The sequence below is a fragment of the Python bivittatus genome, unplaced genomic scaffold (genome assembly GCF_059951505.1).
Source record: "Python bivittatus isolate LINGU-HERP-01145 unplaced genomic scaffold, Pbiv_v1 ctg000700_np1212, whole genome shotgun sequence".
In the NCBI taxonomy this organism is placed as follows: Eukaryota; Metazoa; Chordata; class Lepidosauria; order Squamata; family Pythonidae; genus Python; species Python bivittatus.
The window spans coordinates 12,411,531-12,483,619 of NW_028277098.1; the positions used below are offsets into that span (position 1 = coordinate 12,411,531).

The 72,089-nt window shown below is 37.6% G+C and overlaps 1 long non-coding RNA gene across 1 annotated transcript; it reads right to left on the reverse strand.

Annotated features, from left to right (window-relative positions):
- Positions 1-1,555: 1,555 nt before the first annotated feature.
- LOC148214132 (uncharacterized) lies at positions 1,556-51,089 on the reverse strand. Its single transcript, XR_015798363.1, has 6 exons — positions 50,916-51,089; positions 50,207-50,272; positions 48,385-49,715; positions 30,139-30,301; positions 25,726-25,849; positions 1,556-2,319 (listed from the first exon to the last, which is right to left on the reverse strand). It is a non-coding gene; the product is annotated as an uncharacterized LOC148214132 (long non-coding RNA).
- Positions 51,090-72,089: the final 21,000 nt, after the last annotated feature.

Here is a 72,089-nt window from a genome sequence, read left to right on the forward strand (position 1 = left end):
CATATCTGGAGGTTACTGGATTGGGGAATACTGATCTGGACCATACAACATCACAAAAATATGAATCGCCAACACAAAATAGGCATGTTTCTATTTGCAGATGAAGAGCTCCATGCTGCATTACCATGAGTACATGAGATATTTTTCCCCCGTTCAGTGGATGATTGGTGGATGACTGTACTGTCAATATAAATTCTTCCCTCTGCAGTTGTTGGTTTTGTTATCCCTGTTTCTGTGATGGAGTTATAAGCTACATTTTTATAACAAAAAAATGCATATTCATGTGCCTAACATATGGATTATGACAATGCTATCTGTTCAATCATGTCTGATTCTCAGCAATTCTGTGGACCAGCTCTCTCCACCTTTTCCAATCTTGTGCAGCTTCTTTCAGTTGTTTTATGCTCTGGTTGGTGTCAAGCCACCACGTTTTATTTCCTTTTATCTCTGACCATTCCAAGCATAACTGCCTTTTCCAGTGAGTTTGATCACGTGACATGGCCAAAATAAGTAAGGTGGAATTTTGTGATTTTTGCCTTCCAGCAATATGTCTGATTTTATGTGCTCCAGAACTTGCTTGTTTGTCACCTTTGCTGTCCAAGAAATGTGCAGGAGCCTTCTCCAACATCACAGCTCAAATGAGTTGATTTTCCTCCTGTCTAGTTTTTTCATGGTCCAACTTTCACAACCATAGGTAGCTATGAGAAACACAATAGTGTGGACTAATCTGCATTTAGTTGCCAGGCTGATGTCCTTGTTTTTCCATATTTGATTCAAGCTTTCCATTGCTGGGTGACCTAGTGTGATTTGACCCTTTATTTCTAGATTGCATTCACTGCTTTGATCAATCTGTGATCCTAGAAAAGTGAATTCTTTGCATGCATTCAATCTCTTCACCATCAATTGCTATTTTGACATTTCCATTCCTCACAGTGGTCATGAGCTTGGTCTTTTTGATGTTCAAGAAGAGGCCAAATTTATAGCTTTCTTCTTTAATCCTTTTGATCAGATGTTTCAGGCCTTCTTTGGTTTCTGGGAAGAGAGTTGTGTTGTCAGCATATCAAAGACTGTTGATGTTCCTTCCTCCAATCTCTGCTCTGTTGATTCTTCAACAATTTTTCTTCAACAATTCTTCAACAATTTCCAGTTTCCTCATGATCACTTTGGCATACAGGATGAATAAGAAAGGTAAAAGAACTTTGCCACACTCCTTTCTCTACCTTGAACCAATCAGTGTCTCCACATGGTGTTTGCACAGTGGCTTCCTGGTTTGTGTACAGCGACTACACCAACTTGACCAGATGTGTTGGCACCCCCAGGTCTTCTAAGGCTCTCCACAGCTTGCACTAATCAATGCAATCGAAGGCTTTCTTGTAGTCAATAAAGCAGATGTAGGTATTCTTTTGATATTCTTGATTTGATCTGATATAACATACGGAACTGCAGGTTATTAGATAAAATAGTGAGTTCACATACATTTCTATGTCTATGCAATCACACATTGGGAGAAATCTACAGAAAAATGCAAGTACAATTTGATTTGAACATTCTTCTTTTTAAAAGGTTTATAGCATCTACAGAATCAGGTTGAAAAAAACTTGTGTTGGGAAAAATGTGAAATAGAATTTGACAAGCCAGGGCTGACTCTAAAACTATTGTGCTTGGTAAATAAATATGATCTCAGCATAAGCAAATTAGGAACTTTGGTCTTTATGGTTGAATGCTGTTGTATATTCTTCAGAAGGGGACCAGAAATAAGACTTTAGGACTTAACCCAGGAAAATAATGTTATTGCAAAGTCAATAAAAGCAGAATCACAGTCAGTTACAGAACTATTTTTTCCAAATAGGAGGAACAGCAAAGAGATGGCAGTTAGGCAAAGACAGCTGCAGGAATCACCTGTTTTTTTGGGGGGGGGGGGGAAAAAGAAGTCAGAAAGAGCCAGGACAGAAATAAACTGAGAGATGAGAAAAGAAAAAGGCAATCAGAAATAACAAAAGTTCTTTTCTTGATCTGCAATTAGCTGAGATAAAACAAAAACGGGAAGGGATCCTCTGCTTCTGCTTCTGCTTCTGCTTCTGCTTCTGCTTCTGCTTCTGCTTCTGCTTCTGCTTCTGCTTCTCTCTCTCTCTCTCTCTCTCTTTCCTTCTTTCTTTCTTTCTTTCTTTCTTTCTTTCTTTCTTTCTTTCTTTCTTTCTTTCTTTCTTTCTTTCTTTCTTTCTTTCCTGTCTTTGAGTCAGTGTTTACTTCTGGTGACCAGCTGGACAAGTCCCTGCAGTTTTCTTGGCAAGATTTTCAGAACTGATTTGCCCTTGTCTTCTTCCTAGGACAGAGAGAGACTGATTGGCCCAAGATCACCCCAGATGACTTTGTCCCTGAGACAGCACTAAAGCTCACAGTCTCCTGGTTTCTAGGGGGGAAAAAATCCCAAAGCAAAGTATTCTGGTATTTTAAGGGTGCAGTGGAATTTCCGCTAGGCAGAAATGAGAGCTTGTAGAGAAAATTCTACAAAATGATAATCCTTTTCTAAGATGGGAAGACAGGGGGGAAAAGTTTACTGTGAAAATGCAGTTCCACCTGGCTGCCTTTTGCATCATACTAACTGCAAATAAATCAAGAATATCACAGAATACATTGCAGAAGTAAAATGTGGTACAGACCAGTATTGAGGGTATTTTCTTTCCTGCCTAATCCAGGAAAGCAATCTAGGAGAACCTGTTGATCTTCAAATGCTTCTGATTTGACTGTAGCTCCCAACAAGTATAACTAACTATAAGGGATGCTGAGAATTGAGATCATTTGGAGAGCCAAAGATTTCCTGTTTTTGGCTTGATCTTATACTTTCTTCTAGCTTCACTCCACCAAGTGTGGTGAATTATCACCAAATGTTCTTAAATAACAAGTCCATATCAGCCTCAAAAATCAAAGAAATATGACCAACATCAACCTCTAGAAATTCATGCTTTCTCCTCTAGTCCAAGGCAATGACCAATTTGTGGGTAAATGACCAATTTGTGGGTATTTGTGTGTAGTCCAACCTTAGGGAAGGGCATTTGCTCAGTGCAAAACACATACTCTGCATTCAGAGGTTCAGTTTGTGGGTATCTGTATTTAAAAGGATCAGATCATAGATTGTGGGAAAGGCTTAATTCTTAGACACAGAGAGCCTCTGCCAATTAAAATGAACAACACTGGAGTATAAAAACAACCTGACCTAGTTCTGCTATGTTCTAGCAGGAGCACAGGCTAGGATCTTCTGAATAATCTTGCAAATGTTGGAGATACAGTACATTCTTACACAATGATAATGAACCTAAATCTTCACATAAAAATACATTCTGCCACTAACATTCCCCTCCCTCCCTCCCTCCCTCCCTCCCTCCCTCCCTCCCTCCTTCCTTCCTTCCTTCCTTCCTTCCTTCCTTCCTTCCTTCCTTCCTTCCTTCCTTCCTTCCTTCCTTCCTTCCTTCCTTCCTTCCTTCCTTCTCAACAGTGAAAACTGCCTAGCTACCCTAACAATGGCTGAATCAAATATACCTTAAATTGTTGATGAATATACTTGCAGAAAGACATAAAAGTTTACAAAAATCATGCAAAAGGTGAGCAATTTGAGAGAAAAAAGTGGTCAAGATGGGAAAAAAATCATACTGCAAATAACCTTCCTATAATGCCAAATCCATAATTCTCCTTCTGCAGCAATGATTGAAGTGATTTGTTTTATATATTCAATATGCCTTCAGACAGAGTCTGATTTGCTTTCTTAGCCAATTCTGTGTGCTTTTGATACAAGTTGGATCGAGAAAAGATGGCTGATTTCAGCATTATATACTGAACTCAAAATCCATAGAAGAATACTACATTTTGTAATGTGCAAAAGGCTATGCTACTGCATTTTAATTCAATTCAATCTACATATTAATTCAACCAGGAGATAGATGGCAATTATTGGGGCCCACTCTAAATCTGCTCTGAGTTTTCTAAAGAAAGGATATAGTTAGGAAGATGGTCACTGTGTGATTTTTTTGGTCTTGAGAGGGGGAAAAAGTTTCTCTATTATAATAACCAATCTCAGTTTACAAAAGATATACATACCTATATTCAGTGACATAAAACATCTGCTTTTTGTGCAAAGGATCCCAGGTTCAATCCCTATAATCTCCTGGTAAAGCTTAGAAAATACTTGCCTAAATCGTGGACACCTGTCACTTTTCTACTAGTGACTTACAGACTCTTCTAGGGTTATCCAGCCAACAGTAGTGCCAAGATAACAGTAATGAGGACAGACTTTATACCACTTTAACAATATAAGGATAGATGATGCTATGAAGATCCTATAAGTCACTAGTGGGAAAATCAACACCAACAATGCTAGGTTAGTTGGATCAATGGCTTGACTTGGAATAAGGTAACTTTCTATGTTCCCATGGAATGCAGTTATCTTTGACTCATCACACCTATCCCAAACAAATTGTTCATCAAAATATCAAAAAGTTTAGACCTAAATGTATGTGTGGAAGCCACATTTCAATCTAATAAAAATATCTATGGTATAAGTTGACCACATATTGACCACACTACTAAATATCATCTTAAAAGTATCAGATAAATATCCTGGTTTTCCGGTTTGCCTTCGGTTTCAAGCAGGTTTTCAAGTATCTCACAGACTATAATTTAAGGCTAGTGGGCTTGGTTCAGCTTGGTTAGATACAAGTCATGCTGACTTAATTCAAAATGTAACACTCAATATCACAAGACGACTGGGAGAACTCATCCTTTTATGTTGTTTTTATTAAATATTCTCAACACTCAAAGTATGGTAGAAAAGTTTAACTTGAAAGATCATATCTAACTTTGCAGAAGGTGTGCCCTCACATCAATGGTGGGATGATTTGGGTTTTTTTCCCCCCCTTCAAAGGCATCTGGAATGGATATGAGCATGACAGCTGTGATAAATGCCTAAGGAAATATGAGACCTATCAAAGAAAGACAGAGGTTGAAAATCAAGTTGGAAAGATCATAAATTGATCTCTACCTGTAGGAATCCTGAAACCTGGACTCCTTTTGCACAGATGTGACATGGCTTCTTCTGCAGCAGGTTCACAGAGCCAAAAATTCTCTTACATTTATGACAAAAAAGTTGATGTACTAATGCTTATTATGGGAACTGCATCAAAAGAACTATGGAACTAAGTAAATATGGAACTTCATAATGACTGACAGGTTGCAAATTGCAAACAGTATATTAGGCACCACATATAAATAAGAAAGTGCATAGCTTAACTGAGAAAGCTGAGTCCCTGCCATTGTGATGCAGCCCAGCTCTTCCTAAGCTTTTGCTTTCAGATAGCCAGCTGTCCAAAATATCGCAACAGGAACTTTGCTCAGGCAGGTGGAGCCCAAGACTGCAAAGGCCACCTTTAATACAGGACTTAATCCTGTTTTTTACAGAGCTGTTTGCAGAGAAAGGGATGACGTTCCTCTCCCAAAGTTTCATTTTCTAGCCAGTCCTCCAGGCAACACAATTATAGTGTTTCCAAGCAGGATCACAGTCTTTACTTTCAGTCCAATACAACTCTTCATTAGCATCTTATACAACTTCCACAGTATTTCCAAAGCTCTCAACTTTTGCAATTTGAGTGAGACCCACTCCTGTTCTACCCATCCTCTTTAATTAGCCCTCCTGCATCCCCAGTCAGTGCTGAAGAGGTTTTATCCCCATGATGTCAACACCTGTTTATAAGGTTGTAAATGGGGTGACTGATAGTGGTCTCATAGTGGGGATTACTTTGAATAGCAGTCATGGAATCCAAAGTTCCAGGTCTCATCCTTCCACTTATTTCCCAGCAAGGCATTTTATACAAGCAGTCACCAAAAGTGATGGTGGTGGTAATGAATATGAAAGTTTAGTAATTGCCATGTTATTGCCATTTGCAACACCAAATAATATCAATCACAGCTGGAACTTTGTAGTTATTTTCATGTACTTATTTTCAATCTCTCTCTCTCTCTCTCTCTCTCTCTCCACACCATATATATTTTAATTATGACCATAGTTTATAACTTTATCCCTTCTTTTGATTTAATAATTCACATATTCTTATTTTACCATTCCTGTCATTGACTCTCAGCTTTTTTTTTTTTTCTGTTTAGCACATCATTGAAAAACTAGAATAGCTGGTTTTATGTTTCTAGTTTTTCAAGTCATTAGGTCATTTTTTTCTGTTTTCACTGAAGTTTTGCAATTTTATTTGTTTTTAATACCCTCCAATACAAATTACATAGGTATTGTCATGTCTCCTAATGCATACATTTCTAAAACAATTTTGCTCAATATATAGTGTATTTATATGCTATTTTTAACTCACTTTTGTGCACATGCATTTCCTTGCATATATATTTTTTTTTGTTTAGAGAATTCCCTTGTATAACTTGCATCTTTATCTGGCCCATATGACATGACTAGCCATCACTGTCTTAAATTGCTATCTGGCAACATATAGAGAAACGGATTTCAACCTTGAGCCACACTATACTATATTCAGCAAGAGTAATGATTAATCAATTTATTCATTGATTGATTATATATATATATATATATATATACCATCTTTCATTCAGGAGCAAAAGGCAGCAAACATGTAGTACAAGACAAAAAGGAAAGGGTATAAGAGACAGAGGATGATTATAAAGAAAGAAAAAACCTAAATTGAGAAAAAGAAAAGCATGGGTATTGATGTGAATATATAATGTCCAAAGAAGGAAGTATCTCGAATTTCAACAGATGAAACTGACTTAACACAAAGAAGAAACAGAAAGCAGGAAAGACTAAGCTGGGAACAGCAGTCATTTTATTCCATCAGGAATAGCCTTTATTTAACCTTATGTAGAAAGATCAGGAAGAATAATACATTGAATACCTGATCCAGCCTTTCATTACAAGGTCAGAATTTAAATCTATAGGTCAGAAATGCTGGTCAGAATTTAAATCTGTAGGTATCTCCCAGTTTAGGATATCATTACTATTATGATATATTTTAGAGCTGCTTCTGGCTGATCAAGGATATTGCACTCTATATCAAGTACAAAAATAATAGTTTATTACACACACACACCAGTGCATATACATTTCTATTTTTTTATGTGCACATCTTACTCTAAACACAAAGCAACAGGCTGGGTTCTAGTGTAAAAAGAGAGCTGTGATTTTACTGAAGTATTCAGTGGGATATCTATGCTCTTACAGCTCACTGCAATAGAAGAAACAACAATATACTATTTCTTCATTCTTATTTATCAGCAGGTGCGGCTTTTATTTCCTTGCCCAACATACTTTGCTTCCAGCAAGCCACTCCTAAACAATAAAGCCTAGGATTTTATAATCTTCATCTCAACACAGCCAGACATATTCTCAGAATAGAGAGAGAGAAAATACAACCTTAAAAGTAAGTCTTGGATGAATTCTAAAATTCTGTCCATTCCCCCGCTCCCCCTTTGATTAGCTTCATGGACCACTGAAGGCTAGAATTTGTTTATGTACTTTGTGCTAGTGATTCAATACATGGCATTATTAACTGAGATTCTCTTGCACTCCTCAATCCATCCATGGAAAAACAAACATCCTGCTTCAACTGCCTTGCTCCCAATCATCTAGTGGTGGTCCTAATCACGTTGGCTCCAAACTGTGATGGAACATTTGATAGAACATCAGAAGGGAATATACCTTGAGAGTGGTATGATTTTTTTATTTGCTCAATTTCTGTTCCAACTTCCTATTCAAGTTTACACTCAAGGCAGCTTGCCTTTTGCTCTATCTTATAGCACATGCTCATTTTTTTTTTTTTTTGGTCTTTGTTGGTTTTTACAAATTGCTAAATTCATATAACATGAACAAAATCATGGATGCTAGCAGTCACTGTTTAAATTACATTCTTTGCACTCTCCCAGTGGCCATCTGGAGGGAGTACTGAGCATTTTATTCATTCATTTATTATTTATTGCAATTTTTATATATTGCCATAATCCAAAACAACTCTCTCCCATTCCCATAAAACTCCACAGAAACAATAGCAGTGGTACGGACTTTTCTGTAATGTTCTTTCTTTTTCCAATCAGCTGCCATAGCATCAGGCTTTCAGAAAGAGCTAAACTTTGCTATGTTTCGAATGGCTCTATTACCCTATTAAAGAACATGCACTCAGCCTTTGACTGTAAACAATTTTTGGCTTTCTCCCAAAGTTTGATGACACAGCTGCCAGCCAAAATAGTGATGAAACATGAGTGAATTCATGGTACTTTCTTCTTCTCCCCTCTTAGTATTGAGGAAGGTGAAAGGAGCACATCCAGGGGGCACGTTTATGAAGATTCTCAGTCATCCAAGTGGAATTGTCTGGAGGCTGAGTCATGGCAACTGGACTTCTTTTTGGTTAGAGACGTTTCACTACTTGTCCAAGCAGCTTCTTCAGACTGAAGAAGCTGCTTGGACAAGTAGCGAAACATCTCTAACCAAAAAGAAAAGAAGTCCAGTTGCCATGACTCAACATCCAGGGGGCAATTGTAACATGTAAATCAGTTCTCAGTGTGTGGAATCCATTGCCCATATAATGTTGGCTTAATCTTGCATACAGGCCAGTGCAAACTGATAAAGAAAGAATGAAAGGGAACAGCATGTCTATCTGTTGAAATTTCATTAGCTCCATCGTTACATACGTGTATATGTTTATGGCATTTTCATCCCAGATCTACTTGTTATCAAAAACAGAATTTGGCTGTCAATGAGGTATATACAGTGTATTTTATAGTTGTGGTGACATATTGCACTGTGCAACAATAAAATAACGAAGTCATTAAAATATTTGTTCCCTGCCAGTTAGTAGAGAAACCTGGCTAGAAACTTGGGTTTTACAATAATGTAATATATTGTGTGCATATTTGCAGTCCATATGAGGTAATGAAAGTGTATAAACTCATAAGGAAAATTTATGAGTATTTTAAGGAGGAGGGGGAAAAAAACCAAACCCTAAGTAGGAAATATCACAATATGGATAATTGTGGTTTTTTAAAAAAGCTTTTTAGTTTGTGTCTGAAATAGATTTGTGGCAGGAAGCGGTGGCACTTTTTGTTGAGGCTGTTCAAGATTAAATGAATAATTTGTGATTGAATTTTGCCTTCAGCAAAAATCTGAAGAGTCCAACTGAGAAGTCCTACTGAACTTTTCAGAATAATATTGTTTTTCAACATTTTTATTGATTAAGTAGAACAAAAACCAAAAAAAGCAAAAACGAAGAGAAAGGAAAAGAATACATGTGATGCTTATAAGAATTTTTTAAAAAAGTAAAAAGGCAACATAAACAAAAAGATAAAGAAAAGAAATCATTATAAAAAAAGTATTCTAGCAACCCCTCTCTCCCCCCTCACCATTTTTTCCCCCAGTCACTAACTGCTACTTAAATATTTTTATACCTTCAGAAGAATCTTGAAGTATTATAGGAATTTGGAAGGAAGTAAAAGAGTTCCATATTTCTGAGGTATGCAAATATAAAATAAAGCAATCCTTACATAGGAAAGACTTAAAATGAATGTGTTTCTCTTGAGAAATTCAGCCTTAGGAATATGAATATGAATACACACACACACATGCGCACACACATAGACACACACACAGATATGCTGTATATATATTGATTATGTGCCATTAAGGAGTTTTCGACTACTACTGACCATGTAGATAGATTTTTCTCTGTGACAATCTATTTCTAACCTGTTCTGTCCAGTCAAACAGTGCACTCATCACCGCTGTAAATGAGTCCATCCATCTTGCTGCTGGTCATCCTCTTCTCTTTCCTTCCACCTTTCCCAGCATTACAGCCTATTCCAGAGAGCTGGGTCTTCACATAATATGTCCAAAAATAACATAATTTGAGTCTGGTCATTTGTGCCTCGAGTGAGAACTCTGGGTTAATTTGTTTGATGATCCATCAGTTTGTTTTCTTGGCTGTCCATGGTATTCTCAGGAGTCTTCTCTAACACCAAATTTCAGAAGCATCAACAGGAAGTAATCCTTGAGTTATGATGGTGGTTGGGACTGGAATTTCCATTACTAAGCAATGCGGTCATAAAGTGGGATGTCACATGACCACATTACTTAGTGATAGCAATCCTGGCATTCCTGGTTGCTGTTGTTAACTGAATCCCAACAGTCATTAGCCAAGGACCCACCCCAATCCAAGCCACTCTTGGCTTGGTTCCTCCCAACCCTGAGCCTTGGTAAGGTAAGGGACTGCCTCTTCTTCAACACCCCCCAGCTGCCTATTTCTCCCCCATCTCTGTCCTTTTGGCCACCTTGCACTCTGCCATCTCTGCTGGCCTTGCTGCCCTGTGCTCTGCTCACCCTGCCAGCCTGCCAGCCTTACCCCCCTGCACTTGCTGGCCTTGCCACCCCTGCTGGCTTTGCCACCCCCAGCTGACCTTAGCCATCTTCATCCTGCTGCAGCTGACAAAGCTCACCCTGCCTGGCCCTTCATAAGATAGCTGCTGGCCATGCCAGGCCTTCTTCCCAAGGCCATGCCCACCTCAGACTAAAACCTCATGAGAGCGCCACATGAAATTTGGACAAAGGGTGAGTGCGGCCTCGGGAAGAAGGCCTGGCATGGCCAGCAGCTGTCTCGTGAAGGGCCAGGCAGGGTATGTCTTATCAGGGTGGCCAAGCCAGCAAGGCTGGCAGGGCCAGTGGAGTGCAGGGTGGCCAAAAGGGCAGAGGTGGGGTGAGGTACATAGCACCCACAGGGATGAGAGGAGATACACACACACACATTCTATTTTCTGTAGATCTGGAATGCCTTCCTATTATTTGTATAGCTTTATGGTAGTTACTGAAGAACTGCTTCTTGTCATCCTCAGAAGTGGATATACTACATCCCCACCCCCATTCCCCAAATTCTTTCATTAGCACATATAAGTGAGACTTGTAACAATACATGCAAGGTAAATCTTCCTTTAAATGGAGAAATCTACTTATGGTCTCTAACTGAAAAGGGCTTTGCATTACTATTGGAGGATTACAAAAAATTGAAAAGGCATTTCTTTAGGTGGAAACTTTCTACTCCCATGGACCAGCTGTGCAAAATAATGCTAGAAGGATCAGGTGTGGGGATGGCGATCAGTCTCAGATTCAGATATGTTTCTTATTCTTCCCCATTGCTTCAGTGCTCACCTATCATATCTTAAAGGTTTCTTAGGCTTTGGTAGCTTGATATTTAGGGTTAGAGCAGTGTTGTCCAAACTTGGCCACTTTAAGATGAGTGGACTTCAACTCCCATAATTTCCCAGCCAGCATGGCTGGCTGGGGAATTCTGGGAGTTGAAGTCCACTCATCTTAAAGTGGCCAAGTTTGGACAACATTGGGTTAGAGTATCTCTCACAGAGAATGTGTAGGGTAGAGAAAAAATGACTAGCTAAGTTGTTAGCCCAAACAAGAAAGTCATGAGGAGCTCAACAGAGAAGCTGCTGCTCCGTCACTGTAGTAGCTCCTCCCCATTTCACACACATTATTACTGTATAGTGGAATAAATGGAGTAGTTCTGGGTCATGGAAAAAGATAAATAAAAATGTACCCTACTAATTTATGCTTGTAGACTCAACAAATAGCAGTTCTTGGCTGACTTAGCCTGGGTTTGGAAGGTAAGCAAGATCAATCCTGGTTACTATTGGGAAGAAGACTGGGAAGTAAAAGGCAACACAAACATGGATCCACATACACCCATATAATGTAATAGAGAACCACTTCCATATCATTGTTGAAAAAAGTGCATGGATGTGTCTATATAGTACCAGCAGTTGAACCTGATTTCAAGACAGCATTTTTTTTTTAATTGAGAAAAAAAAGCCTAGATGCTCCTTAGGACTTTTTCTGGACTTATTTTACTCCTTCTCCTTCTCCTTCTCCTTCTCCTTCTCCTTCTCCTTCTCCTTCTCCTTCTCCTTCTCCTTCTCCTTCTCCTTCTCCTTCTCCTTCTCCTTCCTTTTTTCCTTTTTCCTTTTTCCTGTTCTTATCCTATTAAAACTCAATTTATTTCTCTGGACCTAAGTACTTAGAAACTTGTGTTTCACTTTGGGTAGTCTCATTTTTCTTCTAAATTCTGCTACCTTAATTTGTTGGTATACTAATGATTGTTCAGCATTTAAAGTAAATATGGGGCATTGTGCTATAGCTTCTCTTTTAAGATTGATAACTGCTGTTAAGAGAACCTGCCCTTGAATGGAAGAGATTCATCTGCATTTGCAAAATGAGATTTTAGCTTTTAAAAATGAAAAGCACAGATATTCATTGCATTTCTTCCCTACTTTATACCTAGAGTAGAATCAAGGGATTGTGTCCCATAAACAACTTTAATTGCAACAAAAATATATCTTCATAGCCATTTGGCTATATTTGGGCAACTCATCAATCTTCTTATTTAATTGGCTAATATGATGCATCTCCCTTAATTTAATCTGTGAGATTTCAGTAGGCAGTCTGTTAGGTTTAAATATCTTGTCATTTATCCAAGCTAAATAGAAATGATGGTCATCAAAGGGAGTCATGTCTTCATTTCCAGCAAACGAATCAGAATGCTTTCATTTTCCCTAGTTGACAGTGTCACAGTCACGTATACAGTACATCTTGAATTTAAAGCACCCACAGCTTGTTTATGAATTCTTACACATTTTTCTGTTCTATTTCTTGTTATACTCCATGATATTACCCATAGTTTTTCAGCTATGCTTCTTTGCATTAATGCTATCAATTTTCACAGGCAGATTAATCTGTTTAGAATAGTATCAATTTTAATAAGCAAAAATACATTTTAATTATCAATGTGCAAGGTAAAGACATCCTTAGTTACGGGTTTGTTTTTTTTTTAATTTGAAGCTATTTGATTGCAATGCATTGGTGTAAAAAGCAACTAAAATATTAACTTTTGCTTTTTGTTCAGGTGTAAGTTCTCTCCTTTTCTTTATCTCAAGGAAACATCTAATATTGAGCAAACTAGTAGCAACATCTATAATTTTCCTTTTGAAGTTTCTGTGATAAACTAATATTAATGTTACTTTGGGATATTTTTAATAGTTCCCAACTACTTTTGCTGCTTTTGTATCAACATATTGATCAGAGGTATTTGGGGGAGGGGGCAAAAAGTAAGATGGTGGGCAAAACTGCATGAACAAACCTTTGCCATTTGTGGTTGCACTGCACTGCATTCATATACAGTACAAAGGGGAGTGGCTTCAACCACATGATAATGCCCACCATCTTGGCCTGTTGTTTCCTCCTCCCTCTCACACAGACATCCCTGATATTGATGTATTTTCAGCATTACGTATTTTTTAAAAAAAATCCAGATGAAATACTGATCCAAATTACTACCTAATCCAGAGATAGGTAGTCTGTGGCCCTTCTGATATTGCTGAACTGTAACGCTCTCTGTCCTCCAAAATTTGCAAAGCTGGCTAGAAGCCTTGAAAATGACTGTTTAGCAACATTTGGAGCATTGCAGATTCCTCACTTCTGCCCTAATCCATCTCCAGGGATGCAGTGGCATTTGAGGGGATCCCTCTACAGCACCTTAAAGCTCCTTTCTTCCAGCCTTCTGATTCATTATCTATACCTACATCACACTGTGCAGTACTCAGAGTGGGGGACCAGTACAGCATTAGCTTTCTTTCACCCACCATGGAATTATTTTCATTTTCCTTGAGTGTTGTTTGAGAGATCTGCAAACATCAGCACATCTACACAAACATGTACACATTCTTTTTAACCATCTTTAGTAGTGAGTCCAATTGCATGTTATACCCACTTGCCATGTAGCTGTTAAAGGCAGACAAGCAAGCAAGGAGGGGAAGGAAGCCGCAAATATGGCTAAACATATAAGGATTCAAACCCAGACTCTTAAGAACTATATATTGAAAGGTGTCAGTTTTTTTCTTCACAGCCATTCTTAATTTTTTAAAAATACCTCCATCTCACCTATGAAGTAATTTGTGATTTAAAAAAAAACTATTTCTTAGATATATAAAAAAGAAGCTAATAAAGTCCCAGTGTGACTTCTGTTTTTAAATCTCTTCTGTCCTGATCTTACCTATCCCTGGCATAAAATTCAGTATCAATATACTACTCAGAATGAAATATCTGAAGATTACAAGAGTTATGGAAGGAAACCTAACCACATGTAGTGTATGAGAAATTATAATGAAGGTAGTAAGTTAAAACAAAGCATATTTGCCTTATGCGGAGGCAAACATGATTTTTTTTCTTTTTTCTTTTCTTTTTTTTTTTTTAAATCCCTTACTGCTATCTCTGACAGCTATAGCATGAAGGCAGTATGAAGAAAATGTGGAGCCATCTGGAAACCCCAACTAAAACAAAACATGTCAGGTTATGGTTGTCATTATTAAATGGTGCAGCAAAATGCACATAATCCATGCTTCGTGAACTTGGAATTGACTGCCTTCTAATTAGAGAAAAAAATTGGCTGTAATATGTAAAATCCTAAATTTGTTAAGGCCCGGCTGTCGGTGAAACAATGAAGCTCTGCTCCAGCAAACTGAATCATTTATGGGAAACTGTCACAACTTTTTCTTGTTTTAAGAGCAATACTTCACAAACCACAGGGGGATCAAGTCAGTTGTCAAGGTGGGTTCAAGCTTGTCCCCCTGGAATGTGGCTTGATTAATGTACCCTTCAGAAGTTACAGTTGCATCAGTATGGGAGCAAGTGTTCTGTTCTGTCACTCTTTGACATTGCTGCAGTGTTTCAAGTCCCAACATTACTTGGATAATTTCTCCATATTCATCACATGCTGGAATGGAAGATAATGATCCAGTGTGATGGAAAAAACCTGAACTCTTTTTTTTTTTAAATTTGATTCTCAACTTTTTTTCCTCTACCCCAATCATATAGATGCTTGATGGTTCATAAGAGCCCAATAACATAAGAGAAGCACAATATCCTAATAACTTCACAAAAACATACATGGTAATGAATTAAAATTAACTAAAAACATAAAAGAAGGTCAGCAGCTTAAAATCTAATAGAATTAACTCATGTTCCATTAGCTCTCTCAAACGATTTCTCTTAGTACTTTATAGAAAGCCAATAAAGTGGGACAAGTTTAATTTTCAGAGTGAGGCTGTTCCATAATGCAGATGCTCCCAACTAAAAGCAGGGCCTACATATTTCAGCCCAGCTTGTCTTACAGAACTTGGGGATCAATAACAGATTCTCCTGGGATGCACAAATTGGTCAGGTTCAGCCTGACTGGAGAAAACAGTCCTGCAGGACCTCAGTTCCAGATCATATAGGACTCTATAGGCTAAAACCAGAGGTGACCATGTCTTCATTGGTGTGGGACACTGATGTATTCCAGAAAGAGTATCAGATGACTCTGTCACAATTTGGACTTCATGTACAATTTGCCCCCAGAAAGTTAGAAAGTTTAAACAGTAATTTAAGTTACTTCAACTTTTTTATTATTATTAAATTGCAATTGTTTTAGCTTATTACATGCACATACACACTTGCCAAACTTTCCTATTTAGGAGGCAAGACAAAATATAGGAAGAGCCAAGATAGATCTTCAAATCCTCTTTATTCCATACCTCTTTTATCCTGTAAGACCTCTCTGTTCTCCTTAAAGAAGGGAGCCATTCCTTCTGGACCTCCAAATGTTCAGAGGATGGAAGATATCTGGATGAAAATGATGACATCCACAAGTTGGAATCTCACCCAAATGAAAAACTGGTTGATAATTAACTCTCTAGCATCTCTGAATTCATGCATTCTTTTCTCATTGCTAGCTGGAATTTATCTTGCTTGGGTGGCTTTAACATTTAATCATGGTTTAGCTATATATCCCTCTAAACTGAGCTTGTGCAGAAGGAACGTCCTAGGTTTAAAACTAGGTTGAAATTGCTCAGGAGTCTAGTAAGATTTTAATCATTTCACATAAAACATTGGAAAATTATTCTTTAGAGTCTAACCCATCCACTCAGTGTGCCATGCCCACACATTAGTGCCATTTTGAGCTAGCAAGAAGAATAGCAGCTTGTGGAGTCATCAGCCTGGAACATTGCAGCTATCAAATTGTGATGGGTCTTAGGAAAGGTTTATTAATTTATTAGACATGTCAGAGTTAAAAAAAATGGGCCAAATTTTTCCTCTGATGCAGTTACACGCATTTGTATCTTGGCAGACCTAGTTTAGTATAGTGGTTCAGGTGATGGCCTACAAGTTGTGAGTCTGTGAGTTCTAGTCCTGCCTTAGGCATGAAAGCCAGCTGGGTGACTTTGAGCCATTTACTCTCTCTCAGCCTAACCCACCTCTCAGGGTATTTTGTTGTGGGTAGAATGAAGGCAGAAACATTATGTAGGCTGCCTTGAGTTGTACAGAATAAAGGTGGGATACATAATCTTCATCACCATCATCTGGATTGCAGATCAAAACCAATTAATGAAGCTGTGGTAACAGAACACTAAAAACTTGATGAAGTTTCCAGGAGCCCAACAGTGAACAGGGAGGGCACTGTCCCTGCTTCAAGAATTAAACTTGCCCTCCAGATGAACTGATTATATAGGGGGATTGTAGAATCTGATGCTTTTAAAACAGCTCAACTTGACAGGAGAGAATAGAAGTCTTTTAGCACTTAGAGTTCAATGACTGCACTTCTCTTCAACTTTTTAACTTGTCAAACAGTATATCCTAAGCAAGAAAGATCTCCAAGCTTTTATCTATCAGAATCTATTGCTGCATGAAAATATCAAAATATTATTGTGCACAACATCTGCTTGTTTACTTCAAAGACTGGCTGTCCCTTTACTGAGGAAAAAATTAAATCAAATATTTATTCCTTGGCTTTCCTTCCTGACTGGAAGCAATTGTCAGTTATGAATTATACCTGTGCGCTGCAGAATGGCTACATCATCCATCCTGGGGTTTGATTATCAGTCATATATCATCCATTGGTGTCTCAGTCTTAAAGTCCTTGATGACTATGTGATTTCTCAGAAATAGAATGTGAAAGTAGAATGGCCTTATGGTCAAGGAAAAGGAAGATTATTCCGATCAACCCAGCCCACGTACTACAGCGCTTCTTCAATGTATTTTTCTTATAATTTTGTTTAGACTCCAAATTACAAAGGAGTGAAACTGGGTTGGGGAGAGCCTACATGAGTGAAGGTTGCACCAGAAGCACCTAATGTATTTAGCAGCTTTAATGCAAATAAAGGGCAGGAAACTAAATACACATCTATACCTATACAAGCTGAAGTTAAAATAAAACCCAGCTGCGAACCTTATCAGAAAGAATATTTGACTTGATAAAAAATGATTTGATTCACATCATATGGGTGGCTTGATCTGACTTATCATGATGTTTTATAAACCAATACACTGGTTTATAAACTATGGCTTGTGGTTAGTATTATTTGTGAACCAAGACACTTTTGCTCGCTCAACAAATTGCGATTAACAAAAACTGTGGCCAAAACCAGGAAATCTATCTATTATCTATCATTATTTTATGTATTCAGTTTGTGTCCACTTTTGCAATCCAAATCATTAGAGATTGTGGAAATTAAAACAATTGGGCAGTAAGAAGGGTATTTTTCAATTTTAGTTTGTCACTACCCACACTGACATTTTTTAGCATTTTAAGGTTTGGGAACTGAATTTTTCTTTTTCTTTTAATTGCATTGATTTGTTGCTTTATTTATTAAATATATTCATGCTTATCACACTAAATTTTTTAGGGTAAGCAATGTTATGCAAAGTGAAGAAGTAAGAAAAAGTAAGCCAAAGAAAATAAAGGCGTGAGATAAGAAAAACAAAAGCAAACATACCTAAATCTAATTCACAAAATAATTTATTACTGTATATTTCCTCATATCTCTCTATGTTTGCAAATCATCCATGTTTCCACCACAGCCCATACATTGGCTCATATATTGTATTTTGTTCTTTAAATTAAGGATGTCACTAACTCTATCCGACTACAAGTTTTGGGGTCTTTCCCTTCCTCCTGAGTTACACACTCTTCCTTAATACATATGTTTTGCAATTTGATCCTCATTCATTCTCTCTTTATAACCAAAGAACCTCAAGTTAATTATTTTGTATTGTCATTCATTTTTGTATTCAGTCCACATTCATTCAGCATCTTCATTTTTCACTTTACCTCATTTTGTTTGATCAGATATACTCACTCCTATTGCATTCAACTTTTATTTTTCTCATGGCATACTAATTCTTAAGTTGCATGCCACGAAGTGGGCAGAAGCACAATGGTATATTCAACCATTGTTGCTTATTTTGAAAATATTTCTTGCAACTGGCCACATACTACCCACTATCTTTCTGCCAGCATCTGCGTGCCTTAGCATTTCTTTATCCATTTCCCCATAAATAATCTTCCAGGATGCACAAATTCATCTGCTTGCACTAGTTTTATTATCATTTATGTTTACTTGGCAATAATTCATTCCATTTCCCCTGTTAAACACAACACTGGTCATTTTGATACATAGATTTTGAGATCTATATGTCTCATTGCATCATACAAACTATTTACAATTTGCTGGTTCTAAACCAGCAACATAGCATCAGCTGAATGCAAAAGTACATGTGCATTCATGCTCCCAACCAACATCGTACTAACATCACCACATTTTTTAAAATTTATCCATAAATACATTAAAGACCTAAGTGGACATTACATATTTTGACTTACTTTATGCTCAGTGTTGAACTATTTACCCAGGATTCCCTTTATTCCCATGCATGCTATCATATACAACTCTCATAACATTCAGGAACCTTTAATTTCATATTCACATAAAACATTCCAAAATTCAAGTCCATTCTTGAATCCTATCATTTTACTTCCTCTAAATCAACACATGTATAATAAGCTGACATACATTCATATGTTTCTCACTTACTGAAGAGCAAAAATCTGATACACACCCCGTGTGTTTAAGCCTCACTGCACTTCCCAAATTTTGCTGATTATCACTTCTTGTACCCTTTTGATTAGAATTCTGCCAAATATCTTCCCAGGCACACTTTACAAACCAATTCTCCATAGCATTCTTCCTACCATCAGGCATGGATGCAGTTTCACACACATGTTAAACAAGTTGCATACTCATTATATTCAATACCACCATATTTCCTTACTATATTTCAACATTCTCATTTTGACCTCCCACTAGAATGGCAATGGACTCTACTACCTGGTACCAATAGAAGAGAATATATATAGTTCAGGGTTGAACTGTGGAGTCCTTGGGGTTCTCTGAGCTTGGTTGTTTTCTTGCAGACATTTTGTTACCTGTCTAGGTAACATCTTCAGTCCTATAAGGGAGTTATAGTATAAACTCTACTCTCTTCTAGCACTGAAGATGTTACCTAGACAGGTAACAAAATGTCTGCAAGAAAACAGAGAACCCCAAGGACTCTACTACCCAGAGAATGCAAAACCCTTGTTAAAATGCCTTTCTCATTTTTCTTGTTTTTCTTTCTGTGGGAAAGAATCATGTCTAATGATTCTTTGCAGTTTCCACTCAAAGAAAGTTGGACTTCTTCTTTTAGCATGCAGTGCTTGTTTGCAATGTTAATATCCCACGTAAAATCACTGATGATCATTGTGGGAAATTTAAAATAGTAGATGATTTACAGATAAGTTGACTCAGTTCCTGATAGTTCAGCTTTTTACTTGCATTTTATTTTTATATACAGATTCAATGCATTTGATGAAATTCAAAAATAATGTGTTTGACAATCCCTTGGGTTTTTTTAAAAAGTATATGGAAGCTGAACAATGTCCAAGTGTTTATTTGGCAGATTTTTTTCCCCAATATTTGATTAAATTAAAATATCATTCATATTGCCCCCTTTTTTTCTCCAATTCAGTTTGTATTGAAACTTTGTCAGAAAGCACAATTAATGGCCAAGTATCTCCATATCATATGACAGTTGGGACCAATTCTCATTTTGTTATAACATGTCTCCAGTGAAATTTCAGCTCCTGATGGAACATATTTCTTCTCTTCTTCTCTCCGTTCCCTATTTCCCTCCCTCCACCCCCTTTTTTTTTCCTTCTTTTGATTTCTGTGGGTTGTTGTTGAAAGTCTGTTCTGAAGTTGTGCTCCAAACTTTATTGGACAGCACCATAACTCTCCCTCAGCCTCAAAAACTGCCTTGTGAAAGTCAAACTGAATATGTTGATTCTTCTTCTAAGTGACATTGCTAAAACATAGCACATATGTAGAAACTGGCTGACACGTTGTCTCTTTAACAGAGGGGTTTAAAAAAATATGATCTGACCATGATTAATGGCAGAGCTGCCCCTTCTCGGTGATGGAGAAAATAAGCTGAGGCAAAATAGATCTAGCTACATTACAGCACTGCTCTCTCTCCTGCTTTTTCCTCATTTCTCTTCATTTAGATAAGAGAATTTTGCTTTGAACACTCTTATTCCAACAGTCTCCAATATACCAACCACTGTGCTTATTACTTTCTTCTTTTCACTTTGAAATTACTTCAGAGACATTGTTTCATTAAAATGAAGACTTTCAAGCCATTCTTTTCAGAACAGATAGACTAGGTCAAGGACAACTGTGCTGAAAATTAGACTTCCAGATAGAGGTGAGCCTGCTGTGTTGTTTAGATGTTTGCTGTTTATCATAGCAAGCAATGAAGTAAAAAGGCTAGGCTTGGTTGAAATATGACAAATGAAACATCTGAGCCATACAAGATTCCACATAGCCGGTGTCACGCTGAAAGAGAGTGGATGGGACCCCTAAGCAAAGTATTAGTCAGAAACAGCAACCTGTCATCACAATAAATGCCACAGGAGCATTCAATTGTTGCACCTCCAAAGTACTTGTCTCTGTTGTGGTTGGAAGTACACTAGTTCTGAGAAAGAGACAGGAGAGAACTGGGTCTAGAACATGGAAGCTGCATGTTAGCTTCTCCAAAGGAAAGCAATGCTATGCTGAAAAGCTTGAACTAAGAAATATTACCATCAATCTAGGAAATAGAGCAAAAAATGGCACCAAACCTGAGTGTGATTCTTAAAATCTCTGAAAGAATTTGGAAGTTTCTTTACCAAATGCAGAGTATGATTTTTTATTTTATTTGGAAAAATAATTAAATAAATAAAAAACTAAGAGTGAAGTCATATATCTATATCTATATATCTATATCTATCTATATATTTCATTCACTGCATTAACAGGGTTATAGACTGATTAGTAGACCTTAATTCTTCCATATTATGTTTCATTAAAAAAAAAAAAGGATAGAAGCCCCTTACATATAGATTGATGAAGAAATTGAAACATTATAATATTGTTGGCTTAAAGTGATCAAGGATATTGGGATCAATATCACATATTTTAAATCTCTGTGTGTGTGTGTGTATCTCATATATATGAGATTAGCCCTTTGTTTCTCCCTCTCCTTTACTTGCTTTTTCTGTTAAATATATTATTCATTTTGACCACAAATTTATCCCTTCTTGTATAGATGTATTTTACTATTAGATCAAGAGATAATGTGCTTTTTGGTGTCTATGTTGTTTTTGAAAAAATATGTTAATAATAAAATTCTGAGGGAAGAAGTTATAAAGGGGCCAACAGATGTTGATAAACCAGAGCAATGCCAAATGATTGCATTAGGAAAGTTGGACAGATGAGTAAGGCTCAGAGTACTTACCTTCCTTGCCCTGCATTGCAATCAATATCAGTACTGAATGTTGAAGTGTAGGTGGTATGTAGGAAGATATGGTTGCTGTTACTGTTTATGGGTCCTGGCTTAGTACTGTCTGCATTTTAATGTAAACATGCTCAGAAAGAGCAAGAAAGTTATTCTAGATGTTATGGCCTTTTAGAGAATTTGGGCCAAAATGAAAAGTGTATAGCTATCAGTTGACATTTAAAAAAAAAAAAAAAATCTGTTTGCTGCCATCAGGGAACAGAAGGGCAATGGCAGTTGCCACAGCTAACAGTTCCTTAACATCTTAAGAAGTTTTGGTCTCCCTAAAAAAAAGAGAAATCTCTGCTATTTCTTGTGGCTATAACAAAGAATGGCAGTGTAGATGGATATGCATATGCAATCCCCTGAGGGATTTTTTTTTTAACACTTGGCAAACATAATCCCTCCCATAACAAAAGTGTGGGCTGTCAACTGCCTTTTCCAAAACCCATTTGTAGCAGAAGATTCAACAATAGCATTTCTACATTTGATAACGTGTTCCACAGACCACTAGTTCCATTTGCTGTTTTAGGATATTAGACTAGAGGCAAAAATTACCTCTGTTTTCAAAACTCTTTGCTGTGAGCTTCATACTGTGCTCTTCTGCAGTCATTGCACTGGGAAGACATTACTCTACCCTCACATGCCAATTTAAAACAGCAGTTGGCATGCATGTTGCCAAGCTCCATTTTTCTAATGGAACACAGAGATCCATCTGGATGCATTTTATTCAGTGCTTTGGGGCAAACTGACCTTACAAGTTTGGATAAATGGTGAACAGTTAATATTGCTAAGCCAGGAAGTTCCCCCCCCCCCCAAGCTTTCAGAAAAGACACCTACGTTGCCAATTTTTTTTTTTATTTTTTAATTGCTGTATGTCAGCTCTGTGTGTTCATTTTGTAAAGAGACATTCTGGTGTGGGTTGGACTGATTCATTTTGCAAGCCCGCTCTGAATATGATGTCAGCTCTAGGCACTCAGAAAAGCATGCAAACTTTTGCTAGCAAAAAAAAAAAAAATCAATTCTGAATCAATGGGAGCAAGAGTGCCTATAATCATGGGGAAAAAAGCAAATAAGATTAAACGAATATAACAATAAAATTCAAAGTATTGATTATGAAATTTAAAAAGTCCCTTCAGTCTTAAAGATTCTATAAACCCATGCAAATAATTGAATGTATATAAGTCTTTTTATATAGAATTGTTATTAGTAAACTTTAATATGGATATTCACATTTTTATTGCTTTTACTTTTTGGGATTTTAATTGTGAGCTGCTCAGAGTTGCCCTCTGGGAAAGATGGGTGACATATAAATTTAATAAATAAATAAGCAAACACAATAATTTAAACTTGGACCATAATTTACTTTCCACATCTGGCAATGATAACTTCCTACTGCTCAAGTATCTTCTGGAAATCCCAAATCTTTACAGGTAGTCCTTGTTTAGTGACTGACTCATTTAGTGACCATTTGCAGTTATGATGGTGATGAAAAAGTAACTTTATGAACAATCCTGGCATTTATGACCTTTGCAGGTCAGTAAAGCAAAGAAAAACTGAAGTAAGATTATAAGCACAGTTGCAGTTTCACTTAGAGACAATTTCACTTAATGACTGAGTTGCTGGTCCCAATTGTGGTCACTAAACAAGGACTACCTGTACAAGCTTCTGGTTGGGTCCATATGATGATGTCATCCTCTCTGAGGGAGGGAATGGCCCCAGTGGCCTTAAAGGAGGTTTCAGCTTAGGGTACTATATTGAGACAGCATTGGTCATATTTCTTGATGATCTTTTACAGAGCTGGAATGGGGGTTGTGCTCTCTGATTTCTCAGTGACATTTGATATTGTTGACTATGGTATTATTCTGTAACAGCTGTGGGAGTTAGGAGTGGGGAAAACTGTGGTGCAGTGATTTGCTTCTTTCATCAGAGGTTGGTTCCAATCAGTGTTGAGGTGGAAGGAAAGGTCATGACTGTCTCAGGGCGTGACATTCTCATCTGTCTTTTTTAAAATCTACATGAAAATGCTGGGTGAGGTCATCCATCAGTTCAGTGTCTGGTATCGTCAGTATGCTGATGGTACCAAATTATACACAGAGGCTGTGCAGGTAAAGCTGTTAATGTATGACCCAGTGTCTGAAGGCTATTTGAGTCTGGATGTGGAAAAATAGATGTCTGCTCAATCCTGACAAGATTGAAAGTCTGTGGCTATTTGGACCCCAAGGTCTGGGAGGTTTTCACCTTTGATCTTAGATGGAGTTGCACTTTTCCATTCAAGACTAGGGCACAATTTTGGGTCCTGCTAGATTTACAGTCACTGCTTGAAAAGCACATAATGGCTGTGGCCAGGAGGGCCTTTGCACAAGTCTACCTTGTGTACCAGTTGTGCTCTGACCTCAACTAGGAGGCCCTTCAGAAGTCGCTCATGTCCTAGTCACTGCACAATGAAACTATTACAATGTACTGTACTTGAGGCTGCCCTGGAAGACAGTCCAGAAGCTTCAGATTGCTCAAAGTATAGTGACATGAGCAGTAATGGGTATTTCTCTCTATGTTTACATGTTATCACTGCTTCATGAGCTGCACTGGTTACCAGTCGGCTTCCTGATGTGATTCAAGGTTCTGGTCATCACCTATAAAGCTTTTTATAAAGTATAAGGCCTGGTTATTTGAGGGACCACTTGTCTCCAATTGTTTCTGCCTATCCAGTAAGGTTGGGCAGAGTGAGGTACATTCCAGGTAACTTCAGTTAAATGTTATCATCTTGTAGGACCAAGGAAGCATACTTTCTCTGTCACAGTGCTTGCCCTCTGGAACAGCATCTCCCCAGAAATATGTATATTCCAGAAGTCTCTTAAGACCTGGCTTTGTTCTCAGACATGGGTTAGGGTGTTTATGGAGTCCCAGGTGATTGTTTCTGGATGTTATTCATATGGTTTTGTCCAGGCAGTCATGCTGCATTTTTAAATTATGTACTCATAAGCTGCCCAGAGCCTTTTTGGAGCTGGGTGGCCTCAAAATCAATTAGTCAGGCAGGCAGGCAGTCAGTCAGTCAAGATCATGAGGATGAGACCTTGCCTTGGCAAGTGAGCTATTCCAGAAAGAATGCCTACTTTCAGACCCATCCCACCATATTTCTCTGAAGGTTCTCTGTGGGCTGGGCAGGTAGACTTCATATGGAATAGCTGGTCTTATAGATACCCAGGCCCTGAGCCATATAGGACTTTGCGAATTAGCACCTTGAATTATATTGGGAAACACACTGGTAGCTAATGAAGCTTCTGCAGCAAAGATGTCACATGGCAGAAATGAGACCAGATAGCAAGTATAAGGGTTGCTGCATTTTGCACCAGCTGAAGTTTCTGAATTGTCTTCAAAGACAGCCCCATTTAAAGTGAATTACAGTAATTTAGGCATGAGACAACAAGGGCACAAAGGCATTGACCATCTTCAAAGCATCCTATTCTAGATAAGGCCACAATTGACACAATCCAGCAGGAGACATGAGGACTCCCAATTCAGAATCTGTTCTCAACAAGCAGACGCTATCCAATCAAGAATCAAAGTTGGTACAACCTCAGAATCAAAAGGATTCTAAATGAGTAGCCACCACTTTGTTTGGGTTGAGTCTCAGCTAGTTGTTCCCCATTCAAACCCTGACACCCTCCAGACACCGGGTCAATACTTCAATTTCACCTCCCATTCAGACTGGGGTAGACATAGCTGCATATTAATGATACTTCACCCTGAACTGTTGGATGACCTCTCCCAGTGGCTTCATATTATATATTAAGTAGGATGGGAAATGGGGATTGAACTCTGGGACACGCTATAATGGAGTAACCATTGGCCAGATCACTAACCTACTGTATTGCCTGGACTTGCCCATTCAGTGCCTTCAACCCCTAACCCTCACAGATAGGCTATAGGAATACCTTAGCTGACAGTATCAAAAGCCTCTGAGAAGTCCAGCAGGATGATCCCTGGACTTGCAGTTGCAGTCCCTCTATCCAGCTTCTGCCACGAGTTATCCATGAATGCAACCAATGCTGTTTCCATCTATTGGACATAATAAGATTTCACAAGAAGAAGCAGAGGTTAAAATCTGCATTATATAAGTTATTTATTTCAGAGTTCATATTTAATAGAATTTATGCTGGAACATATTTGGAACATTGTAATCTCAAAGTCTCTGAGACCCAATACTCTTCTGAAAATAAACCAGCAGATTAATATGAGGTTGGAGACATGTTTATATCTCTCCATCCTCCTCTTTCTTCTTCTGTTGCTTCTGTCCCATAGACTGATGCAAGAGCCAATCTATTCTGAATAAGCTGTAGGCTGGCTACTTTTTATAGAAATAATAAATATGATAAGTGAGAAAATACTCACCTGGGGTGGAGAGCTGTAATGGTCTGTGAGAGTGTCCTTGAGAGACAGGAGGAGTGGGAGGAGGAAAAGAAGCCATAGACTAGGTAATGTTCAGATAAGGCAGCTTATCCCACAAAAGGAATGGAGCTTAGAAGGAACCCTCCCTAGTTTCTTAGAATGTAAAGGCAAGGGGGGAGATATGTACTTTCAGACTTACAAGATTCTATCTATCTATCTATCTATCTATCTATCTATCTATCTATCTATCTATCTATCTATCTATCTATCATCTTCTGTCACACTTATATAGCTGCCCCTCTCACACAAAGCAACTCTGGACAGCATGCAACACTTAAATAAAACAACAAATAAAGAAAATCATAAAAAGATAAAAAGTGATTATTAAAATAAAAACATTATCAAAAATTTTAAAATATACAAACCTCATGGAGAGAGCAGAATGTCAATCATAGTGGAGCCATCTAAGAATGTCTCTGGTTCCCAAAGACCCCCAGGCCTGATGACATAACCAGGTCTTGAGAGACTCCCTAAATGATGGCAGGGAGGGGAGAGCCTAACATCAGGAGGGAGAATGTTCTACAAGGAGGGAGCCATGGCAGAGAAGGCCTGCCTCCTGGGACCCACCAAATGCAAGTCCTTGGCCGATGGGATTCTATTACTGTAATCTTACAATAAAAATAGTGCTGGTGGTTGTGCTTCTTGTCTGGAGAACCTCAAAGTGCTGACATCAGTCTTGCAAATTTTTGAGATATTACTACTTAGCCTTTTCTTTAGGGACTTGAATCAGAGACTCTGCTCCTCTGTGTATGAGTATGGATGGGAGAGAATCTCATTCAATTCTTTTTTAAATATGTAAACATTTACCCACATTCACATTTATGAGATTGCAAAGAAATGTGAGAGAAACATAATTAGGTTTCCTTGAGCATCCTTAGGTAAGTACTTACTGGGTTTCTGAGTGTTGATGTTTTCTTCATACTCCAGAGAAGGCATGCCATCCTATGACCTGATAGAGGTCTCAAGAGTTTCATGGACAACCATTGGGATTGGCAGTGTTTTACAGATGGGAAATTCTACCTATTTCAGATTGTTGTCATTTTCACATTTGTTCATCCACAGCTCTCTCACCCTGTTTCCAAATTAATGTGCAATGTTTTTATTCACCATTAAAAAATTTTATATAGATATCAGCTTGGGGCTTAGAATGGCAGGAGACAGGTCCCTCTCAAACTATTCGTATGGACCATTTATAAGAAATCAATTTGATAAATTTTATGTGAGAACAGTTGTAAATACTATATTAATTTCTGTTGGGGCTAACTACAAAAAAAGTCACGGAACTTTGTTTTTATGTATGACAACTGCAGCGAGACTATTGCATGCTCAAAAGTGGAAAGGTTCGACACTACCCACAATGGAGGAATGGTTTGTGAAGATGATGGAGTTTGCAGAGATGGCTAAGTTAACTTCCTTGATCAGAGAAAAGACAATATCTGCATTTATGGCTGACTGGAAAGCCTTCATAGACTTTTTGCATGAAATGGAAAAAAAAATACACTTATGACTTGTGGTTTTAATGGTTAACAACAACAAAAAAGGATAACAGAAAAAACTGAACTTTTTTTGTAACCATAGAGTAATTTTGTAATCATACTTATATTTGCCACAGAGAAAATTGGAAGTTTCTTCTTTCAATTTCTTTTTATTCTTTCTCACTGCTCCTCCCTCCCTCCTTCCCTTCCTCCCTTCCATTTTGTATTACTTTGTGTTAGTTTTTATGTTCTTTTTAAAACTTTTAATAAAATGTATTAAAAAAACTATATTAATTTCTAGATATTGTATATAAAAGCCTCATAGAAATACTAAAATTACTAGTTCTATAGCACTAGTAATAGCAGATGGAGGAGGAGAAGGAAGAAGAAGATACACTGTGGTAATTATGGCAAACCGGCATAATTTTAATGAACAGTTTCTAACCATAGAACACACAGTCTTTGGTCCACTGGTTCAGGCACACAATTTAATTGACTTTCTTGAGCAGAAAATGCCATATGTTCCCTGTTAAGTAGCCTGTTTACTAAATAGAGTAATAATAGAATTAAGTAACCTGAATTAAGTGTACGCCTCATAGAGTTGGTTGAGATTGAAGTAGCAAAAAACCTAAGATGAAAAGAATCTGTTTCATAGAATGATCTATCAGAATTCTAAGAGTACGCTCTGAATTTCTGAATTAACTGTGTCGTGAAAGAAGAGAAGACTTCCAGAAATATGCTAATGCATATCTAAGATGTTTCTTAACTGCTTGGTTACATGTGCCTAGTCAACATCTAGTTTCAAAGTTTCTTGAAGATCTTTTTGAGGCCTGAATACATTCAATCCACAGTAGCTGAAACACCAGGCTAGTTAGGTAACCTTTTTTTAACCATGATATCTTAGATAATTTTATGGGAAGTATCTAAAATTTCATGGGATGTGATATTTTTGCCAAGCCCACCATTCTCCCAAGATTCTTTTTATCACCCAACTTATCTTCTGTTATTTTTCCAGGCTGATAGGCTGGAAAAGCACTGCAGCCACCACAGGGAGACTATCAGCAAGAAGCCCAGCAGCATCCTTATAAACAAAGATGGCCCTAAAGGCTGGCTCTTAAACTTTATTTATTTTGTATTTTTAATTAAAAGCCAAGAACTGAATGCTTAAAAGGAAATAAATGATGTAGCTAAATGCTGAATGAAGTATGCCCTAGACAGTTTAGGAGCAAGCTGAGATTGCTCTGAAGCTTGGAAATTCTTAGTCTCATCTTGAAAATGATTGGTTTCTTTTCAGCCATGATCTAGCACATTGCTCAGGTGAATAAAAAATAAGACTGCATGATAATCAAGAAATATCCTTAAAAAAAAAAAAAAGCCCAAGGCAAGTCATTTAGGGGGAGAGGTTCATTTTTGTTAAGAGGCTGTTGCTAATGAGTTATTCCAACTTTTTAAAATTAATAAAACTATTTTATAAAGTTTAACTATTTTACAAAGTTTGGGAAACTCATTGAGATTGCATTTCATGATAAATAACTTATTATGCTTCATAGAATCTATGTAAAAGTTAAATCAGTCTCTATTTCTGCCAGGTTGTTTTTAAATGTGACTTGCCTGGTATCTTTTTCCAGTTTTGGGGGGATGGGCTCAATCTCATAGAAGAATTAATTGTAAGAAGATTTCAAAACAGTATTGAGATTTGGAATGTCCAAAGTTATAAGACATAGACCTATTTCTGTTTTAATAACCATACAGGTTTTACAGATGCTTTCAGTTACATGATGGAAAGAGATGTACACAACCATAGGCAAAATATACAGAATCCAAAGCTTGAAGAATGATTTCTAGTTTGCTAACAGGGGGACCCAATTCATTGGGTTTATGGACCTTTGCCTTTCATGTGAGTACCAAAAGCTTTTCTTCTAACAAATTATTACAGGCAGGCCAGTTGGGAGGAAAAGCTCTATTCCTCACTGCTTGCAGGTTTAGAAAAAACACACTCCTTGTATTTCCTAAAACTATAGCTTAAAATATCAGAAAACATAGAGCTCTGGTCTAGGGTTCACTTGTTATGTGCATTTCATTTTTGCCAGGTCTTTCTTTCTTTGTTTCTAAAATATTTATAGACTGTCTTAAAGAGCAGAAACATCTTCAAAAACACTGCAACAATATAACTATATATAATGAAAACCATTTAACAATAAAATAATGTATGTTAATAAAATTAAAGCAAATAAACATGTTATCTGCAGTTAAAACTTCCTTCCAGAATACTAAAATCAAACTCAATTAATATTTCAGCTAAAATACAGATCAAATTAGTAAAGTCAATTCTACAGTAGCTAAAGAGGATACATAGCTTTGAAACAATCAACTGAAAGGCAGCAATAGTGAAATACTTCCATTATTGTTGCCAAAAAATCCTACCTGAGTTGAGCTGGGCTTGAAAATGACTGGGGTTTTCTGAAAAGCTTGCTATGATGGGGCCCCTTTGCCTTTTTCCAGCAGGAAAATAATGAAGGTAGATTGAGACGCATCTTCAGGGGATTTGGAGTGCCTTGAAGCTGCAGATTTTGACTTCAGTGAGCTACTGGGAAAAGTGAGGGCATGGTATAATTTTACTTAAACCTGTACTATCAAGACGTCATTGATCTGGTCTGAGCTACTGTTGTTCCCAAGGGTTCAGCAACATCTCAAGAGCAGTAACCTCTTGCAAACCATTCAAGACACATCTCTGAGCCAGCTTCACTTGTAAGCCAATGTTCTTTCCTTTATGGGACAATAAAGGATGAAGCAAACCCATGAGTGATGGCTAACATCATGCCCTGGCGAACTGGAAAAAGATTTTTCCTTGAGGAAGTATGGGCCACAAAGGGAAGTCTGCTGGGATGGATTCCCATCCCTGGTATACACACTGCATTAGAGTTTATTAGCTTTCATTTCATTGCATCCATACATACCAAGATAATTGCTCATTTATTTAGTTGGGGTGGTAGTGGAGGTGGCTTTGTTTAGTTTTTTAATTTGTTTTGTTACATCAGGATGTACAATTCTGGATCAAGGGTTGCCCTGAGTCCTTCACTGGCATGTCAAGCCTATTTCCAAACAAGTGGTGAATGAGCCAAAATAAAACCTATGTATTATTTTATTACATCTCCATTTACATGAAATTGAAATTAAATATAATTACTGTATACTATAATTACTCTCCAATCATGTATTTAAACATTTTCCCTTTTGTCACATTAGTTATTGCAACTGATGACCTTTGGACGTTTCAGGGGGCTGAAACCAAGAGTTAGGGTTAGGGTGCAGACATCTACATTGCATCATCAATGTCTTTTCCAAAAAGAATATAATAGACTAAACGAGGAAGGAGGGTAAGTTAAAAGCCTCCAAGCATGCTTAAAATGGCATTTCATATGCTTGGGATCCTGAAGTGGAGCTTCACAACACTGTATTTTCCATTTTCCCCAGTCTTTGCACACTACTGAAGATTGGAAGAAAGACTTAGGGACATAAAGAGGAGATGGCAGGAATTATCTGAGATTTGGATGCTGTCAATTCCTTTGTGCACCATTTTATCATGTGTCACAAGGCGGCATTTTATTTACTTCTTTCTCTCTGTCTGTCACCCAATGTAAACCCCATTGCAGATCACGTCTCTTGTACCGGCTATTTCCATGCAAAAAAGTAATCAGTGCGGTAGAATGATTGGCTTAGAACTTCAAAGACTCCAGTTCAAGTCTACCTTCAGCTACGGAAATTTGTTGGGAAGTTTTAAGCCACTCATTCTCTCAAGATCTAACCCACATCAAACAGTATTATAACGCAGAATAAGTGGATGAATAGAATGTAAATGAAATAACTAAATAAATCAATCCATGGGGAAGGGAACGTAACACATTCTTTTTACTTTTGTTCTTGCTGAAGTAAAAAACAGACTAATTTTGACAGGTCCATTTAAATTCTCTCTTTCATCCAACAGAAAGATAAGCATGCAAGAGACTACAATTGCTGGTTTTTAAGGGTCTAAGTAACTGCACTTTCTGAGGTAGACCACTAGGAACAGCATAGAGTAGCTTTTCACTATGGGATCAGCATAGTTCTACAGTCCCTGAGACTGACCAGATTCAGAAGAGCTTCCTGTCCAGCTGAGAGACAAAACTTAAAATCCCTTGTCTTTGAGCCATCCTTCTCAAAGTTAGCTCAAAAACCATAAAGTCCACTTAAACAATAGCTTTTGAAATTTTTACATAGGTGATAATGTCTAGGACTTGGACAGAAAGCAAGAATAATTATTGAAAGGAGAGGGTATCCCATGGACATCCAGATATTTTTGATTTACAACTGGTAGCAGCCCCATTTGGCATGGCCAGTAATGGGGTACACTGGGAGTCGTAGTTCAGTTTGACTTTACTAATTTGCTAATTTATTAAAAGTCTGCAAATTTTAAAACGACATTTAAAACTCATGACAATTTATTTTAGCTTTACAGAAAATGTTATACAATCAGTGAAATTGTGTATCTGTATGCACATACAATATTACTCTTCTTTCATCAAAGCCATTTTAATTTTTCTAAACTTTATAGCACATTTTGTCAAACAGCCACTTCCCCCATATATTTTAGTATACATGGCTGATATATTTCAAAGTTAATACTTTTAGCCTTTGAGAATGGCACTTAAAAGTCTCTGTAGTCCAAGAAGGCAGCTTTCATTCTCTAGCATAAGTCAAAAGATACCTTTGAGATTAATTTATTTCCTGCTGCAGGTTATATACTCAGTACAGAATAGGAGTAATGAAACAAAAGAACAAGCCTTAAAGTCTCCCAGCTCATCATTTTGAAGAGAACGTAGCCCCTTTAATATATTTTCTATTATTGACTTGTCTAATACCTCTGATTAAGTTCTTTCAAAAGTAAAACCTGAAGGTTCATCACCTAGCTTATTGACTATATATGAATTTGTCCCTCACTGCTTGTGGCTTTCCTGATTCCGACTGACCTCTAGAAAAGCTACATCACTCGATGTTTTATATTCTATCCTGTATGCCAACTTAATCTTTCATGTGGATTTAGAAGGCACAGTGACTTACCTGAATCATTTTTATAGTGACCCTTTACCCCTTTTACATTTCCTTTATTTCTCCTGTTCTTAGTTCTATTGAGCAAATTTCAGTGGAAAGATCATTGTCCATCCAGAAGGTGTCCTCTGTTTGCCATGATAGTTGTCCTCTGTGAAATTTATTTTCTTCCATGTTACATGTGAACTTTTAAGACCTTTGGAGGTCTCTTGTTTTGTTGATGGAAATCAACAAAACATAATGATACAATCATACTGATGATAATAATAATTGTATTTTAACTGATTTTAATTTATTTGACCCCTTAAGAGAAACCATGCAGTGATTACAGTGCCATTTGGCTATTTTATATCAGAGTTTTCAAAGCCATTTTGTAAAAACCTTGGAACCTCTTGGACTGGAAAAAAAATACAAAAAGGAATTATAAAACTTATTACAGGTTATAGCAACTTCCATTAATAAATAAGAAAAATCCCCTCTCACCCCTGTGGGTAGGTAGTATGTGTCTTCCTCTACCAGAGGCCTGGGAGTTTGAGGGTTCTGCTCAGTATCTTAGCTGTTCCTAGCCCTGCACTCTTCTGGACAGAGAGCTCTGATGTTGTTCCTGGGATCTGTTGGAGCCACTGTCCCAGCTTAGGAGTCATATTCCCAAGTGCTCCTATAACTACCAGGATCACTTTGGCCTGTACTTTCCACACCCTCTCTATTTCCTCCTTCAGGCCCTGGTACTTCTCCAAATTCTCATACTCCTTCTTTCTGATGTTGTTTCCCTGTTGTTCTTGGGCTGAGCCTGACAGTATCCTTTCTTTCTCAGCATCCTTTAATTCAATATTATAAAGTCATATATATCCCCTCTCACCCCTATGGGTGGTATGTGTCTTCCTCAATCTCAGGTCCTCTACCAGAGCCGTGGGGGTTTGAGGGCTCTGTGCAGTATCTCAGCTGTTCCTAGCACTGCACCCTTCTGGACAGAGAGCTCTGATGTTGTTCCTGGGATCTGTTGGAGCCACTCTCCCAGCTTAGGAGTCAGAGCCCCGAGTGCTCCTACCACCACTGGGACCACTTTGGCCTTTACTTTCCACATATATACATGCATACATACATATATATAGTTCTGTGAGTTAGAAAAAAGGTTAGATAAGGAGAGATATGATTAAAGAATACTGAAAAACGAATATTTTAAGAAGTGTCAGGATTATCCATTTAAATTAAATGTAAGACATTCAGAATGGAGAGTCTGTACTTCTTTATACAATGCACAGCTAAGCTATAGAATTGTTATCATAATATGTATTTATTTATAATTTAAATTTCTAGGATTTCTTATTCACCAGCGATGCTGGTGTGATGACCATTAATTTAGATACTGTAGTTTTAGAATTGTGATGTTATAGAGTTGGAAGGGTTTTGTAAGCCAAGTCCAACGTGATGCTTAGTATAGGAATCTAAATTAAAGCTTCTGTGATAGATGGCTTTAGCCTTGGCTTGAATACATCCCCTGAAGGAAAGCCCACTATCTCTCTGGGTAATTGGTTTTACTGTCAAGCTACTCTTGAAAGAGGCACTAGGGACATGTATTGAAGATAAGGCTAAGACTAGTTGCTAATATTATATCTGTATGCCATCGAAATGGGGACTGCATAAGAATACTTGAAGGCCTGAACAAATCAGAAGTATCCATGTTTAAATGGAAAGATTAGTCTACTCTAAAAAATACAAAAGGTTTTTTAGCTAAAACTTAATACTAAAGCCTTAGTTGGTCAGTATCAGTATGCTTGTTTGTAGCCATAGTAACAATGTCACAAATCCAAACCCATCTTTTTACCTCTCTTGATATTTATTTATTCATTCATTCATTCATTCATTCATTCATTCATTCATTCATTCATTCATTCAATTTATTCATCCATCGATTCATTCATTCTATTTTTATCCCTCTGAAATCTCAGGATTCTCAGCAGCTACAGTGTTACAGTAAAAATAACAATGACTTCAAACACAGACAATCCAGAGCACAAAAAATCAAAGTAGGAGAGAAAACAATAAGAACAAGAAGCACAAGAGATTTTACTAAAATCTTGTTTGAAAAAGCTAGTATGTGTGTGTGTGGGGGGGGCAATTTGATCTCAGTGGGAAGTCTGGTTCATGGTGCTGGTGTTGCTACAAAGAAGCAGTGCCTCCTAGATGTGGCTTCTCTGACATTCTGGAAATGTGAGACAATGAGGAGTCCCTCCCTATATAATCTATCAGGCTGGGCCAATCCCTGTTGGAGAAGGCAATCCCGTAGTTATCCAGGTGTCAAAACTTGAAAGGCTTTTTGCCGGCATGTTAAACTGTATTTGGAATTTAACAGATAACCTGTGCAGGGCCCACAATATAAATGTAATATATTCCTACTATTGGGAGCCTGTTAAGACACAGGCTGCTGCACCATTCTCAGTTAACTGTAATTTCTGGATAGTCTTTAAAGGCAGTCCCGTGTAAAGTGCATTCTAGTACTTTATGTGGGTGATGATGAGAGCATGACTTACTATCACTGGGTCCTTCAGCAGCTGGTAAGGAGGCAATTGGCATACCACCTGAAACTGGGCAAAACCTCCTCTTAGCTACAGCCTCCACTCGCTGTTTAAGCAGGACCCATGAATCTGGAATGATTCCCAAATTACAAATCTGTTCCTGGGCAGGTAGTGTCTGTCCAGAAATAATACTGGCACCATAAGAGAGCCCTGATTTATGAGGAGCAACTCCACCTTGCTTAGGTTCAGTATGAAAATGTCCTTTCCCCTCCAGACTGTTACAATCTTCATGGACTGGGATAGAACATTCATTCATTCATTCATTCATTCATTCATTCATTCATTCATTCATTCATTCAATTTGTATGCTGCTCATCTCCCCCAATGGGTGACTCTGGGCAGCTCACAGACATCAACAGCATCTCTTCTCCATCCCAGGATAGTGAAGTATAGTTGTCCCCCAATGTGGAGAATGTAAACAAATCATTGTAAAAAGGGATACCATGAACTGCTACTGCTCTGGCAAAATGTCATTGTCAGATAGTAAGCAGTGATCTTTTAAACCTGTCATAAAGGGTCAAAAATTGGACAGCTGTTCAGGAGGTCCAGTCCTGGGAAAGAATCCAGAGGAAAAAAGAAAAAGAAAAAAGGATTGGAATCAATCATACCCTGGGTAGGATAGAGATTTGGAAAGCAATCTAGACTTTTGAGGGAAAAAAAGATGCTGAAAATCTGCTAGTAAATAAAGAAGAATCCTGATATATGCTTTGCTTCTCAGATTTCAATGTTTTCATTCTTTTCTCCAACAATGTACAGTATGTTAGCTTCCAGCATCTTCAGATCAACCTTGACAGGAAAGGAGCACTCTTTACATCTGAGGCTGGTAAATTACCTAAGGGTGGGTGGCTTGCTTGCTTATTTTATTTTATTTTAATTTATTTATTTATTTATTTATTTATTTATTTATTTATTTATTTGCCACTTCAATCACTGATGTAACTCTAGGCAGTTTGTTATGCATCCATTATCTCTCTCTTGGGACAGCTGCAGCTGCACTTAAGGCTGGCTGGCTGGCAACATCCCAGATTGGCTGTCGTAATTATAGAAGAATGAGAATGAGAATGAGAATAAGAATTATATAGACAATTGCAAAAGGCAACTTTACTTGGAACAGCTTACATCTTGTGATGATACTTTTAACACAATCAAGCACCAACATCTGCCTATCCCAGGTCCTTGGGAAGGACTTGATAGGTAGATAAAAATTGCAAATCAGTCTAAACATCTGGCTGACTGTAACCAACCATAATAATGGCTAAGATTATTGTAAACCACCCAGAGTCGCTCTGCAGTGAGATGGGGGTGACAAATTTGAAATACATACATACATACATACATACATACATACATACATACATACATACAAATAAATAAGAGCAGGAAAATTGAAGAAAGAGACAGAGGGGCTAATTCTGGCTGCAGAAGACCAAGCCTTAAGAACAAATGCATACAAAGCCAGAATTGAGAAGACAGCAACAGACAGCAAATGCCGCCTCTGCAAAGAAGCTGGAGAAACAGTGGACCACCTAGTCAGCTGCTGCAAGAAGATCACACAGACTGAGTACAAACAATGGCATGACAAAATAGCAACAATGGTGCATTGGAATATCTGCAGGAAATGTCATTTGCCTGCAGGCAAGAACTGGTGGGACCACAAAACAGACAAAGTAATAGAAAATGAAGAAGCTAAAGTGCTCTGTGACTTTAGAATTGAAACAGACAAGCACCTGTCACACAACATCCCAGACTTAACTATTGTTGATAAGAAAGACAAAAAAGTCTGGATAGTGGACATTGCAATGCCTGGAGACAGCAAAATAGAAGAGAAAGAACTGGAGGAAATTACAAAATACAAAGAACTGCAAATAGAAATAGAATGATTAAAAAGCAAAGATAATGCCAATAATAATAGGCAGGGCACAATCCCAGAACATCTGGAGCACCACTTGAAGACCATCGGCATTGACAAAATCACTATCAGTCAATTGCAAAAGGCAGCTTTACTTGGAACAGCTTATATCCTGTGATGATACCTTTAACACCATCAAACATCTGTCGTTCCCAGGTCCTTGGGAAGGACTCAATAAGTGGATAAAAATGACAAATCCATTGTAAACATCTGGCTGACTGTGAGACCAACAATGATGATAATATGATGTTACTCTGGGAAACAGGCAATTCATTAAGTGACCAGGCTTGTGGGAAGCCACCTTACTGCACCTGTGCTTAAGGGACTTCGTTGCCTCCTAATGTGTTCCTAGGCAAAATAAAAAGTGCTGGTCATTACCATAAAGTCCTTCTTGGCTTAGATCAAATCTATTTGAAATAATGCTTCTTTCTATTTGAACTTACATTATTGCTTACTATCTGAACTACACGTTAGGTGGCAAAGGTTATCTGGCCACAAGTGCTCATCTTTTGGCAATTCTGTTGCCTCCCAAGCTCTTTGGAAGGTGTTCTTTATTAAAGCAGCATATATTTTTGTACAGGCTCTTACCTTCTGAATTAAAATGTTAATTTTAATTGATTGTTTTAATTGCTGTTTTAAACATTTTTAATATTTTGATTTGAAAATTGATTCTTTTTTAAATTGTAAATTGCTTAGATAGTGTATAGCCAGAAGTAAGCCAAGGTTAAATAAGTTGAGAATATAGTATGTCTTGAAATAGCCAAGAAATAGATCCCAAAATATATCTGGGCAGGACTTCAAGGTGGTAGTTGTGTTCCACTGTTGCTCCCTAGCAGCTGACGTTTAAAGCTTGCTAATATAAACGCTGAAGGTTGCATATATTGGACTGGTCAGTTCTTGGTCTGCATTAGAATCTGTGTCTCCAGTGAGTTTATCAACCTCAGAGGTCAGTAAGACATGGACAATAACTATTACATTGGTAGTGATTCCAAGTCACAATACATCTGCCTCCTCAGTTCATCAGAAATTGTTCAGAGATATCTACAGACAATCACACAGCTTTGTCAGTGGGGCAAACAGAGAGACTTGAGTTGCAATTAATTAGAGCTACTAGGAATATATGTCATTGTTCTCATGTTCTAAGGTGGCTGCCAGTTGAGATTAGCTTAGGATAAGGAGAGGATAAACAAAGAAAGTTCACTGAAAGAGATACAATGCTCAGTAGTCATCCATTTTATACTTTTGCTACTGTTCCTGTAGCAGTCTGGGGAAAGTAATTTGTTGCTGGTGACACAGGTCACAAGACGACCTTGTCTTTGTCATTGTACTGCAGATATGGGGTAGACAAGCCACCAGTGATATCTGAGAAGAATTTCCAAAGATTCTCTGGCATGAAGCATGTCATTGCCCTTCCTCTGCTCATGGTGTCCAGTCTATGCTGGATTTCTAATATCCAGAGCTTATAAATATATCCAGTTCATTCATCTATATGAGGGGTGTAATTTCCACCTCTTCTTTCATGTTTTACATGTACCACTTACACCAGCAAAAAAACAACTCCTTATAATAGTTACTTAATATAAATACAGAGCAGGGAATGGATGTAAAGTCCCAAGATTTCTCTTAACTGTTTTTCTAATGTTTTCTGCTGAGTAGGTAGGCCTCAGACTGTCCCAGTTCAACTCTTTTTGTGTAGGTATTTTGTAAGATGTCAGATGCTGTCCCTTGAAGACATAAAGCCACCACAGAACTGAACCTTATACATAAATGGAATTTCTTCACATATGTGTATTCACAGGTCTATTTGGATCCTGACCTAACAAGCAAATTGTATGATATTTAAAAGCAAGGCAGTATGGAGGTGGGAGCATACTTAATAAATGGGAACAAAAAGTATTTTTCAAAAAAGAATTAATGAATAAGCACATGTTGAAAATAGATATCCTATTTGAACTTGAATTGTCAGTGGCAGATGGTCAGACTTTTAGCGAAAGCTCCAATTTTACTTGAATTCTACTCCTTGTAACCAAAGGTAAAAAGAAAGAAACCACCTTCCATACTTTGAGTAGAATAAGAGAAAGTTGTATTCTGTGTTACAAGCAGAAAACTATGTCTCTAAAGAATGTGTGCATTGCACTCTTTTTGTTGGAAATCCTATCAGAATGACATGATGGTGGAAGTAATTAGGTTCACTGAAGTACCAGAGCACTCTGCTGTTACCCTGCTCAACTCTGAGATTCATGCTGAAGGCAAAATGTTGCTTTAACTCTGTTATCTGGAGAGCTTTCTTTGCACCTACACATTGGACAAGGGATAATTTTCTCATTATTTGTCCTTCACGTTTTGCTTTCAGGTGTAAGAGTATGTCTGTTAGAAAGTTTCTGTCTCTTGTTAGGTTTGCGTTAAGTTTCATTAATAGTAATATTAAGTTTCCATGGAAACTGAGAGACCAACTGGAAGCAAAATGAAGTGATGTCCTTATCTATATTAATCAAGCGGGTGTCCTGCATGGCGACACAAGCACATAGATAATGTGGAAAAGAGCCAAAGAGCCAAAGTATGCTCATACTTACAGAGATGGGGACCCCAAATTGTGTAGACAAATTAGGTTCATCTGGACTAGTGGTACTATATCTATACTGTAAAAACCCAGCAAAGAAACAGAAGAAACCATACAGTAGTCTAGTATGGTTATCTATCTAGTAGTCATCTATTTTTTATCGCTTATATAGGGTACACCCAACCTGGGTAAATTCCGAAATATATATATCACACAGTGCATAGATATGAACTTAGCCAGCCTGAGACCCAAATGATTTAGTGATAGAGTATTTGCCTTGGTATACATAGTATATGGATTTGTTCTGTGCATCAGCATTGCTGTAATTATAACAATCAGCCTTCTTGCTGGGCCTAGAAAAGTTTGCTGTCTTGTATAGTTACAAGAAGAACAAGTAGGCCATTCCCCTATCCAGTGGGAATACAAGTAAAGAGCATAGTGCAAGATGCCAAGTTTGAAGATTAAGGAACCTTTTCCAGAGTCCAAAGGCTGCAAGGATAGTCAAAGTCAAGTCTACAACTCAGCATAGCCCACACAGTACCATTAATCTAGGAGAAAAGAGCACAGACAAGAGTCAGAACAAAGTTCAAGAGTCCAGATGAACAACTCAGAATTTGGAGTACAAAGGAAATCTATAGCTGACATTATGTATACTACCTGATTATTTTGCATCGAAAACTTTTATGCAGAGAAAGCTGAGGATCCTTCAAACTCAGCTAATTGTGTGTGTGTGTGCGCACACGCACACGTGCATGCCTTGGTCAGTGTTGACTCCTGGTGACTACCTGGAGAAGTCCCTGCAGTTTTCTTGGCAATGTTTTTGGAAGTAGATTGCCACTGTCTCCTTCCTAGGGTGGAGAGAGAGTGATGGGCCCAAAGTCACCTTTTTGGCTTTGTGCCTAAGGTAAGACTAGAACTCATGCTCTCCTGGTTTCTAGCCTGGTGTCTTGACCACTATACCAAACTGGCTATCCAGCTAATGTTTAGTCAAACACTGAATAATTTCTCTCTTTCTCTCTCTCTCTTTTCCTGTATTAGATTAGTTGTCCATTTGTTCATCACAATATTTTTACTTTGGGATTTCAGGGGAAAAAAATGCATATAGAATCAGTACTGCAGAAGTTGGAATAGGGTATTGCACAATTTGGTGGAGAAATGCAACTACTACACTGCCAATATTTTCAGGAGGCTTTTCTGGAATTATTGGCCAAATAAAGTTGTACAGGGATTCTCACGAGCAATCCAGAAAGCATAGTGAATGCAAAGCTTTAAATACAAGTTAAAAGGAAGAACAGTGCTTAATCACTTTGTATGTATCCAGCAAGCAAACAGAAAATCTTTTGTTATAGTTAAATAATTCCATTAGACTTCTGTTATTTTTTGTGGGTGGTTGAAAGTGTTCACAAAATATGATCAGAAAAATTGGCCCAGTGTGAATATATTCAGTCTGTCATTTGCTGTGGACAAGATCTAATATAAAACTATTTACTTATGGAAACTTATGGAAACCAAACCCATTCAAAATGCGAATATTCAGCTGGACATATCCATATGACTTCAAAGTGCATTTGTAGTGTATATAATACTGTTGTGCTTTCCTTGGTGGGGGTTTCCAGGCCTAACATAAATGTTTTGTTTTCCACCATACCTTGTGGATAGTGCTATTCTCTCTAGGGGTATACCAATATAAGATTCTATAGGGACTAATTTTACCTGCAAGAAAAGGTACTTCAGAATTGGAATGTGATTGGTTTATGCACTTCAACTTCCTTCTGGGAATCTGTGCATGTTCTCTCCTGTATTTTAGAAAGTATCATCCCTGTATTGCAACTAATTATAGAGCAATATTAAAAATATTGGCCCATCAAATTTAATAAGAGCACATCCAATAAGGAAGACATTGTGGGAGCTGTGACCTTGCTCTGGAAAGAATGGCATTAGATTTTGGTAAAACTAACCTATCAGTGTGCCTTTATTGACTGATTGATTGATTGATTGTTAAACGTATATGCTGCCCATCTCCCCCAATGGGTGACTTTGGGCGGCTCACAATAACAAAAAAGTAAAAAACACCAATCCTTCCAACAATGGCTAAAATCCATAAATAATTAAAATAGAAACATACATTAAAAATCCTAAAAAACCCCTGTAATTTTTAGCCTTAAAACCTTCAAGATGCTGGGGGGGGGGGGGAACCAAACCCATCACCCCACCAGCCATCTCCACAGATGTGAGCCCCCATCCGGCCCCCAGGCCTTCTGGCAGAGCCAGAATTTAACCCCTTTTCTGAAGGCCATGAGGGAGGGGGCACACCAGACCTCGGGAGGCAAGATGTTCCATAGGGTGGGAGCCACAGCAGAAAAGGCCCTCTGTCTAGATCCCACCAATCAAAAGTCCTTGACCGGTGGGGTCTGCAACCTACCCCTTCTGCTGGACCGAGTGGGGCAGGCTGAAATAACTTAATGAAATATGTAAGCTCAGCTCAGCTCCTGGGGACTACATAAATGTGTCCTTGTATTTTTCTTGCCAACAATAGAAGTGGCTTGCCATTGCTTCCTTTGGGCATATTTTTTAACTTCCCAGTTCAGCCTTGAGCTCTGGATTCATTAGGTGCTGCAATGTGTGTGTAAGAGGGTGGGGTTGTTGCAAGGTTTGGCCTTTCTTCATATTAGGAATTTATACTAAAAATGAATACAGCAGAATGCATCTACCCTTCACAATGGCATAGCACAGCAGAAGTAGGAATGCCTCTCCTGCCCACTGTCACCCATCCCAGTGATCCCTGCCCCAAACAGAGTCCCAACTCTATTTTATACCCAGCATTGGAATTACTGTGGAGACAAAGAAAACATGCATCACAATTTATAGTAATACAGGTAAATAAATACACGTCATGTTTTATGGCAGTAAAATGGTACAATCTGCCAAAGTGGATTCTGCCATGGCATGAACGGACAGCCAAAGTCTACTGACCTCTGTTATTGTCAACATATTTCTCAAATATGTACAGAAAGCATACACACACTGGAAATCTTTTAAAAAATGGCCTCACTCCCAGGCCTGGGGGTTAGGGTGGATGCCAAGCAGCAGCAGCAGCAGCAGCAGCAGCAGCAGCAGCAGCAGCAGCAGCATTATTATTATTATTATTATTATTATTATTATTATTATTATTATTTGTTTTGGGTTTTGTTTTGCTTATGAGTTATATTCATTCCTGGACTAGATGTTCAAAAGACAATTCCTATCTATGATTATGATGTTCATTGTTAATTGAGTTCAACTATCATTAATAGATTTAAATAAAGAATAAACCAAGATTTACCAATTCAGCTCTGGGTTGATTTATGAAGAATTCTCAGCAAATATTGGTAATTTAAGGTCAATGCAAGCTTTATCCCAAAGCCTAAGAATTGTCCAAATAATGCCTATACATATACATATACATACATATACATATATATACACACACACACACATATACATATACACATACACATACACACACACACACATATATATATATGGCTTTGAGCAAAGCTGTTTGCTCAAAGCAGTTTGTAAACTAACTGTTGTGAGATTTAACAGTTCGGTGCTGGGGGAAAACCTCTGTGATCATCATCATCATCATCATCATCTTCCCATGGTGCAGACAATATCATAAAAAGCAATTAAGAAAGCCTGGATTGTTGTCATTTATATTTGAGAAGGTGAATATTACTGCCTCAAAGCAGGAGTTTATGCTTGTTTAGAAACAGCTCTCAGTTTACTGGGAGAAGGGGACTTGAAGAAGCAAAAAAAAAAAAAAACCTCTTGATTTCAACCCTGTAAGTTAGCCTATTGTTGTACTGTATTGTCCATTGTTGTAAAGAAACTTTAGTTCAGTACATTAAGGGTGACTAACTCTGGATTTTTGTTGCTTTCAAATCCCATAGGATACATCTCAAGATACATACCACACAACCCAAAGTGATTCTGAAACATGTTTTGCATTTAATATAAGAAATGCCATAAATTTCTTCAGAGTCATCAGAAATTGAGTTTGATCTGAAGACTTTATAGGATAGCCTTGTGCTATTAGACAGTAAAAGAAAATTAGAACAAAATGGAATGGAAAAGAATTTACCCCTTTTTATTGTAAGAAAGATAATTTTGACTTGATAATTGGAAAAAAAAAAAGAAAGAAACTGTGAGATCTCTTCTTTCCAACCTAAAATGTGCAGTAGATCTTCATTGCTTGTAAACTATAGGTTAAATGTGAAATACATTGTGATTGAGCTCAGTGGGTCAAGCACTAAACTACTAGGAAGGAAGTAGATGTTGATGCTAAACATACATTGCTACACATAATTTGTCATAGCAGGTGACCACAAATAGCCAGAGTATGACCGAATCATTCCTGGGTTCTTAGCTACTCTACCTGGGATTCTGCTCTATTAATGCCAGATGACTTGTGGCAATCAAATAATTTTTATAGCTGGCTGGATCCTACATTTGGGGGGGGAAAATGCCTCAAGGGCTACAGACCCAGTGGCAATGTTCTTTTCAAAGTTATATATATATGGCATAACTCTCTAGAGCGAATACTGTTCACTGCAACAGACATGATGGTTCTTGTCTCTTTTTGCAACAGCAGTAATGCTAAGTTCTTAAGAGTGTGCTGAAATCTGTCCTTCAATTTTCAAAATGTTCTTTCCACATGAAAGAAATACTGCCATTGACTCAAGTCCATGTTAGAACTTCACTAGGTGAATAGCAACCTGCACGAAGTTAGAACATATTGTAGATAACTATTCAATAAAGTTGATAAAATTCTGGCTCTAATTAAGTGAATGCCAAATGTCTTATCTCTATATGATTGTGCAGATGTAATAATTTTCCAAAATATTGCAACTTAGTAAATGTGAATTGAAGTTATATTGCTATTTGTAAAACTTCAATTCATATTTACTATATTAAGACCTTACTTCCTAAGGTCTTTAATCATTTAACAAATGTTGATGTATTATTTACATTGAAATACCTATGTACCATTTTTAATTTTGCAGTAGTTGAACCAGCCCAGAAAGTTGCAGTGGAACTGGGAAATAAATCTGATACAAATTTTCCAGAAGAAATAATGAAGCTACCTTGAATGTTAGAGATCTGGTTGAACAGAACGATAACTAGTAGAAATTAGCAGCAGAGGAAATAGCATCCTCAGATAGTAAGGTAAATAGATATAGACTGATTATTAACAAGTCATTGTTGATGCTGATCAACCCACATAGATTGTTTTTCTCCATGACAATCTGTCCCTGACCTGGTCTTTCAGTTCTTCTAACAGTCCACTCATTGCCACTGTAACTGAGTCCATCCACCTTGCTGCTGGTCATCATCTTCTTCTCTTTCCTTCCACCTTTCCCAGCATTACAGACCTCTCCAGAGAGCCAGATCTTTGCATAATGTGTCCAAAGTAGGATAATTTGAGCCTGGTCATTTCTGCCTCAGTTGAGGACTCTGGATTGATTTATTCAATGATTCATTTGTTTGTTTTCTCATCTGTCCATGGTATTTTCAAGAGATCCAAGGAAAAGATGGAAGCTTCTGATAGATTACATGGACCCATATGAAAATCAGAATTGGGGACCTCAATACAGAGGGTGTTTGCCCCAAAGAGTAGAGAGGGAAGGAATAAAAATTAGATGAAGTATAAAAAGCTATGGAGTTGTGGGTTCAAGGGACACACAGAGATACACACATGAGGTAGAAAGGAGATGAGTTGAAATTTAACCTAGAGAGCAATAAGTAGGAGAAGGAAAACAGGCAAATTGTTAGTTCAGTAGGAGGCAGCCTGGGGAGATAAAAGAAATAAGGGACAACCCTTTCAAGTTAAAGGAGGGAGGGAGAATGATTACTCATGATTAAGAAGTAAAAGGCTTGTATCCCTGCACCACTGTATGCAGCTGGCATTTCACTCCCTGCAGCTTATAAGGGGACTGTGCTGTTTGGGGGGCTGCAAAAAATTCAGATTAGCTGGCATGCTCAGTCAATGGGAGGGATAGAAAGTTTTACCAGTGATGAGCTCTCAGTGAATTTGGCTATGGGTGGATTTAGCTTACAGTGCCAGAGAATGAGAAGCAGACTGCATTCAGATAGGATAAAGTGGAGGATGACCAGCAGGGATCAAACAACTGTGAAGAAAGTGAGACAGACTGCTACATGAGAATTTTGCAAAGATAGCTATGCTCCTTGGTGAACATCTTTACTAAGGAGGCTTGGTTTGTTATAGGATGTATTATGCTTTTAAAATATACTGTACCTTTAAGGAGACTGCTCAGAATGGCTGTCTCTGAGCAAAGTTGTTATTCGGTTCAACAGTTTACTGTAGTTCAGAGTTATTTCTTGAATACTTGAATACTATTTGAATTTGATCCATGAAGGAAAGATGTCAATTGTTCCTTAGATCCCTCTTGGCAGCAGTCTTATTTAAAGTGACTATGATAAGAGACAATAGGACCCTACTTGGAAATCTCTTGGTGAATCAGCTCCTTGACTAGCTACTGGGTTAAAACAGGAGCTACCCAGAAAAGAATAGACTAAGAAAAAGCTACAAAAATAAAGCATACAGTTAAATCTAATTGAAAGCCACAATCATAAAAACATCAGAGGGGCATAAGAATTTCTCCATGAGAATTATGGTATGTATAAGTGGGCATCTTTGTGACCACTTATACAGGTGTTTCTTCACTTTTGCCACATGTGCATTTTCTGACAGAACCACAGAGACCACTTTCCATGTATGTTCCTGCAATGTTACTCCTCCTCCGCAAATTTGATCCATATTTCCAGAAGGGAGAAGTCAACAATAAAATCTCTACCATGATTACTATTTTTTATATATATAGATTACTGATTATCCACCCAGAAAAACCAGCAAAATTAATGAGGTGGTGGAAGGTGGAGAACTATGTTAGACTGTGGCAGCCAAAAATCAAAAGGTGTCTGGTAGCACCTTTTCAAATGAACATTTTTATTAAAACATATACGTTTTGTGAAGTGTAGCTCACTTCATCAGATGAGTGAAATGATTAAACTGATGTGGGATTTAAATAGGGATAAGGCAGAGAGTGAAAAGAAAAGGTGGTTATGTGATGTAGGTTACACGTGAGACTGATTACAAGTATCTCATCAATTAGCAAATGTAACGTGTTTAAAACCCATTGTGTCTGTTAAAGTTCTTCTGAAATCTTTTCATGCATGTGACTTCAGCAGTCTCTTGCTCTTTGATGCGGGTATCGTTTCATTGTTCTAAAACAGCAACCTTGAAATCTGTAATCAAATGTCCTAGGAGATTAAAATGCTTAACTATTACTTACTGAAGTTTCTCACAAGCATTACTTCACAAGGCATTAAATGATTTCACAAGCAACAGGAAACAACAGAGTGATGCTAACATGGAAAGCAGACCCCACAACAAACCCAGATGCCTACTTTGCCCTCACATTTATACCAACAGCACCAGCACTGGCTCCAACAACTTCACACACAAGATTAAAAGTGCCTTCACACGCTCTTCCTCTAAGGTGCTCTATGCCATCATTTCCAGGAATGCCCCTCTGGATTTAACAAGCCAAGTCCTGCACATAAGAATTTACAGACACAGGTTTGACATCAGGATTCAGAAGAAAGATAAATATGAGAACATTTTATCCTCCCAAACACTTGATTGCGTATTTTGAGATTGCTGTTTTAGAACAATGAAACAGCATCAGTATTGCAAAATGAGACTCTGCTGAACTCACATCAAAGGCTTCAGACTATCTCAGGTCTTCACAAACACAAAGGGTGTTTAACACATTACAGTGGCTAATTGATGAGGGACTTGTAATCTGTCTCACATATAACCTACATCTGCATAACCACCCTTTCTCCCCCCACCACACCTCATCCGTATTTAATTACTACATCAACTTTAATAGCTCCATGTGTCTGAAGTAAAAGCTACAATTGATGAAATCTTATCCCTTTTTCATAAAATCTGCTTGTCTAAAAATCTGCTATCAGACTCCTGATTTTGGGGAAGGAGAGAGAAACCTATTTTTCCTCCCTCTCAGTGATCCTGAACAGTGTCTCTGAAAAGGGAACAAAGCAATGATGCTTGTCTTTCTTAGCAACATTTCCTACAATAAAAAATCCCTGCTGCGAAAGAGGAGGCGGCTTAGGAAGTCAACACCTGATACCATAGCCCCCATTGTTAATTGCAGTGATAAAAGCATTATTGAGCAAGATTTCTAAGGGGAAAAAAAAGGAGATACGACTTCCTCTTTCCCCCAGTGACCCACTGTTATCATGGAAAGGCAAAAAACAGCAACTGAAATGAAACACTCTAGCCTGAACTTTCAAAATCAGGGTATGATAACAGAAATTTGTACCCATTCACAGCTATAAAAAACTACTGTTTCTAGAGGGCATAAATGGAACACTAATATATCTCTATTGGGGGAGATGGGCAGCATACAAATTTAATAATAAACATAAGAATTGGGCATATTTACACTTACCATTTAAGCTGTCGCTGTCCTGGGCTCATGCCAGTCTGACCATAAATTGGCTTAAGAAAATCCTGTCTGGATTCAAATGTTTTGGCAACAACTTGCCAGGTATTTAGCTTGGATTGCAGGCTTCCAATCCTTTCACTGGGCAGTTCCCTTGCTGTTGTGTCCTCCTTCCTTTCTGTTCCAGCAGAGCAATGGTAAATTGTAGTCCTCCCTCTGGGTGAGTTTTCCTGGATTTACATACTAGTTTGTGGGCTTTGACTATCCGGGAACACCTTGTTTTTCAGGTGACTGGAATTACAGTAAAGCCCTTGGACATTTAAAAAAAAAAAAAAAAACCTGCTTTGAAGCCTTCTCTATGCTAAGGGAAGATCATAACCATCATGCTATTTTAGCAGTGGTGACAATGGGAGGTACAGAAAATCAGACTGCCTGATAAAAATTGGCTCAGGTGGAAGGGAAGTCCTTCTTTTGAAAAATAGCTAATGAACTACATACAACCCACTGAAGTGTTCTAGCTCAAACAAATAGGAACCCCTGAGGTGACATCACAGGAAAAAATATAGTTTAGAAGTGATCGAGACTGTAACCCAAGATCATTTTGAAAGTGAATGTGGGATTAGTAAAGGCAATGTGATCCATTTCTGCCCATCAAAAATGTTTGCCTGACCATTTGGGCAAGAGGACAACCAGATAGTACAGACAAGCCCATTATCTACTCTGTTGGCTTTGCGCACAACAGATTTAACCAAAAGGAAAAGAAAAAAATTAACAGAAGGACATTTCAAATTTCTTTTCTTTGAAGCATGACATCTCTTTCTGATGTCCCTCTACGGCAGTCATCTATAAAGGCATGAGCTTGGTAAATACAGTGTCTTCAAGATATCGCGTTGAAAAGTCTGACAGCTGACTCAATCCTTTGCCATTCTCAGGCTGTTCTGGTTCACTGAATGAATCTATGGAGAAAGAGCTATTGAAGCAGAGGTCAGTCTGGTGCTGTCATTATTTTTACTGCATGTTTCACCACCGTAGTTGTGGAGTATGAAATTCTTCCTGAGACTGGCAGAAGCTATGTATGTAAATAATGTTTTGTACTTTTCCAGGTAGGTCAGGTGACAATACAGTAAGTAGCATGGGATGATCACCAAAAAACTCAAATTCTTTAGCTTTAAAATTGTCTGGTATGAAGTTTCATCAGATGTCACAGAAGAAAAGAATAACATGAAGCAAAACAGGGAGATGTGGGCAAAGAATAAAATAAACAAGGGCTTCATGGAAATGTCTTTTGAGTTGCTGTATCTTTGGAGCAGAAGGAAGTTCAAAAACACTGAGTCAAACTGGAAATAAGAATAGGCATAATATAACATTACTGAAATTCTGTAATGGCTTCAGCCAGAAATAAAGAGGTAGATAAGACATGACAAATTGGATGAACAAAGACCATAAACTTATTTACACCAAGGAGATCTGCAATAAAACTAGCCATATCAGCCATATCATATTATTGGGCTTAGCTAAGGCATGGTCCTGAGTCAAAAGACAGCTTCTCAAGTTCCATGACCTAAATCTGTAGCCTACAAAGTCCTGAAAGTCAGTCAAAAGTCTCTCTTTGCCTTCTTGGTGCTTCAGAAACAGTTCACAGATGACTTATGCCCATGCTCCCTATTCACATTGCCCCACCCTGTTGTGACCAACCTAACTAAATTAGGTAGGAAAAAAGCCACCCCTTTAGGCAATAACCACTGAGTGTTGCTGGGAGTTGGGTGGCATATCAATATAATAAATTATTGTTGGGGAAGGCTACAAAACTGTACATGTCTTACCTTACCTAGATGCCAGATGACTCCAGAAATTGCTTCTAAGTTCATTCTTCCTCTTCTAATGTCTGAGGATACTGAAAGATGATACTAGGTTTAGAAGTTCTGCTTACTTACATTTCCCTTCCTTTTTCAGATGTCTCTCTTCACTTTCTGTTCATCAGTAGCCATTATTCTTCTTTCATTCCTCTGCTAATACTTTTGGTGATGAATTAGGTCTTTATTTCTTGACGAACAATTCATTTTTAAAAATAAATCCCCAAAATTCATTCTGTGCAAGCTCAACCATCAACAGTAGCAATATCAGCCTTTGTGAAATCAGTGTAAGCCTGATATCAGCCGCCCTGGGTGTGGGGGGGAGTAGAGGGACACACACAATGGCCTTCCACATGGATGGACAATATGACTCCATGTTATCAGGAGATTAACTCTGTGGACAATTTAAGCTTTACTGTACTTTTATAATACACTAGGGTGACCCATAACCTCAAGGTTTGAGGCCACTTCTTTTCAAGTCCTTAAGTAAATGAGGTGATTCATTCCCCCTTTAATTTTATTTAAATCCGTTTCCCAATATTTATCTATTTATTATGACTGCAACATTCATAAATGTGACTGCGGAGGCTAACATCAGGTTAAATAGTCCCAAAACACCAAGAAAACAGAGGCAAACATAGTGCATATGAGGTCAATCTCTTTCAAAACAAATAATAAGCTCACCTAGTACCCTGGCCCAGTGCCTGATCAATAGCTGCTGCAATATCAATCCCATTGCTTCAGCTTTGACAGCTGTGGCATCTCGCTGTGGTTCATGCTTTGAAACAGGTGAGGACAATCTAGTTCTCAAATTTTAAAATGGTCTTCACTGAAATCAAAGACCAGCTGCAATGCTTACTGAGTCAATGACTATCAAGCTGGAACTGCCAAGACCAATTGCATCAGTAAGCTGAGTTGAATTATGGAGGATGGCCAAAGTGCATACTTATAGAATGACAACCTCAGGCAGTATTGGCAGTGGCCTTTCCGTTGTTGTATCTTTCATTCCAAATCAATGAAGCCAGTGATATAGGCAGCTAGCCAGTCTCATTTCTTCCACCTCAGTCTCTCTTTCAAAATGCAATTTTCTTTTCTTTTCTTTTCTTTTTTTGTTGGCCCACAGCATGAGTTAGATATGAACGGCAGTTTAGAACAGGTATTTGTACATTGCTTCACAAATAGTTAACTTCTGCCACTTTCACTGCCTTCCAGGCACTGTCTTTTCTTGAAGGACAATTCTTCTTGAGGTTCTTCTCTGTTTAAGTTCTAATGGGGTCTCTAGGTATCATTGCCTTCTCTATTTCTCTATTCCATTTATTCTGATCTCTTATTTAAATCTCACCATTACACCATTAGTAAGCTTATGGAAAAACAAAGTGTTTAACAAAACAAAGCCATTAAAGTGGCTACCGTAAAATGTAGAATAACCCTGAAAGGGAATTAAACAGCTTTAAGGAAATAAGGCTATTTAGGCTATTGTTCATGACAGCTAAAACCTATTGGGGAAATATCCCAATGAAACAACCAACAAACTGGGGAGAGTTAACATGTGCATCTCTATTCCATTAAAAAAAAACAACAACAACAAATGGCACTTCCACAGGAAGGAAAGAGGCAGAAACAAGAACAGAATATATTATGTTTCCAGTATACATATTATTTAACTAATTTTCATGTAATTAATAAAGAATAGCTAAGCAAGGTTACACAATAAAGATGCTACATTTGTTCTTTGAAAGGATTCCTTACAGCTGCATACTGCATACATGTTTTTATCTTCAGAGCTAGTACGAACTGGTTTTTACCAGCTGGAGACTCTGGTGGCCATGCCTAGGCATTGGGTCATCTAGAGTTTAGTTCAGAATATGTCTTCAAGGTCAACTAGTTATTTCCTGCTACTATCTATATATTTTACTTTCTTCAGATTTTTCCCTTTGTTACCCAAGTTCCCTCAACAGTATTATTTCTGCTATTAGAAGTAATGTGCCACCTAATATAAAAAGGTGAAGAATAGGGTGCTATTGCGGACTTCTTATTGGCCTCTGATTGGCTGTTACAGGAACAGAATATTGGACTAGATAGGTCTTTGGCTGGATCCAGCATGGCTGTGCTAATTGTTACTATGCTAAAAGTTGCAAATAATGCCTTTCAGAAAGGATGATTTGTGGAATAAGACAAGAGAAGTATTTAGAGACATTTCTATCTGGTGAGATCCAAATTATCAGAACTGTGGTGTAACAATATTAGAAGTCTGAAACAACAATAAGCAAGTGACTTTTAGTAGTTAAAGGGCAACCATTACCCAGTGGGCTTACACTTACAAGTTTGCTTACAAAGGCAGACTATAATCTGTGAGCTTAATAAATGGAAGTAGATATACAAATACTTGAAGAACAAAATGAACTCTGAGAATTAAGGAAGTAATGAAATGCAAAAGAAAATAGAATCAGTTTAAAAGACTCATGGAATCTTTCTACCTCCCCAAGTCATATCTGAAAAACAAAGGCACCCTCCATGATAGATTAAGGTCATCATATAATTAACAAAAAGAGAGAGAGAGAGAGACAGAATGGAGGAAAGATGTTGACATCATAAGTTCTGGGGGATATAAGCCAAACCAATGAAAAGAGAAGCTCTTCTTTCCATTTGTCAACTAAGATTAAAAAAAAAAAAAAGGCTTTTACTCTGGCTTTGCATGATCATTATATTTTACTTCTCATCTCTATTCTGTTTATGATTTATAATTCTAAATATACCTTCTTTAAGTGCTTCTTTACATCACTTATAATTGGTGGAAGAAATCCAAGTCACATTAAAAATATCTGGGTTGGAGGGGTAAAGATTAACACTTTCAGTGGGATAGAAGCCCGCCTGCAATCCAAATACTGTCCCTCGAGTTTGTTTTAATACACTATATAGCAGCCTCAGTGTATTCATAATTCCAACAATTAGGGAACTCATAACAAATGTTGAATGTCACAAATGATGCCAGAAACAGAGTTGGCTATGATGCTGTCATTGAGTGCACATGAAAATAAATTAGAGTAAGGGCAAGTGAAAACAAATCCAAAAAAAACCCAAAAACCTTTTTTGAAATTACAACCATGTTTATAAAAGACCTGGAGTAGGTTTAGTCTGGCTTCGTATCTGTTTTCAGTGTTAACCTATCACAGGGTTTCTAATATGGATTATATTAACATATTGTTCTATGCAGCTGAGACATACAGAAAACAAGGCAATTACAAGTTTGTGAATTTTATTGGCTTGTCATAATTCTTTCAACAGAAGCCAAGGCTGAGGTAGCAGCAGGCTGTAGAGAGCCAGAATGACAGCTAGAGAAATCCTAAGGTCCTAGGTAAGTACAGTCACAGAGCAAGAGTTAGAAAATTACAGGAACACCAGGCAGGAAGCAGGAGAGTTGTTTCAACAAGGGAAGGTGTCTGAAAGGCACTTTGATATAGCTAGAGTTCCTAGCTTTGCCTAATTAGAGCAGCTGATGTCCCCTCCTCTTGAGGTGTCATGCCAATCTCCACTGCTTGGCCTTCTTTAGCTGGTGGCATGATTAAAGGTTTGGCACTCTCCCAAGAAAAGGCTGTGACTCTTTGCTATCTGAATCGGCAACTCCCTGAGCTGAGTGTGATTCATCACACACAGCTGGTTGGGAGCCTATAGCTTCCTTTAACTGGAGGCTGAAAGTCCCTGCAGAATCAGAGGTGGCCATAACACACATCTTGGAGTGGGAAATGTATCTCTAATAAATAAAAATGTATCTAATAACTGAATATCATTATATTAAACAGAGACTAGTGTTGCCCAATCATTTCAGGCAAAGAATTTAATTGCTGAATGGACCACATGATATGCAATAGCATTATACACTAGATGATAGGATTTTAATTTCACAGAAGATAAATGTGTATCTTGTGATTCTAATTCTAAGGTGGTCGCCTAAGTACTAGAATGTTTGGATAAAAGCAAATCATTTAAGTTCAGGCCAGATGAGACAGGTAATTAAAAGGACCAGAGTAGGTCCTTTGGACATGAGAAGGAATCTGCCAATCATATCCAGAAGGTGAATCAAGTGGAAAGGTCAGAAACAGTCAGGGAGGGAGAATGTTATTATGAACATTAGACTTGTGAAACATGCAGTAAGGTACAGTTATTTGGAAGAACTAGGAGTTTAAAGGACTGGATCTAGTTTATAAATGCAGGCAGTTTATAAAGATGACAGTATCAATTTATAACTTATACATGTAAATGATCCATCAGAGATCAGCTCCATTAGCAGGACTTTGATTCTAACTCACATTGACAAGAACATGCAATTCAAACAGGCAGCTGTTGAGTCATTAGGTGATCAATATATATCAAGGGCCACTAGCACTATTATTATTCCAGTCAAGGATCTCAGATTCAACTGTTGGACCAGATGCTTCCTCTATGAGTCATAGAAAGGATATTCTCACAGTCCTGGGCAGAGCAAGTTCAGCAGAAGACCTGGGACTTCAATCCTTCTGACTTTTAGCAATTGTAAAAAGGATTATTGTCGCCAGAGTATCTTAATGGACTATTCCCCCCTCCTCCATACAACTGCATGATAAAAATAATGAACTTACTTGTGAATGAACTCTGCCTTTTGCAAATTAACTCTCTGTGGGGAAACTTGACAAGGACAAAAGAACACCTAGTAAGTCTGCTTATTGAGACCTGCCATTTCACAACTGATACAATCTGCACACCTTTGATATAGCCCTTTATGTCCAACCTGCTTTTCATCTATGTTATTCTCATTAACTGTACTTTCACAGTTACAGCTCCTCACAGATAAGCAGGAAGTCTAGAGGCTAGAGATGTGGTCAGCAATCAGAATCTCCAAAGGCAAAGCATGATAGAAAAACATGGAATAAATGTGTCAGAAAGTTCATTCATCTCAATGTGGAGTGACAGAAGAAAAGCTGTGCTCTGGTGGTCGCACAGCTATTGGTGGTTTTGCCTGCTCATGTCACATCATTTCCAGATAGCAGATAATGGTGTGAATTGTAGGGTTGGATGTGGAAGTGGTAGACCTGATTCCTGAAACCAGTAACTTTGTCTTCCTAAAACTTTTTAAAATGTTGAGAGGATTATCTTTTTAGATAACTATTAAGGATGATGCACAGTTGTCCCATGAGGGCAATTTCTGTGTTTCATCTGTGAACATTTTCCTTGGCCCTGTAAATGAGATATTTATTTAAAAACAGAAAGGAACATAATTTCATTATGTAAAAAGGGAGGAACTTCAGTAAAACAGTATAAGCAAGAGTGCTTCATTAAATGAGTGCAAGCTTCCTTCTCCCTTATCCTTTAATGTCTTGCTTCATTTTTTCACTACTATATTGTTTGTGAGCAACATTTCCTATGTTTTAAAATGAATGAGAAGTATTTGTAATTTCTTTAAAAATAAGAGCTCACTGTTGATAAAAACTATATTGGATTATCTTAGCTGGAAGTCCAACAGTCACAAGAGGATTAATGAACTCTTTGCCAGAAGTCAAAATGATGTCCTACTGATACCATCTGGATGTTGGCTGGAATCAACTTTTCTCCTGCTGCCGGGAGCAAGAAGTTCAGCTGGTGATTAGCTTTCTATATAGGAGCCTTTAAAAATGGTGATTAATCAGTAGGATGTATCAACTACTTGTTTTTAATTTCACCATTTGGTTGGATAAGGAACTAAGAATATGAAGAAAGTGGTTTCAATAATAAATGCTTGATTTAAAAAAAAAACCCACCTGTCAAATAATGGAAGGGGGGAGAGGTCATTTAATAAACAATGGCCATACAGTCTCTTTCTTGTTTTTCATAGATTGCCATCCTACATAATTTCATCAATTTAAATCCACAGGCATAGGGTCATTTATGTAATCATTTAGTCTTTTGTTTCCTAAGAAACCACCTCATTAAGTGATGAAACATCGCTGCCTCCTTTCTTAGCCTCTATTATTTGTTCGTAAGCTGCTCCATATAATTTATTAGAATCCTTATATTTTCCCTCAAACTTTACTTTCTTCTTCTTTTCTCACACTCACTGACTTTAGTGTTGAGCAGAACATTTATCAAATGTTTCACTTCTGCAAAGAAAAAAAAGTCATGATTATTTAAACAGAAATTTGAGAGGGAATAGGAACTTCTTGAAATGGGGTCAGCAGTGAGTTATTCAACTGAACTAACTCAAAAGGATTTTATGAATTTAATATATGAGAGTATGACAAGAAACATTGGATTGTCTAGTTCTTTAGTTGGCTTTTTGCTGAAGCTGAAAATGAAAGCGTGAATATGTCCATGTATGTGGAATATCACTGAAATCAGCTGAAGAACGGTAATTTTATATCATTATCTCACTTTGCTGTTATTGAACTAAAGAAATAAAAACAGTACAGGAGGAACAGAACAAGCTGGGTTTTTACTGAAGCAGATCATTGGTCCGCCTAATCCAACACTGTCTACATAGATTGGCAGAAGCTCTCCAAGAGGAATATCTCTTGTACCACCTGGAGATACCAATTGGAGATATTCTGCATGCAAAGTATGAGTTCTACCACTGAATGATAGTCCTTCTGAAATACTGGTATGAATATTCAGAAGATGTGATTTTCCATTTGAAATCCCAGAAATAAGTCCTGATGGGTGCAATGGGGCTGGAAACTTACTATAGTAGTGTGTGTGTGTGTGTGTGTGTGCCTTTGCATGTGTGTGACTGCATGTATGCTAGGATCAGTATGCTTGGACTGCATGTATACTTGGATTTTTCCATCCAAGCAGCTGATCAATGGATTTTCATTGATCTTTCCAGATTACACATCTGTGATCCCAGCAGCTACACAGTGTGTTGACTCAGTAGAATCAATTGTAGTTCTAATTTATTTAATTATGGTCAGCTCCACTGAATCCATCATGACTTAATTCTGAGATCTCATTTTTTGCCTGCAGAATTGGGGTGAAATCAATAGTGGAAGAGCATAATTTTCATACCCAGCTTGTGAATTATCAGAGGCTTCTGACTGGCTACTGTTTGATTGTCGGAGCAGAAGACCTCAATTTGATCAAAGTCCACCTGAAGCATTGGCTTTCCTAAAATAAATAAATCAGCAAATAAATCAGCAATGACACCCCCCCCCCCAAATTAACACAAGGAATTAAACTCATAGTTTGCACATGGAGGAAAATTAGATAGGACCATACATACAAAGTAACTCAGATATTTTGGTGCATAAACAGAATACATGATAATATGTGGTGCTCTGTTGGATAAGACTTAGATGGCTGAAAAACCTAGAGCAGGTAGTGGAAAACCTTCATTCCAGCATAAATTCACCTCAGCTGCTGCCCTTGAATCAGATTGTAATGATTGGAATGTAATATGTCCTAAAATTGTACTAGTTGGTCTAAGGGCTATCTTTTAGTATTCTACACTTCCCTTCCACCCAGTTACCTTCTTTCAAATATGTTCTAGAAAGCACAGTTATTGTCACATACTTTGCAAATGCTCCTTAGATAATGAGGTGACTCCCCTAAACTGCCTTTCTCCAAGTATTAATTCTTTATGCATAAAAGCAAAATAGAATGTTCTTTGGTTTGGTCATATATGAATCTGACATAGACCAAAGTTATCCTAAACTATCTTGTCCAACACCAGTTTCTCATGGTAGCCAGCCAAAAGCCTGTAGGAAGCTGACTTCACCAAGAGTTCTTCCTAAATTTGGCCTGAAGTAATATTCCAAATTAATTTGAGAATTTTGCTTCAAGTGACACATCTGGAGAAGTTTCAGGTACTATCATTCCTGGCAATTCCTCTTCAAACGTTTTGAGGAGTTCTAATTCTTTTTATTAGTTACAATTATTTAGATTACTGTATATTTCAGATTGTTAGCACCTGTGGCAGAAGGGTAGGATAGGCCTCAAAACAACAAACAAATAAGCATGACACCAGATAGATGGCTGTTGAATCCTAATCTATATAAGATAACACAGATTCAAGCAAAGGTTAGGTAGCCATCTGTCACCGAGTGGTGTCTAGGACTTCCGGGGAAGGTACATCAAGCTGAAGATGGCTCTGTGAAAGTGAAGCCAATGACTGTGGCAAAGACCAAGGAACCAGTGAGTCGACCAGTTCCTTGGAACCTGTCCAGATAAGGAGGGGATGGGGAATCACCCACATGTGCTCCAGATGGCTGCCTCTTGTGAGGAGACCTCAGGACAGTGGTTTTCTGTGGGTCTGAGCAGTGGGAGATGAAATTAGCCATCCTGCTCACAACTGTGGTAGAGACATATAAAGGACACTAAGTTTGCAAACTTCACTTTCTAATCACTTTCAGTAATTTCTCATTAACTACTTCTAAGCTACTAGAGACCTTTGGAAAGACAAATTTGAAAGTGCTGGGTGAGTCTGCCTTCAATCTAGAATGAAAGAACATTTTAATCATAAGCTCAAGAATTTAAAGAATCTGAAATAAACAGGAAAAAGGTAAATAAGATTTTGATTTTAGGAAGTTATAAATGGGCTAAGGGTCCAGATAAAATTAGAACATGGAATTAATTATAAAATACAAACAGCTTCTCCTGGGAAATATATCCTGTTTTGGTGTTTATAAGGCACAACATAAATAATTTATTGATTTCAAAAACTAGTAATTAAAGGGGACTAAAGATTTTAGGTAGAGGAAAGATATATAGGCCTGTAAGATGATGCAAAACATGACAGTAAAAATACTGAAGGAGACTTTTAAAGAATGGAATCAGAAAATAGTAGCCACAGTATCAGCAATGTCAGTAATGATGTCTGCTTCTATGGATAGACTAAGTCCACAATATGTTATTGAAGAATTGTCAGATGTAGAACAAATTTTATCTGATGAGATAGAGATGGTATGGAAAGTGGATTTACAACTGACAGGCCAAGAGAATTATTTAGAGAAGGATGTTTCACTGGATCTACAAAACACATTGGCTGAGATTTTAAAATTTAAAAGGGAAATACAAATGACAAATGAAGAGAGTGACCTGGATTTTTTTTTTCCCTACTGGATTTACAAAAGAGGCTTGTTAAAGCCTTGAAGAACTCTGAATGAGAGAAATAAAATCCTACAACAATATTTGAATGAATTTAAGATTAAGCCTGTTAGAAGTTAAAGGAAGAAATATAAAGTTGGTTTATTTGATCAAGCTTAAAACAAGATATGTTGTTACTTCTGGCTACTCTGTATGGACTTTCTGCTGACACCAGGACTGAAAAGATGATGTTTTATGGATTTGTTTATAGATAAGAGATGGGATATAGGATGAAGAAATAAATGTTTGTAACTTTAGAGAGGGTGAAGATTTTTGTTTATACTTGTGATTAAGGTTGGAAGTCACTTCTTTGTATAGTTCTTTTCTCTTTCTTTGTTGTGTTCTTACTTTCTTCTTTCTTCTCTTTTTCTGTTTTACTTCTCTCCTTATTTTTGTTACCTTTCCCAGCTCTCTGACTTCTCTTCCTGAATGAACAGGATGGAGCTAATAAACCTTACTGAACACATTCCACAGTTTACCTGAGCACTATGACAACAGCTATTGTGATCACCCACGGAATTTGTCTAAGTACATTTATACATATAGTAGAATTTTTAAAAATTGGTCCTTTTCCTAACCACCAAACTTCCCCATCCTTCAGTGAAGTCTGTCTAGTTTATGGGAAGGTACCCCCTCCATCATAGTGCTGTGTGAAAGCTTCTTAAGTGCCTTGAAAGGGGTGAGATTTCAGGACAATGAACAATTATAAACATGTTTCTTTGAGATAAGTTGTAATGAAACTAATGAAACAAAAGAGAGCGGGTAATGATTCTTGAAAGTGTCAGTGATAAAGAGCTGTAAGTAATTAGCAATCTCCCATTCTAATAGTTTGCCTATTACAGTTCAAGTTTTTCTTTCTTGTATTTGCCTTTTTAATTATTGTTACAGATCTGAGGCCCTCACCTCACAGAGACAGTTGAAATGTTATTGCAGCTAATGACATTGACATAGATTGTTTCTGTCAGATGGAAAAAGGTAGGATGCATAAACTGTGAAATGCATAGAGTCCTGCTCCCTCCGGAGGGCACTAACAAATGAAGAAGAAAATTGAAAACATAAAGGTGTGGAAGAAAAGAAAGATCCCTGTTGTTTATCATCATGCAGTGCAGATATGCAAATAGAACCAAGTACTGAAAAAAGTAGATATATAACTTCATAATTTAGTTTATATTGCTGAAAGGAAAAAGTACGCAGAGTATTTGAAGATTCAACAACTTTTAGGGAAAACAGAAGGAATACGAATAATACTTGGTTTGGTTTTTTTCATGACAGTGACATCCCGAAACAAACAAGGGGGGGAAAAAAAGATCAATGTAAACTGTTAATTGAATTGTGTTATTTGGAATGTCAGTGACTTCTCAGCACCAGTGATGGGCTTTTGGCAAAGAGATGGGGTGATAGCTCCCACTCAATTTCTCTAAAGCTGAAACATTTCAATATGGCTTGAAAAAAGAATTTCAGAAGAGCCTGAGGTCTTTAATTTACACCTATAAACAAAACTATGTTGCCTTTCACTATGCTTTGTTACTGTCCAAAACATGAATTGAGTTAGCTTTGTTCCTTGATACTAATTCAAATTTTCCCATCCATTGTACTTCAAACTCAGCTGCTAAATTCACTTCTTTCATTCTCCAAATCCCATGATGTCTCTCTCACATTGTGCCCTCCTGAACTGGCACAGAATCTTTACCCTACCTTTAGACACTTTATGGCCCTGTTGTGCTGTGTCTTTCTAGTCCTGTGTTGTACTCACATGCACCAGCAGCCCAGTTTTCCAATTGCATCACTAGCAGTCTTCCAAAGTTATTCTACCTTCTATGTCTTACTTCCATACTTGGAACTTACTCCTTAAATCATTCCTTTTAAGTCCTTGCTCTTTTGTGAAGTCACTGTACTGTATTAATCTCTTAATTTTCACTCTCGTCTGAAACATAACAAAAGGGCATCCAGTTATACCTGTTATACCTCATATTCATTCTTTATACTCTTTCCTCTTTCTGCAGTGATGAAGGATTAGAATGTAGACCTTGATCTGCTTTTTTTCCCTTCTTTCCTTTTTTTGCAAGAGTGTGAACAAGAATACTTTGAATGGAATGTTCATTGACTCAATGATTCCCTTATTCATTTGTAGGAAAGGATGTTATCAATAGGAGAAGATAATAGCTCACTGACTTTCCATTTGTAAATGAACTGTAATTGAAGACTGAGTCAATATCTTGGAAAATACAGGTATGCACTATGTTAATCCAAGCTTACATCTATTTAGGCACTCATCTGATGACACATAGGGCTAACATTTTGTAAGGGATACTTAGCCTTTGAATGGAATAATCAAATCAATCTTATTATATTCATAGACCAGCATAAGGGGGTGGGGCACAACCATTAAAAGAAGCATAAACATATAAAATATACAGTATAAGCTAGTAGGTACAAAAGATATATAAGCTATATCTTTTATATAGTATAAAAATATTAAAAAATGAGAATCTGAAAAGGAGAGGTAGAAATATTAGAACATAAAAAGTGAGTATGTGGAAGACTATAAAAAGTTACAAAGCATCCTAATATGACAAAGTAGGTACACACTGAATCTAGTTTATCATGTTGAGCCCCAAGAACAAGCCAGAAGTCATTATCCATTGTGCATTGGGTGTTGCAGCAGGGTTAGCATCTGAAAGCAACAGGATGATGTAAAACTGTCCTGTGCACCCTGAATATTTATAAAGTAGTGGTAGGATGACAGCAGTGCAAATATTTTTGTACCACAAGCACTGGAGGAGGACATGTTCTGCTATTTCTGAGTATCCAGAGTCACAAGGTCATTGCCACTTGAGCAAATTTCACTCTTAACAGGGGAAGGCCAGGACCAAAAATTAATGTATTAAGGAAGACACTATGATTTCTCTACAGGTATTTATTAATTTGTACTTTGTCTAACATTAAAAATTGTAATTCAATAGCCACTTTCAAAGGGGTTCTGGGAGGCACCCCCAAGTCTTTGAGTCCAGAGGGCAGGGGAAATTGAGTATTTGGCCACATGGCTATAATGTAAATATATTATTAAATATTCTTCCTATGTGAACAATTGCGGTTCTTTAGTTTGTAAATAGAAACAGAATCTGTGCCCAAAGCAAATTTATATTATATAATCTCGTACTGAGAAGCTGTAAAAATTTGTCAAGAATTCAAGCTCCAAGTAACAGTTTTATTACACTGTTGCCTGAGGGACTTAATAAATATCATGCAAACTCATTCTTTTACAAAGCCTTTCTTTTTCATTTGATTTTATTTCTCGGAAAGTCAAATGTGCAAGCTTCTACTGCAAAAGATGTGGTGAAGAAGATATTAAAGTTGGCTTTTTATTGCTATTAGATTACAGTTTGGGAGATGAAGTTGCATCTTTCCAAAATATTTCACATTAGCAACCAGGATGATGTATGCAGAGTTATTTCTAAACTGTTAATGTCTCATTGGTCAGCTGGCAGGAAAGACAGTGAATTCTTCCCTCACTTTCACACAGCCACATTATGGCATTTTTGTATTTCAGTGGGCTTTCTGCCTAGTCTATCTCTTAAAATGGCTAGTCATTCTCTCTTAGCTGAGTTTACCTCACAAGATTGTTGCTGTGGAGAAAAATAGAAGGAAGGTGTTCTGTGCCTGCTGCCCTGAGCTCCAGAATGAAAGGCAGAATATGAATGCATGAAGAGAGCTCTTGTGAATGGACTTGTGCTCGCTTTTTTAATCTACAATGTCCCTCTTTCCTGAATCAGGGCTATGCATGAGAAAGTGAGGTGATGACTGGTAGCACTGCTGTTTTTCAGAGTTTGTATCATTTGGGAACACTTTCCACATTGACTTTTGAACACTGGAAAAGATCTGGGATATGCACTAAACTGCACACTTCATCCATGCATATCACCACCAGTGTGAACTGAGAATGCAACTTTGGATATAGCTAGCATTCCTCTCTAGCTGCATTTTGTAGAGGAAGATTGGTAGCATCAGGATGGGATGACAAGAAGATTTGTCACATACAGTATTTCTTTTTCAGTGACACTCTGCAAACCAGTGTGAAAGAAGTCATGCACACGATATGCTACTATCCACAGTTCTTAGCTGAAAAGCACAGAATATAACCAGGAAAGATGTATATCAAGTGTACATATTGAGGAAAATGATGTATAAACACCACCCGATCCATATACTGTACTACATTAAGAGAAACTGTAAAAGCAATGGGAAATCTATGTGTAGCAACGTTTTTTTTTTTTTTTAATGAAAACATAAAAAGGTTTGAAGCCATAAATATAAGTGATAGGGATCTGTTTTAGACACCTTCACACATCTGTAGTAAAAGGCAAGTTGCCTTTTAAGAACTTGTACTTTTCGTTGCTGTTTACAACAAGAGTTGTAAAAGTTTACAAATTTCTATACATATTTTTCAAACAATATACGCTGTTTTGTTGCTTTTTTATTGCTTTTAAAATTTAAATAAAAAGCTCAACCTGGGCACACAGTAAAACATTAGGGCTTACAATCCAAAAGACATGATGCAAGAGGGATAAAAATGGAAAATGGGTATGGAAGAGGAAAGTAAAGAGAGTCAAACACCAATCCTTAAAGTGGCATAATTCTTCTTTGAGTTATCAGCTGTAATGCATCTGAGTATAGAGTCACTCATTCCTAGGATCCAATTTATAGGTTTGCTCACTGCTTTCCGTAATTCAGCAACTGCTAGATATTCCCAATGCATATGCTCTGAAGTGGCTGTATGTTCCCCTCACTCCTATCAAACGTCAGTGGGATTTTGGCTTTTACAGTGGTTAAAGCCTCTAGTTACGAACTTAATCCGTTCCGTGACTGTGGTTGCAACTCGAGTTGGTCTCAAGTCGAGGCAAATTTCCCCATAAGGTTCAATGTAAATACGGCTAATCCGCCCTCCAAATTTGGTCGCACCCGAGGGTAAATTTCCCCCATAAGGTTCAATGTAAATACGGCTAAACAGTTCTGAAAGATATGCATTTTATTTTTAAACCTCAAAAATCTTCCAAACACCACAAAACACACCACAAGTCTCACCGAACGTCTCCTTGCTATTTCGATCTCGCCCACAGGAAGTTGCGACTGCGTGGCAGCAGGGAAAATGGCCGCGGATCCGGTTCGTAAGTAGTGGCAAGTTCATAAGTAGAGGTAAATTTTTGGGGCTGGAGCTGGTCGTATCTCGAAAATTTCATAAGTAGGGACGTTCGTAAGTAGAGGTACCACTGTATTTAAATATCCACAAGAGGCCCCAACTTTCTATGAAGAACTTTCTGCTGAGTCAATCTTAGATTTAAATCCATAGTGGAACATTTAATACTTGCCAATACACCTTTCTTTTGTGCTGTGTATAGAAGAATGCTTCAATATTTTATTCTATATTCCTTAACTGTATCAGTTCTCCAGCATGTTTTCCTTCTTCTTTCAATTACACGTAAATAACTTTAAATTAACTAGGGATGGAAAGACAGTTCCTTCAATGCTTTACGTGCACATGAGATTCGTGGTGTCACTTGAGGGTTGGCAGTTTATAAAATTTCCTACATGAAGGCTGAAAAAAATCAAAACATAAAAAGTTGCCAATGGGCAGGAAGCATTCAATACTTGAGGTTAGTTTTTCTTATTCAAAATATCAGTGCAAACTTGCAATTTAATATTTCTTTGGCATAAGAGAAACAGATAAACCCTTTCTCCCTCCTGCACTACCTATTCTGAAGGAAAAATTGAGAGGATTTGTGGTCCCGTTTTCTATCAATATACCTATTGTTATGTGCAATGCCACATGGACTACCATCCAACAGAATATGTGAAGTGAACCTATATCCATAGCAATATATAAATAGAGGTGCTTCACACTCCAGCCAAAGTCACCCTTTGGGCCAGATGGGTGGCATATAAATTGAATGAATGAATGAATGAATGAATGAATGAATGAATGAATGAATGAATGAATAAAATAAAGGGTTATATATAGGGCTAGTTTACATAATCCCAATACCATGCTTTAAGCATTTCTTCCATGAACAGAGAAAATAATCCATATCACCATAAAGGGATTAAAGAACCTGGAAAAATCATCAAAATGTAAATATCAGTGAAGGATCATTTCAACTCAGACCAAAATCAGTGTATGCACAATTATGTGATCTCATGGATGCAGAAACTGACCATCTGTCTCCACAGTTTCAAAGCAATGGTCAAATAGTTCTTACAAGAGAACTATTTCATCAATCCACTGTAATGAATCATGGGTTCTGTTGATCAGTATATGTATGTTTGTAAATAACACATTTTTGCATGTTTTTGTTTCCTTTTTTCAATTGTTTTTCCTTATCTTATTAAAAAAATAATCCACCAAAGCAGCATTTGTAACAAACCTCAATGGCATCAAAATGTCCAATTATATAATGATTTCATGATGTCTGACTCAAGTATGTAAGTCAAATTATTTAAGTGATGTCATCACACACATATCATTATTTGTTTTTATCATTTTTAGCCACTCAGAGTTATATGCCACAAGATGGGTTCCCATATAAATATTTTAAATAAATAGATAGATAGATAGATAGATAGATAGATAGATAGATAGATAGATAGATAGTCTCCCTTGTTCTCATGTAGAATAATGTTTCCCAACAGAATAATGGTGATTAAAGAAACAAAAGGGCCAATTTTAATGATAATTAATTCCTTGCACTTTCTTTTAGCTCATGGATAGGATATACAGTATCTGAGGAGACAGCTTGTTCTCAAAAGAAATAGTGTCTGTACATTGGGTGCACATTTTTTAGGTCATCCCTATCAAGTGACTGAAAATGGAACATCTCTGTCTCTCTTGTTGCATCTCTTCCCAATCTAAAATTATCTGATAGACCAATACAAAGCTTGGATATATAGATCCGTAACCCTAACTCTAACTTGTAAAGCCATCATAGTGTTTGAGAGTGAACAAAATATTTACAGCACCTGAGATGCAGATTATAAGGCTATCATTCTTTCATATTCCAATTTCCTGAGTTTTGAAATACAAGTGGAAGTTGGTAATATCTTATAATATACTTAAATCAAACTATACTGTATTTAATTTATGACAGCTAGCACAATGTAGTGGTTAAGGGACTGGATTGGAAATGGGGTGACCCAAATTCTAGCCCTCCCTTGGGCAAGGAAGTCAGCTGAGTGACCTTGGTCAGTTATTCTGTCTTGTCCCCAAGCCATCATCAGGTTCTGAAAAACAAAACCTTTGTCACACTAGGCACACTTAATAGAACTAACTGAGCACAGTGCAAAAATGAGTGGACCCTGCAACCAAGTGGGACAAATGCTAACAATAGTAATTATATTGCAATTAATTTAATGGAAGTGAAGTGAAGTGAAATCAACATTATTGTTTATCCTTATTCCACTTTCTACTTTTTGAAATGTGGCACTGACAATGGACATCCATATGTAATAATATTATCAAATGACAAAAAGGGTTGTGACATCACAGTACAACCATCTGCCTTTTCATATGCACACATTGTCACTTTTCTTTCTTACTGCCTCCTGTGAATCCCCATTCTCCTGGGCATTTCATTTAAAGTCAAGTGTACTTCTAAGCCTGGAGGAAGTTAGACATCCCTGATTTAGATAAACCTTTACACTCAAGAATATCAAGTTCTACTTATCAATACTTGGTGAAGAAACTGCACTGTACTTGAAACTCTTTTAAGAAATTTGCCTACCATGCCTTGAGCAACGGAGTAGAATAGCTGCTACGTTTGTGTAGAAATACAATATCAGTTGGGGATAATATGAAATTCTTCTTGTATTTCTAGATGATTTGATTTTCTTTCCAGAATAGCATTGGTGACCTTGGTGACCATATTTTTTTTTCTATTGATTTAATCTTACAATCTGTACAAAAAGAATGTTGATGTAATTATAAAATCACATCAGAAGTCCCTTTTGAGATGTCATTTGCACAAATTGGTAACCTGTTCTGGGAAACAAATAATTATTAAGGTGAACTGTACATGCTCCAGTTGCAGTTCACCTAAGAAAATCTCCACATAAGAGTGTAAAATGGAAAGTTTGACAAAGCAAACTCACAGAGAAAGAATGGGATGAAATGGGAAACTATGTTTATTGAGGATAGTTGCAAGAAATAGAAATCTTAGTACGTCCTGCTGTGGCAGGGACGTTTTGCCACAAGCAAAGAAGGTAAACCTATAAAGAATGAAAAGCTTCAAAAACTGCTATTTTATGATGTATACAGGCATAGTCAAATCCATCAATATACTCTTGCTTCATATAATGTTTTCTTAGTTCAGTGGGGTTGTAGTTTTAATCTAAATAGTTGAATGAATCTTATTTACATCCTTCGGTTTACAGAATTTCTGAAGTGTAGGGAAAGCCTAGCCTAATAAATTGGTAGACCATAATAGTGTTATGAATAACATAGTGTTGCCTTTTTCCTATAATTGCATAGTTCATCTAACTGATGTAAAGTTACAGAATGTTAAAAAAAAATCTAACTTTTAGTAAGAAATATGTCCGCAATTGAAACTGGACAGATGTATTGTCTGGGAAGTTGAAAAGAAAAGATAAAAGTTACTTTTGCTGGGAAAAAGAGGAAATGTTGGTTCAGGATCTCAAAACTGTGGAAAACTGCTAGGAGGGTGGTTAAGTGTGTATTCATCAAGTAAAAAGTCATAGAGTTTCCTTATCCACTTTTTAGTTCATTAAAAATATTCTAATTCTATCCAAAAGCCTTTGCCATTAATTCAAAATTCAAGCTGTTTTAGAAGGTTTTAATCCAGATTTTAAAAAATAGTGGTCAGAAAATGGCATATAGAATTCCTTAGCATCTTACTGTTGTATCAGTTGCCCATTAGAAACCCAGGATCACAGTCAGCATCCAGGTTGGTAAAAAAGACTCAGTCTGTCATTCCAAAAAGAAATGTGGTTTTCTTTCTAGGGCTTAACTAAGCAGCATTTAAGCTTGGCAGCAGACGTATTCAAATTGCTGAGAAGGAAAACAAATGGAAGAATTAGTAAAGCGGTAGTGGTGTGATGGCTTTCTTTCTTTCTTTTTTTTTTTTTTTTTTGGTATTATCCTTTCAGATTCTTGATTGTTTTATAGTAAGCCTAAACATTAAGCAGCACGAGGTTCTAATATATCCACCACCATAATTCTCTGCATTACAATCTGGAAGTATATATACCAACTATACATTACCTTTTGATCCTAATGCTAGATATGAGAGTGCTGTTGGCACAACTCAGAAGCAAATTCTGCAGATAGTTGCAAGTTCTATAGCCCAGACTAAATATTGGCCCTTTTGCTCTTGAATATAGTCTTTTTTAGCCCAGGAGCCCTAACTGAATCTTTCCAAATCCAGATCTATAGCTCTGCTCTGTCATTTTCTTTTCAATTCTGCATCTGTATAGACATTTACAAATGCAAAGAATTAAAGCAAAGTCATTGGGTTCCTCCCTCCTCTAACAAAGCCAGGGTTCCATAGCTTTAAATCTGCAAGTGAGACAGGAGTTTAACCTGTGGTATTCCTTTTCTTCAGGACAAAGAGGTAATGCTTTATTATAAAACATAATGAGCAGATGGGCAATCACATCTCCACCACCTATCCAAGACAGCTCCTTTTTCAGTTGCTTGTTGTAGAGATGTGTGCAAGTTTCTGGAGTAATTTCAGTGTTCCCATTGCCCTTCTAATTTCCTCAGCAGTTCCACCGGTAGCAGCTGGAACTGAAATAATGGACAAGTTTGTTTAAACTTGTGTTGCATTGTGGAAAGGAGTCAAGCTGAGAGGAAGAAAGAAGAGCAGGGATCTAATCTTATAAAGAAAATCAACAGCCTCATTTTGTAGCCATCAGTTGTTGCCCAGACAAATGCTATCATCTTTGAAAAATAAAGCTAAATACCTTAGTTAAAGTGGTAGCAGGGACAAATGGTTCCATCAGGAATAATATGTCCTTTAGTTTAATGAATTAGCATCATTTTCTAAACCTGTCAGTAGAATATTGCCTTTCATTTCTCTTTCAAGTGGGTAATTTTTCATTAAAGTTAAATATACTGATTAGTGTTGAGGACACCTATGAACCACTCAGGGCAGCTGAAGCCAAGCTGTAATTTTTTTCAAATGAAATCTTAGTCTAGTAGCAATGCATTTCAACTTGTAAATAGTAACAGAGAGGTTTATTGTCTTGCCCAGTTCGATACTCCAAGTCTTGGGATGACCTTGTTACTTAGCAGTGTCTCATCAGATAAAAGACCGAATTAAAATATGTCTTTGTAATTTTTTGAAGAATAAAAGGTTCAATTATTGTGGACTGCAATAACTTTATAGAAGGGTATTTGGACCCTTTTCTTTATATTCTATTTATAATGGAAGCCAGGATGGAGTGGAACCTGAAAATATGAGGTTCAAAATTTAAATTGATCCATTTACTTTCAGGACCTGAGCTGAGCTGACCCCAGACTGATTGTTTGTGATTTTTTTCACTATCTAGTTTCCCTTCTTAATTAGAAGGACTCTAATAGATCCTAAACCTCCTTGCAGTAACTAAGAGTTAAGAAGGTCCTACTGAAGCCTCACTGTGTGAATTCTTCCCACTGAATCAAGATTTTGTGTAGGAAAATCAATTTAAAGTTAAAGCAATTTTACTCACATCTTAGCCAAGGATCTTAAAGAAGTATACCAATGTCAGTAGAAGTGCATAGGGATTTACTGATCTGGTCTGATTTTTACCAGGTGTATGTATGTATGTACGTACGTGTGTGTGCACATGTGTATACACACATATACATGCCTTCAAGTCATTCTTGATTCCTGGTGACTGCCTGGCAAATCCCTGCAGTTTTCTTGGCAAGATTTTGGAAGTGGCTTGCCCTTGCCTCCTTCCTAGACTGAGAGAGAATGACTGGCCCAAAGTCAACCAGCTGGCTTCATGCCTAAGGTGGGACTAGAACTCACAGTCTCCTGGTTTCTAGCCCAGAAGGCCTTAACCACTACACTAAACTGGCTCTTGACACAAGTAATTAAAACAATATGAAAACACCAGAATGATACAATATTTTTTTCTATTGTTTTTTACAATAGAAACACTATAAAATATCAGATAAATACCCTGTACAACAAAATTCATAGCTGAGGTAATCAACATCCATCAATAACAATCCATACAGGTCCTGCACAGGCTCTACCACACTCCTGGGTCCCCATGACGGTTGGCAAAACCACATTTTGCAGCAGGGTCAGGCCCAATCTGGCCTCCAGGGGACGATGTTCCAAGGCGTGGGAGCCACAACAGAAAAGGCTCTTTTCCAGGGCACTGCCAGACAACACTTCCTAGCTGACTGGCCCTGAGCAGCATGCCCTTCCTGCTGGACCTGATGGGATGGGTAGATGTAACTGGAGAGAGGGAGTCCCAGAGAGAGAGAGAGAGAGAAAAAAAAATGGGTAAAAAAGAGGTTGTATCATCATGGCTCAGAAAGAAAGGCAAGATGATTCCCGAAAGTCAGGTAACAGCTTCACCTATTTTGGAAGAACCAGTCCACTTTACAAATCTCATGCATCTGGCTTTGAATCCCCACATCTTACTCCCTTCTAGCTACTACTGCATGATCTTCCAGGCTCGGTACAATTACCAGTATTGAAGCTGCAAATAAGAATTCCATGAAGGTCACACACCAATTTCCCAACGCATGGTTTTCCAGGGCTGTGATCCATCCAATTAGCGTAATGGCTTGCATCAGCATCAAACTGTCTTACACAATTGTTCCACGTAGCTTAATATTGTCTGCACTTCTACCACTGAGAAATGCACTCCACCTCTGGGGAGATGCCAGGGTTAGAATTTAACTGAGATCCTTTGCATTCAAAGCAACTGCTCTACCACTGAGTGATGGCTTTTGCAGAGAAGCTGCAGCTTGGCTAAATGGGAGGCGGGTTGGGGGGAAGGAGCTGTTGAGAAAGATGCATTCTGTCTCCCAATTTTGGAGTGCCACTATAGGTCTGATTATTGACTCTCCAGTTAATTTACGGCACCTTGCTTTGATCTGTATGTTATTTCCATAATCAAACAGCGAAAATTAATAGCAGCTATATATTAACATTTTTATTGAAATGTAAAATAAAGCAATGCATCCAGCTGCTGGGCTGAAAGAAAAAAAATATTTTCTTTTACATAGTGTCGGCTGATTTACACAAACTGATTTACAGCTATAATAAGCTTTCCCCCAAAGTTTTGATTACATTGCACTTCAGATTATTCTTTCTTCTGTTTACTTGTGTTTTTCTATTAAAATTACCCAATACGAGGCCCTCTTGGCCTTCCATCTGAAAAGCAGCTTTGGATGCAACATTGATAGAGAAAGCAAAAATGCAAGTGAGATATAGGAAGAGTATTTAGCTCTGCTCCCCAATAGCATGTTTTATAATATAAAAATGGCTCCTGCCTGGCAAAATCCCACGTGGCAGTGGTAATATCTGTAGATTACATACATCGCTTTCAGAAGTCAGTCTCACCAAATCTGCCTCCCATAGCTAAGCTGGCATAGGCATAGCCAATTAAAAAGATTATTTTTACACTGTAAAGCCACTTTTTAACAGGCAAATGATAGGGATGTGAAGAACAAATTAGTCTGCTTTGCACGCATGGAACCACTCATGAGCTAAAACAGCACCATTGGGGGGGGGGGTGTAAAAAAAAATTGCCATAGAT